The following is a 72,089-nucleotide window of genomic DNA, read 5'->3' on the forward strand; positions in this document are numbered from 1 at the left end:
GTTTAGATTAACAGGCATATGCTAAGAAAACGATTGTTCCATATATGCTAAGCACAAATTGCAGGAAGGGAGATGAATAGCTAAAGATGAAAAGTACTTCAGTTTAATATTAACAATATCCAAACATTAACATATTTGTAAATTTGATTTATTTTTTCCTAGTAGGACTTTTGCTACCTTCCATTGCAGAAATTAAGCTAACTCTTAAACTGAAACTGAGACTATATTTTTCCTCTACTTCTCCTGAGCTGAACTGTTGAATACTTCTATCAAAGACATTCAAAGAGGTGACAATCATTACAGGCGGATCAGAAAATCATCATTCAAGATCCATTAACATCGTACAGGAAATCTACAGTGTAGAACAGAATGAGTAAGGATATTTTTTCCTAAAATAAATAAATAAATAAATACACTTAAATAGCTGGTTATGCTTGCAAATTCTTGTGAAGTCCTTAATTTTATGAATATAACTATTTAGGTGATGAGAAGATACTTAAATCAATACGGATATAGGATTATTTTTAGTGAAGAATGAATAGCAGATGTATATGAAATACTAATAAACACCTAGTTTGCATCAAAATAGGTTACAAAAAGACTAAAACATAGGACTTCTATACATTCCATTCTAGATAAAACTTTTCTTCTTAAAGTAAAACTCTATGACTTTTACAGATAATTTTAACTTAATGTCATACATCCTTCCTGTCATTTGAATCAAGTAAGTTATACTCAATAAACCTGAAGAAATATGATAAAGTAACAAAATAATCAAAATGCAGGGCAAAACATAATTTACCTGAATATGTACAACAAAGGTTTTAATATTATGTGCAAGAGACTAATTAGCAACCATGAGTGCCAGGGCTGAGCTACTTCAGAGTATTAATGTCTGTCTGGTATATTATATCATTTGGAAGTACTACAGTATTTAAGAGTGGAATAAATTTGTGAGTGAAGGGAAATAACTACTGGAATATTAAAGAAAAGGTTTCTACTAGAGAAATATAGGTAAATTAATTTTTAATATTCAGCCCACGTGAAAATACTGAGCTTGAAATGTCAGCTCAGACTTGAGTGATTGGATTTGTACTCTTCTAAGGGAAGACTGAGATAAAGGAGGAATGACAGACAAAAAGCTATGGAAGAATATGCAGTGAGAGCTGGAAAGTGGTAGGCAAAGTAAAACAAATGATGATGCTTAGAAGTTTCTGAAAAAAAATCTGCACAAAATAGTGTTTATAGTGAAAGGATTAGATTGAGATTGTAAATTTACATGCTCACCTCTGCCTCATCTTTTCTCCAGTTATATCAAGCCCCTTCTCATTTTTGAAGTCAACATATGAGCAATACAACTTGTTACCCCTTCATAATCATTTTTGTATTCACACCTTTGCATTCATTTGCTTAATTAAAAGAATTATGTCATTATGACACCAGCTCAGTCACATGAAGTGGATATAAAATAATAACACCTTTAGCTGTGTTTTGGGAAAAGTGTGTCAGACCTACTGAGACAGTAAGTCTAAATCTTGACCATAAACATACATGGGTTTAACTTGCATTATACAGTTTAATGTCCATGCTGGTTTGTGTTTCTTTCTCTGAGCTGACAGCAAGGGCAGTCTGCTTCCCAAGAGAAGGTGAAGTTGGAACCAAGGGTAACAGTAGGATTGGCAGGGCAGACACCTCCCTGACAGGAGTACTGTCACACAGTTCTTAAACAAGAAGAGGCCCAATCACAAAGACAAACTTCAGCCAAGTCCAGTGAGTGCCAGATGAGTCCTTGGTGCTTAGAGAGGTATAAGGTTAAATCAATATGTCAAGTCAGAGTCACTGGTCAGGACTGGATCAGCCAAGCCAAGCTAAGGATCATGCTGTAGGTCTGGACCAACTGTAACGTAACAGCCTAATCTTAGACACAAATGCGGTTCCTAAAAGAAGGGTCAAAGTGCTGTTCATGCAGCAGTCAGATATAGTATTTCACAGCTGCACCACAGGAGGGAGGTTGTAGGGGATGAAATTGCAGAGTTTTGTATTGTAGGTGGTGCTGTGATCCTTTCTTAAGGATCCTTTCTTAAGGATATTCTTTTCTTGTAATTTAAAACCCAATGTTTATTGTAGCCATTCCTTTTTACAGTCAAGTAGGAAGGTAAATCTCCTGACAGTTAATAAGAGATAGGTTCTTCTACATCCCATATATGTTTACGGAACATAATTCTTGAAACATCTCAGAAGAAAGAACCATATACAATACCATTGGTAGATGGGCTGCAGCCACAATTTAGGTTGTTCTCACATTTCAGTTACGTAGCTTCTAACATATTCCAGGCTTTGTTCATACTTTGACTTTCATGTGTCCCTGTTCCTATGATAGCACAGACTTTAGAAAAACTGTTAGTTAGTTAGTTAGTTAGTTAGTTTCTCTCTCCTCCCTTTTCTCCAAGAAATGGGTGTTTTGACTATCTTTGCCTATTTTATGAGTTTATGTATTTCCTATGTTGTTAGGGTTAAACACACCAATAGTTACAGCCCTTCACAAAATAGGCATCAGTTATAGCAAGAATAAGAATCTAGCCCACATTGATTGGATATTTGAGCAAAACAAGAAAAAGTAAAGTCTTTACCCTAAAAAGCCTTAATTGCAAATCAGACAGATTTCTAATTAGATGAAAAGATGTGATGAAAAATTATAGTGATAGCTGACATAAATCTTGTAATTTCCACAGTTTTTACTTTGTCATTCCTTTTTTTTTTTTTTTTTTTGGTATTTTTTTTTCCCTTGTACAATCCTGTTGTTTTGTATGTTTCTGTTTGTATTAAATGAAACAAAGATTTATGTAGGCTCCTTAGTATTTGGGTCTTCTCTGGATCAAATGGTTGACCTTGTTCTTCCTGGGGCTGAAATGTAATGTAACTAAACTGATATAGGAGCTTGAGTGAAATGATGTAGCCACAAAAATGAAAGGAAATAATAGATTTAGTTTATTTCCAAGGTATATTCAATATATAGGGCACAAAACATCACAGTTTGCAACATTCTGGGGATATATTACTGGTTGTATACTTAAAGATCAACTCTTATGTATGCCCATTTCTGACTATAAATATATAGATATGTTTTATATACACAAATGTGTAAGTTAGATGAAATTATTTCACCTATTATAAAATTAAAATATAGGAGTGCTTTGATGTACAGCTATTAAGTGACAACCAGTTCATGTGAGGTGCCACCTGTCAAAGTTCCGGAAAACATATTTCTTCTCTTCACTTTAATAACAGTCCTATGAAGATATGTCTCTGAAAATAGAAGCAAAACATTGCTGTTTTTATAATAGTTAACTGATCTTGCCAGTTGTTTTTACTAATCTGCTTTAACTCTGTTTTCCTATAGAAACAATGTTCATGCAATTATGTTTTTTTAAAGCATGCACCAGTAAATTTTGAACCTTTTTTTGCCAGTTTCAGTTCAAATATGACAGAGTAGTTGAAATATCAAGCATAAAAAACATCAACAAACAGACAAACAAACAAAAAAAAAAACACAAAGAAAAGAAACAAACAAAAAAACTGTTGCAGGTTTGGGGAAACTGGCTAACTACATAAAGGAAAGAGATCTTAGTAAGACCCCCACAGTAGGGAAAGGCTGTAGCATTAGCTGAGGCTATGGTTTTCGGATATAACAGAGATCTATGTGGAAAAAGTTTTAAGTAAAATTAATAATTTATTAAAGTTAAAAAAAAATAAAAATCCGAAGGTAACTAACTAATTTAGCCAAGGAATTATTCATCTGTTGATAGAATGATATGCTGAGACAAGTTTTTGACTCAGAATGTATTTCTTCATACCTTGTATCAATTTATTATATGGGTATATTATATTTATTTATTCATTTATTTATTTCCCTTTGTTATTATTCATTTCTATCCCATAATTTTTCAGCTTTAGCTGCCCTAGGTATGAAAATTCTCCCCCACCCTCTGGGCTACAAGGAGCCATTTTCTAGGTTGCTGTTATAACTTGAAGCTGACCTACTGTATTCAATGGCTCTCTTTAGAATCAAATGTCTGGAGAGAGAGCAAGAGGAAACAGGACAGGAAAAAAGGCTTATCAAGTTTTTCATTGGTAGAATTACACAGTCTGAAAAGGCTGCACAAGAAGTCTTTTCAGAAATACTTGGCTTCCCTTTCTGTTTAGTGTAGGGTCCCGAGCATTTCACCTCCACAACACTGAAGAAATCCACACTTGAAAAAATAACACCATTGATATACTTCATACTGGGGTTCAAAAGCATGAGATTTATTTCTTATTTCAGTGTATTGGAATGAAAATTACTAGATCCCTGAAGGTACCAAGAAGATTTACCTGCCCTGACCAGCCTCATGTGGGGACTCCATTGAAGCTCAGGCATGGGCACTTCCCACTTGCCTAAGTGATGCTGACCTGTTCTACCTACTATTCTGCCTTTCTGACTGGGATTAATAGATGAACTGAGATTATGATTAAAATTTATGTTGAGTCCTGTCTCTGGCTCAGTCTCCTGCTGTTTTTGACTGGTCTTCCTGTCTGGACTGCTGTCCTGGTTTCAGTTAGCACAGAATTAATTTTCTTCCTAGTAGCTGGTGGAATGCTGTGTTTTGGCTTAGAATGAGAAGAGTGCTGATAACACCCCGATGCTTTAATTGTTGCAGAGCAGTGCTTATACTAAGCCAAGGACATCTCAGCCTTTGCTCTGTCCTGCCAACGGGCAGGCTGGGGGGTGCAGTAAGAGCTGGGAGGGGACAGACCCAGGACAGGTGACCCAAACTAGCCAAAGGGGTATTCCATACCATCTGACGTCATGCTAAACAATATATAGGGGTGGCTAGCCGGGGGGAGGGGGCCGAACTGCTCGGGGTTAGGCTGGGCATCGGTCAGCGGGTGGTGAGCAATTGCATTGTGCATCACTTGTTTGTACATACTATTATTACTTTCGTATTATCACCATTGTATCATCATTATTATTATTGTTATTATTATTTTGTTATTTTTTTTTCCTGTCTTATTAAACTGTCTTTATCTCAACTCACGGGCTTCACTTTCCATTTCTCTCCCCCGTCCCAGAGAGGGAGGGGGGAGGGTGAGCGAACGGCTGCGTGGTGTTTAGCTGCCGGTCGGGTTAAACCACGACAACTGCGGACCGTATTCGTTGTTGTGCCTTGTCTGGAATGGTCATTAGGACCTGTTGCTAACACCAGGTTCTTTGGGACCACAGTCTGTGGGAGTGTCACTGCCCAGTCTGGAATTTCTGTCCCAGATAGAGCTATTTCTAGTGCAAGACAGCAAGAATAATTTTTTTGAGAAAAAATATTTTAAAGTTAAACATATATAAATTAGAAATACAAAAATACTTTTAAAATTATTATTATAATTAAAATTATTATTTAATTATTTAATTATTATTGTTAAATTAATATTATTAAATTTAAATCATTATAATTATTATATAGCATCTGCTAATGCTAGTAGCAGTTACACTGATATGATTATTACATTTAAATGTTTAATGCTATTATTAGGTATTAAAAGAACAAATTAGTGGGCATGTATTGTGAGATTTCAGTTTCTTATATTATTGAAATACTCTATTTGATTGCAATAGAGCAAAACCCAGCTGTTCAAACTATGATCTTCCTCAGTTCTATGAACTTTCTCTGTATTTTTAATGAAGTTTTAAAGCACCCAGCCAGACTGCTTGTATAAGTTTTTTGAACAAAATCATCAGTACTTGTAAGAATAAGTCTTATATTAGGTTTCTCATAACATCTGGTCAAGAAACTCTGTTCAATATCATTTAGAAAGTGCTAATCTAGTGAAGTTTACTTTTACAGGGCAGCTGATGCGTAGGTCTGTCATCAAGAGGAAGAAATATTAAAATATTAGAATTTAGATATGGCTGTTTGGTTTATTTAAACTTCCAGTTAATTAACATGGCAGTGTAGAAATGAGTGCAAGATCACTGATACAGTGTATTCTGTCAAAAACTCAATAACTATTCCCTCAGGAGCCACATTGTTTTCTTGTAGGTAGGAGAATGTCATGCTCGATAAGAAAGGTGATTAAACTTTCAGCATTCTGCTCTTCTAGTTTTAAGGAAACTCAGATGAAAACAAGATCAGGTCTTGCTTCTATCATGGTTATGACATCATTAGGAGTTTGTCCTTGGTTCCAGGATCACTGACTCAGACATCCTGTTACCTGTATCACACCAAAGTACTTGGCTGGAATCTAAATCCATCACCCAGGTTAGAATGGAGTATTCTACTACCCTTGTAAGTGAGAACATAAAGAAATTGTTACATAGTCTGGGGTAACGTCACTGGGATACCCATGGTAAAAACAGAATTTTACTGGAATTTCAAATTAACAACAACAAAAAAAAAATATTGAAATTCTAGATTATATTTAATGCTTGCTGTGATCTTGTTTTCATGTCCCTCACCCACTGTCTCCCTTTTTCAAATCTGAACTATCTCTTCTTGGCTAGAATAGGAAGCAGAAGTGCTGAAATATCTAATCTTGTAAGACTTCCAGCCCAGCTGTGGAGAATCAAGTGGCTTTGTACAGTTGGAATACAATTCAAAGAACATCCACAGTTTTTGGTGTTTGTCCAAGCATTCAGGCTCTTTGTGGTTTACCCATCACTCCTTGTAATGTATTAGAAAATAAACATATTCTTTCAATGCATAAAAATTATAAGAAAATAAATCTGCTCTTGACCTTGCTGTCCACTTGCAGGCGTGACTCTGACTGACCTTAATGGAAGTTTCACATAGGAATAGCTTCATGATTAGACATCTGTACTGCAAACAAAATAATATGTATCAATGTGGGTGTTTTCTCTCTGGAATCAATTACAAGTGAGAAAAGCAAACGGTGAATATAACAACTTTCCCATGGACAGCTACTACCATTCATCTGTGCAGTACATTTGCAGAAGTAAGCATAGCAGAAGAAATGGAAAACTAAAAGGTATGGGCAAATGAAGCATGACCCTTTAAATATATTTAAAACTACAAGAAGAGGAAAGAGATATAAAAAGCTTTTTATTTCTATAAAAATTGAAATTTTCTTTTTTCTATTTTCTATATTTTTCTATAAAAATTGAAATATTTTTTATTTCTATAAAAATATATAAAAATATATTTTCTATAAAAATTTTCAGACCCTATTGTCAGAGGGTCTGAAAACAATACTCTTATAAAGCCCTAGAAAACAAACAAAAACAAACAAAAACCTTGAGAAAATCTACCTGGCTTGTGAAAAAAAGCGAATCAGACTTTTCCTGCTTGGCTCAGTGAAACATAAAGGACTTTCTTATCCATGTGCCTTGAAAATAATGAATAGCACCAAGAAAAGTCCTTACTATGGATCTGCGATGATGTGCAAAAATGGATTTATTTATTTTTTTTTTCATTAAGAAACTAGTGAGACCAACTACTGTGGTTGGCATGACCAAATAGTTACTTCAAGAGGAAACTCCTGAATTAAAGGCTTTAATAATGACTGAATGACTGAATACTTGGAAAAATTTATAGAAAATCTTGATGTAATGATGACTTGATTGGTCTGTGGTTAATTTCCTACTGTAGTTAATGAGCTTTCTGAAGAGTTAGAGTGCAAAGCTGTTCAGTGATGACAATTGTCATGATCATAGAATCATAGAAGAGTTTGGGTTGGGAAGAGACAATAAAGATCATATTGATCCCTACTTTGAGACTGTTTTGTCTGTGATGATAACTGTTGAGTGATCTCCCTTATGTCAACTGTTGAACCTTTTCCAACATATTTTGTCCTCCTTTTACTTTGAGGAGGAGTAAGAGAGCCATTGTGTTGGAGTTCAGCTGTCCAGCAGGGTTAAAAACTCCACAATAGCTTATCAGTATTTCTCAAATATTAGTTGTGCATAATTTAAGAATTCTTACCAGAATTCTTGTCTTTTTATTTTCTGTCCTCTTCCCTTCATCTGGATTTCTCTACACTGTTTCTCTTTTCTACTCAAGAAAACCCTTTTATTTTAAAACCTTTAAAAGATTTCTTCTCTATCTTGGGTGGTAGGAAGTTAATCACAGAATGGGCTGTTTTTTTGTTTGTTTGTTTGTTTTGTGTGTGTGTGTGCTTTTTTTTGTTTGTTTGTTTTTGTTTTTGTTTTTGTTTCCACAAAGCAAGATTCAGACCATTTTTTAGTAGTATTACAGGATTAAATGTTCACAACTTTGGAAACTGGTCAGAAAGCAAGCTAAATGAAGCAATAGTACAAAGTACTTCAGCGGATTTGTCTTTTCCTCCTTTTCCTCCAGTTTTCCTCCTTTTAAAGGATTTCATTCTACCTTAAGAATAAATTAAAAGTGAGACATCGACATCCCTGGTGTCCCATGAGACATCCCTGGGTCCTAGGGGAACAGAAGAAATACAGAATAAAACTAACATATCTTTGGATACCATTGGCAATATATGCAGGGACAATGCCAGGAATAATTATATTTGGAGACTGAACCAACCTTTCACTGCAGGAAAGGCTTAAAGTTTATTAGTATTGTACTGTTGGGGAGTCTTAGCTATAAACTATAACATCATATCATACTTAGCCAAAGAAGGAAGTAAATATATATATACATATATATATATTTCCTAATGGTATCAGTCCATCTTTTTTTTTTTTTTTTTTTTTCGTGTGCTTTTGTTTAAAGCAAGTGTTATTTGTTAAATTTAAATTAATAAATTAAGTTATGGCTTACTGTGTGCATACTTTAAAGTTCCTAGCTAAACTATAAAACAACATGAGATAGTTTTAAACCAAAACCAAAGACAGACACAAAAAGTATGACCTAATTAATATTCAGTTCAAAGCAAGACAGATACCCCATACTTTAACTGTACTCTTAATAGTAAGAACTACCTCGGCCTAGACTCATTTGGTTTATCTTTTTTTTTTTTTTTTTTTTTACAAGTAGGTTAATAAAGCTGGTGATGTATTTTTTTTCCAGCAGAGAAGACTTACTTTTTTCTTGCTGTTTTGCTGTTTTTTTTTTTTTTTTTTTTTTTTTTGGGGGGGGGGGGACTAATTAACCTAAAATTACAAATCAATGTAAGAAATGTCTCCAACATAAGAAGTGTCTGAAAACATTCATATACTTTACTATGAATGCTATCATAGAAATATTGAATAAGCCTTCAAGAAGGCCCAAACCAGAAATATGATGGTAGAATGTTTATGTGATTTAGGCTTTTGACATATTCTCGTTAGTGTCCACAGTTAAATAGTCCCCAAGGATCCTAGTTTTCAATAGGAAATGCAGAGCACTGTGATGTAGAGTTAAGACAAAGATCTGTTCATGATTTATAATTTGAAATTATTTTCCTTTGAAAACCTGGGAAATGAGAGGCATAGTTTTCTCTTTTGTTACAAACAATCTTTAGTATTTCAGTTTGAATTTTTAGTGGTATTTTTAATTTCCTTTATGTGTAGTAACAAAAGTTTATAAATAAATAAATATAAATAAAATCTTATTCATACATCATTGCAATATTTATTCATTTATTTATTTTTTAAGTTAGTCATCTATAGAAAATTTAGAAATTAAAAAATAAATAAATAAAAAAGGGCAATGACATCATTCATTTTGTTATGGATTCTGACTAGGGAAAGGGATTTCTTATTACAACTTTGACCACATAGTAATATCTAAAGGACCAGCAATACTTTTCACAAGTTTAGATGCAGACAAATTTCTAAATCACTTGAATGTTTATTCCTTAATTTCATTCACAGTTTTGCTGGTACCTGGAACCAATGAAATCAAGACAAAGAGCAATTACACAAGAACGTAAATGAGGGAGGGGAGGGGAGGGGAGGGGAGGGGAGGGGAGGGGAGGGGAGGGGAGGGGAGGGGAGGGGAGGGGAGGGGAGGGGAGGGGAGGGGAGGGGAGGGGAGGGGAGGGGAGGGGAGGGGAGGGGAGGGGAGGGGAGGGGAGGGGAGGGGAGGGGAGGGGAGGGGAGGGGAGGGGAGGGGAGGGGAGGGGAGGGGAGGGGAAGGGATGGTGGGCAATACATTAGGGGAAGTATGGATAAGTATGATAAAGTTACTGCCCCAAAAGTAGATGAATATCTTGCTGAAGTTTTGAATGGAAATATTAATCATAAATGCAAACAAGAGTGAAACATTGAAAATTACACACAGCAAAGAGAAAACTCAGAGAGTTTTAGTACTAACAATAGTAAAATCAAGCTACATCACAGGATTCTCAAAAACTGTGACAAAAATTTGGAAATATGCAAAATGGAAAATAGATTTAGTAAACATTTCAAAATAAAGTTCATTTTATCTTAATATAAAGGAGCTGATATGGTGTCTTTGCAAGAAGTGATGGGGAAAGTGCACTGAAAGGAATAGACTTGCCTCATCTCAATCTGATATAATATTACTTAACAATATTAAAAAAAAATAAATTAAAAAAAAATCATAAAATCCTAGAATGGTTTGCATTGTTATTTTTAAGGAAGAGCAAATAAAATCTAATGTGGAAAAAGGAACATAGGAGAATAATTTGAGGGATTAGATTTAGTGAGATTTAGCATAGTAGAAATAAAATGATGCAGAATGTACCTGGAGACTAAATTATTGATGGCTCAATGTGTTTTGTTTTTTTTTGTTTGTTTGTTTGTTTTCAAGAACTACCTCTTATAAATTTTACTGTGCTCTCAGTATTGGCAAACTCTTACAAAAATTAGGAGATTTCCAAAAAATTAAGAGATTTCCAAACCATTTAGAGTGATGTTCAACAACATTGTTCTAGCAGGAATAGCAGGAACAAACTAGCTAATTATTTTTAGGATTAAACTTTACTATTTCATAAAGGAATTTACTTGAGAGATGGCTAACATGGAGTTCTTGTATGAACTGCCCTGTATAATCCATGGCTTCTAGACCAGCCTGGATCATGCCTGCCTGTCACAAGAACAGATGATGATCTCGACTGTTTCTGCACCCATGATTAGAAATATGCAATAGTAACTCCCCACAACACAGTCTGTTTTGTAACCTTCTTTAAACTAGTAGAGTTTAGAGTTTAGTAGAGTTTAGGTTCACATGAAAATTTGCATATGCAGGGATGAAGTTGGGAGACTACTGGGAAGCAGCAAATGTATTCAGACATATAACTGTCCACTGACTAGAACAGTCCAGATGGTCCTATGTTAAACTGTTTTCCATATCTAGGAGAATTTTTATAGAAACAGACTTGTTAGCTGTGACCAGACACATGCTTGGTTGTTGTTCTCTTTTTCATGATTTTTTTGTTAATTTGATGCAGTGAGTGATGCAGGAGGAATTGCAGATAGTAGCACAGTTGAACAGGTTTTTAAAAACAGCAGCTTTTAAAATGATTGCAGGCTGTGCATTTGTTTGAGTCATGATGGGAGCCAAAATTTATGACATACTAGTTTAATGTTGCCCTTGCCAAAAACTTGCAGAGCTTTAGTTGTTGAAAAGTTATTTGCATCAAGGCTCCAAGTATTCATTTTAAAAATCAGTCTGTAACAACTCCATATATAACGCAAAACTTAGTAAATTCTTCTATTTTGGATTATCAACTGAAAACTGTTTCTCACTAATGCAATTATAGTTGTTACAACCCTGGCTTTAAAAGGCCATCAACATACTTGATTACTGAGGTGAGAATATATTTTTAGTGAGAGGGGCTTATGTTGAATGTTTTGTTTTATTTTATTTTTTTCCATATCTGTGATGTCTACTGAATATTAGGATTGGAATGTAGCTTAGGGGTTTGTCCATTTCTTTGTCTTTTTTTTTTTTTTTTTTTTTTTTTTTTCAGTTTTTGGTGGAAACTAGAAACTATTATGCATTCCATAATTCTGAATTGGGAATGATGTAATAATTCAGGAACTACAAGAATTGTTAACCTAAACTGGCAGTTCCAGTATTACATGTTTTCTATTTTGACTGTATTCTTACCTATCTCAGTTGTTGCAAGTAGTTTCAAGTCTAACCAAAAGCATGGTGGGGTTTGGCAGCTGAGCCTTTTAAACTTATTTTATAAAAATTGGGGTGGCAATTTTTCTCTGTGGAGAAATCTGTTACTGGAGGGGAAATATCATTCAAATAGCTTGCACTGAATGAAATATATACCTCAACTAATAAATATTTACTGTAGTTTTCATGTGTGTCAATGGTCAGGAACTGATTCATATAAGACAACATCTGTAGTACCCAGAAACTTAGTTGATATGAATTTACAGGCACCTGCATTAGAGACATTAAATGGAAACTATTATTACAAATACTTCTGACTAATTTCTCCATCACCCAGTGAAAAGTTTTATTAATGATGACATATAATTACAAGCTTTACTGCAGAAAATTATGACGTTTTATTTTATTTATTTATTTATTTTTATTTTTATTGTTTATTTTTTTCCCAGGGGAAGTTTTATTATTTACTTTCCCTATGTAATGCTATAGTGAGGCCTCGTTCTAGTCTTCTGTGAAGTTCTAGGAAGGTGCATGAGTTACTTTCATGTTTACTATCATGTTGTCTACAGCAGCAGAACTTTGCAAAGTAGAAGAGTTTTACATAAAAACATGCAAAAATAACTGTCTAGAGTTGGCTACTTGTAACACTGCTCCCTCACAAACAGTATCAGTATCAAAAATATAAGGTTTGGAAACATTTGTCCTACTAGCATGTGCTCTAGATATAAGTGTATCAGTAAACATAAATGCCAGTTAATTAACATTTAAATAAAATTTTGCAAAGATTTTTGAACAAATAAAGAGTAAGCATAATTTTATTACAAAGGATTATGAATTAGAAAATATGAATGTGTTGCAATGAATTAATTTGGGTGTATTTGTTGTCCAGAGCTTTTCTTGCAGCAAAGTAAGAGGCAGTTGGCATGCACCTTGGTAAAAATGGCCATCAGAGAACACTTAGCCAGGAGTACAAGAGTTCTTAGGGATATATGAAGTTATTTTAACTTCTCATTGGAGGAAACCTTTAATTTTCTGCCTGACAAATCTTGTGAATTCATTCAGGTAGAAGACACATAACTACTGAAATTTAGTTGACATTTGGATTCAGTCTGTGGCTTTTGTTGATTTTTACCAAACACTGACTTAGTATTAAATAGTTTTATATCAGAATATTTTAAGTAGATATATTTTCTTTACTTAAGTTCTGTTATAACTATGTTTGATGAAATTCATGAGAACATGCAAACCACAATACTTATACCAAGATTACAGTAAAGTCATTCTTTGTCTTTTCATTCACTGCAGTGACTTCAGACACATTTATTCAGCTGTTCCATAGACAGAGATTAGGAACTGGTAAACCCTCAGTGTATGTAAACTGTACTGAATAACTCCAGAATAAACCTGGTTATATCTCACAGAAAATATGTTTTTGACTGACAGAGCTAGTCTGTTAGTCTAAATGAGAAAGATGCTCATGTCTGTGCTATAATAACTAGTGAAAAGGAGAGAGACCTTCTAATGACAGTCTATATTGGAAAATCAACTTGGAATCTGGGGACTTGGATTACTGATTCTAAAGCTACAGAATCCAGTGAAACACAGATTTGAAGATGGACCTCATACTTTTAACTTCCTTGCCTTCTGCCTATTAGATGGATAGTTGACTCTACAATTTAGAAAGATTATCTGCAACATAGATGAAGAAAATAACAAGTATTTAGACAAAAGTCTTGGTTGTGAGTGCTTGGACTTCTAAAAAATTTCCATGGAGGGAAATTTTTTTCCTAGCTCTCCTCTTGAATATTAGGATCCATTATCACAGTGCTGTCTAATAGCTTTCAGAAGTACCCTTAACTAGAATAAATTCTCCCTCTGAAGAGAGAAGATTTACTGAAGGGAATCCCGAGAAGTAATAATCAAACCCCAAAATTTGAACTTCACTTTGCTCATAAAAGCTACCGAAAATGATGTGCTTATCTGCATCAAGGGAGAGGAGAAGAGGGGAGGGAAGATGGAAGATATATTTATAAATGTTTCAGTGGGATGACATGAAACAGACCTGTCTGGGTCTTTCATTCTTAGTGTAAGAATGCCGTTAATGTCTGTTGAATATTTCAATGATTAGTTTAGGTGTGGACAATTTAAACTATATATGTATGTAATTATGCTTTTTGGTAGGATTTCAGAACTATTCTAAACTCCTACTTAAACTGGATGATTGTATTGTAAGAAAAAAAAATATATATTTCCATCTAATGATATCTAAAGACAGATGCTTCCAGTAAGGGAAGTATAGTAGGAACCATCTGACAAACATTTTTGCTTATGCTGATACTATGGTGCCGCTTTATTCAAATTCTGGATCTGGTCTGTAGTACCAGATGTGTATATCTGTACTCCTACTCACGAGAGCAGGACTGATCTTGAAGATCAGAAGTTCGTTTACATTCAGGTATACCTTCAAGCTTGATCCTGCTAATCCAATGGCACACATACAAGGATTCATTGCACTCAGGGACCGGACACCAACACTGTGCTCAAAGAAGCTCATTAGAAGTAGTTCTAATCTTTTAGGTACTGTCTCTTGCAACAGAGGTCAGAAACAAAACAAAACAAAACAAAACAAAGCAACAACAACAACAAAAAGAATGAAAATAAAAAGGAAAGAGAAGACTGCACAAATAACTGTTTTGAAAATGAGAAAAAAACATCAAACTAATAAATTACCTTTTAAGAAAATGCAGGAAATTTTCTCTTTATCCTGATCTTATACATTTTTCCATAGTAACCAGTTTGTCTTGCAAAGTAGCTCTACAGACTTCATATTTTCATTCTTTAATGGCTTAACATTATTGTTTAAGGATCTCATTACCATCAATATCACATTTTATTTCTCTAGTTCCTATTCAGATTATTTTTTTGAACATCCTCCTTTGTATGAAATTCTCAGATTACCTCAGTTCTACATATTGTAGTTTTTAAATTGGCTGATGGAAATTGTCACTAACTAAACATTAATTGTTCAATCTTGGATTTAGTGATTTTAGCACAGTTTCATGCTGGACATCTATAAAACACATTTTCTCATCTGGAGTAAAGCTAATGTGATTATTAACATATGAACTGTCTCACATAAGTGCCATATACGTATATATATTTTATGAAGATTGATATATTTTCCTATTATCACATCAGCCCAAATCATGTCTGTGGGATCTTTTAAGCAGCTGTTAAGGTACTAATAATGAAAACCTGCTTTCTGTGCTGCCAGCTCTACACATATGCTATGGACAGCTACTTTGGATGCAAGAAAAAAAAATCTTTATAACTGTTAAAAATTAAATCCACAGTGCAGTGAGGAGTTAAAACTTCGTGGGGTAAGTGCTGAAATAGCATATGTAATCAGTTCATGAAACACAGACAAGTAGACTACTATATTGCTCTCTCCTATTGAAAATCTTTATTCTGATCACCTCTCTCTCTGAAATATCCCACTGACTAACAAAATAATCAGATACCTTTACTAGACAGTATGTTAAATTCCAAGCTTCAATTCTATGCAAACTCCGTATGTACTTGTTTATTTATTTATTTTTATTTTTATTTTTTTCCCTTCCAAGTCTGTGACCTAGTCTAGCAAGGAGTTATGAATTCAAAATGTACTCATTGATGTGTATGTCTGTCTACTACAAGGTTCTCAGCAATACACTAGAACATTTCTGAGTTCATTACATGTGGATACTGGATATTAGATGTATACATTTTTAAAATTATGTTATAAGTGCTGTATCTCCAGTGACATTTGATAACATATTATTCTATATTAGTCTTCTGACCAGGTAGTTTGGATTATTAAGGTAGATCTTGAAAAAGTGACAAGTTTATATCTCATTTGAAAGTGTGTCCTAAAGATTAAAAACAAAACAAAACAAGAACAGTTTAACATACTAAATTGCTTTTCCTGTGAGATGACAGGTCTCATTAACAAAGTTATTCTGCTAGGCTAGAAAAAAGTTATTGGGATTTAGTCAGCACAAATCACCTATTGCCATACCACAGAAGCTAATTACAATGTTGTTTAATTTCAGTCAAGAACCAGCAATGAACCAGCCATATTTCAACTAACTAATATAACCTAATAACTATTTAAATTTTTTCTTCTGTTTTTTTTTTTTTGTTTTTTTTTTTTTTGCATATTTGTTTTAATTTTAATTTCAGGACTTCATTGTAGCTCTAAGGAATAATGCCAAAAGACAGGAAGGATAGCTTTACGTCTGACTCTTGAGGAATTGCCATTTATCTGCTCAGTTAGAGGAGGAAGCATGAGCTAACATGAACTAACAAGGAGACATTCATTTTTCCAAAGCAGAGTGGAAAAAATAAAATAAAAAATAAGTGGCTTGTTCGACTTAAATTCTGCAAAATTATGGTCAACAGAAATGGTCATTGTGAAGAGAAGTAATTTGTCTTAAACTAAAGAGTATTGAAAGGCTATATGGCTAACAAGCTAACATTATCTTTCAAGAGAACTTGCAGGCTGTCTGGTGGCATGGAGGCAGCCTGTGGTACAATGAGTAAAGAGAGTGAATTTCTAATGATGACAGCTTTGCTTCAACTCAACTTGAGTTAAGCGTGACAGAACAGGACAGCTCAGAGATGTGAAGAATTGATGAGTTGGGATTTAAGAACACTTCAGCAGGTAAAGATCCTTAGCATATTTTTCAGAGATTCTGAAGAACAAATCATGTCTCTGCTTCAGCTTTTACGTCTCAAACAAGGAGCTGCTATCTCAGATATATCTCCTGTCGGGAGGGATGTGTCATGCAGAGAACAGTGGTAGTTAGCAAGACTCCCTCTTATACAGATAATTGTTGGAATAATGCTTGAACTGTAAGGTTCAATGGGAATGTGGCCCAATTCTTTTTCAGCCTGAATTTAAAGCACACTGTACATCTTCATTATTCCCCTTAAAACGTAGAACAGCTTTTAAAAATATAAATCTTCCAGGGATTTCTTTTTCTGTCTTCAAGTAAAAAAGATTACATTTATCTACAAATTATTGTTTTTAACTCAAAAATACATATATATATATATATATATATTTTTTTTTTTTTTTTCCATCAAGTCAAATTTGTAGCATTATTACAGAAATATTTTAGTTTTATCTTCTCTGGTCCACAGTGGCAAATGTTATGGTCTGTAACATTTAGAAATGGTGGCACTGCAAACTTTTGATCTTAATCCCCAATTAAGCCACTGAGCCACAGCCAGATCAATAACAAGGTTCATGGCAGTCATGTCTGGTATTAACTATAATATACCATGGGGAAAAGGCAGGAGAAGGGGGTCTGAACTGTGATTTTGTTAAAAAAAATCTGTGATGATTGTGATCACTGAAAGTATTGTTTCAGGTACATGTTCAAAGAGATCCCTGGACAGAATCAATTTTAGAATGGTTTTACATTGTAGGAAAAAAAAAAAATAATATATATATATAAATCAACTATTTATATAAGAATTTGAGAAGAATTTGTAGGCACTCTCCTATATAGCTTGATTTCATTTAAGGATTTCCAATGATTCCAATGACCTACAAGTGCTGTTGGATTCAAAGCTCTGTATCCAAATACAGATGGGGTATAGCCTATATAAGGATACCCAGTTAGTGGCTATAGGCCTTCCATGTATTGAATTTGATTTAGGTTTGTGTGTGCTGCCTTGGAATGGTGTGTTTGCCAAGTATGTACTGTGTTAGAACACTTTTTCTTCTTTTGACCCTTGAGATTATATACTTGTTAACACAGGATAAATACTGCACATAGTAGTTTTAATCCCTTTTACTGAGTAGAAAATAGCTTAAATATTAGCTTTCTAACTGGGAGACATTCTTGCTTTTACTCCAAAGACAGAGCAGACGTGTCTGAAGTATGACATTCCTTGCTCAGAACGTGTCTCCTGAAACCTTATCAGGAATAATATAGGGTACTTGACTATATTATAATTGGATCTACATCAGCCTAAGTTTATACTACATAACATGTAATACATGTCTACATAGCCACTAGATGTAATGTATTCAACATTTGAGAGATTTGCTATATTTTTGAAGACAAAGTTTTCAGGTCAAGATTAAGAAAGTGTTCCTAGGAATTGTCCAATTTGAAACAATTTTATGGTTCTGATTTTTAAAAGATGACAACTTGAAAGGTCTTTCTATATATATCCCATAAAAATAAACATCTAAAATTCTGGAGAAAAAAAAAATTATGTTGGTCCTAGAAAGGAAGGAAGGAAGGAAGGAAGGAAGGAAGGAAGGAAGGAAGGAAGGAAGGAAGGAAAGAAGGAAGGAAGGAAGGAAGGAAAGGAGGGAGGGAAGAAGTGAGGGAGGGAGGGAGGGAGGAAACCCCTTCCTGAAATACCAGCTTTATCTTTTTTTTTCTGGAGTGACATGGAAACAAAGCATTTAATCCCAAATAAATAATGATGTTAGAAGAAGAATATTATGGAAATTATTTGCTTTGTTTTATATATACTGAAAAGCTGCTAAAGTGTATTTAGGCTTTTAAGAATGTCAAAGAATGTTCTTTATCATCATATATACATATATACATATTTAATTTGAATAACATTGAAGAATCACTGTATCTAGCTAATGGAACACACACATACAGTGAAAGTGACCTTTTTTTGAAGAACTGAGGGTGAAGTCAGTGGTGACAATATGGTGATTCACTAGGAATGTGATTTATAAGCCTGTGGTACATGAATTGTACAGGTGGCTGATTCAGCTGTCGTCTGGAAAGGTTTACTCTTGCAAAAAGACGGGTTACATATTAACTCCTATCCTTTAACAGACTGTACTTGAAGAAGATATTTTGCATGTGCACCTGCATAAAGATGTTACAGGTATTTGCAGTTGCAATTTTTTCTGATTGTTTTATTGCTTCAAGTGGAAATGTCTTTCTACAATGACCAGACTCAGAGCATTTGATCTCCACTTTGATCACAGCAGCCTTGTCTATACATAATAACAGGTAATACACCAAGGGGAAACAAATAGAAGTGACTGCATATGATACTGAAACTAGGAAAAAAGATACTTCCCACTCAGTGAGAACATAATCCAGAGAAAGGCAAACATCATTATTCCAACCAACACCAAAACACCAGGCGATGAGAATCACTTCTACTAAACTCAAGAGCTGATTAACCCTGAAAAATGATACATGTGGTGTTGTGTGCCTCTATGAACCCCTTAGTCTAGAGCTATAGGACTCACTTGTGAGAGAAATGTAAAAATTAAATTTGGATTTAGGAAACATTTCTCCAGTGAAATGGTTGTGAAATATTGAAAAAGACTGCCCAAGGAAACAGCTGAGTCACCATCCTTGCAGGTATTCGAAAGACATGTAGATGTGGTACTTACAGATATGGTTTAATGGTAGACTTGGCAAGTGCTAGGCTAGTGGTTGGGCTTGGTGATCTTAGAGGTCTTTCCCAACCTAAATGAGTCTATGATTTTGTGTTCCAAATAATTTCTGTTTAAAGAGATTCTTCCAAAGAGAGAAAAGGCTTTACCAGAATTAATGTGTTTAACAAGATGAAACTTGATTCTGTGAAGAGGACACAGAATGTAGTGGGGAAAAAAACAATAATAATAATAATAATAATAATAATAATAATAATAATAAAATAAAATAAAATAAAATAAAATAAAATAAAATAAAATAAAATAAAATAAAATAAAATAAAATAAAAAGCTTCTATCTGCCCTAATTTATTGCAAGTTTTTAATTGTTGAAGAAACATTTTGTGCACTAGTAAGAATAGATAAAAAGGCCTGAAAGGGATGTCACCTTGGACTATGTGGCTACGCCTATGCTAGCAGGCATGATGTTAGTTCTCACCCATGAAAATTCTCTAGTGCTCAGGCCAGATGGCCTGACTGTGATGGTGTTAGTAAACTATATTGGTCTTTAAAACAGTGTTACTGCATTCAAACTACCTGCTGGGAATGACCTTTGCAATGTTGTACCTGTACTTGGAAACTGTTGGTACAATACTAGCTGAAATGGGCCAGAAGTCTGCAAAGGACTATGTTATAAATCTAAAATTGTAGACAACCAGACTCCAGTGCTAGATGATGTTTCTGGTCACTATTTAACTTATTACTATAAGTCTAACCTCCAGGTTCCTACTCACAATGCACTACTCTTAAATAGTATAGGAATCTTCCATAAGAACAGCCATGCAGAAGAGACTCAAGGTTCATAAGGTTATGTCTGTAAAACAATATTTGTCTTGGAAAATCACAAGAACATGATGATGTCTACCATTCAGAACCCTTTTTTTTTTTTTTCAGTAAATAATATATCTGGACACTCCACTGTACCTGCAAAACTTACTATACCTTTGTTTTTCCAGCTTATACTTTTTCGTATCTTTTTTTTTTTTTTCCTTCTAAAAATTTTCATTTTTATTTTTTTCCAAATACCCTTTCAATACTGGAAAACAAGTGTCTACATAAAACACACATATATGCACAAATATGCATGTGAAATATTAAATGCAAGCAAGCATGGACCAACACATACACACATACATGTACAGTGTCTAAGTAAAAAGTACCTTCCAATACTGCCAACAATGTTGAGAGTTTTTGTATCCCTGTATCTTTTTCTCCTTTTCTCTATTCTTTTTCTCCTTAAAATTGGAACTGTGACAAAACATTTACTCTTCAGTTGCTTTCTAATCCACACTCCCATGCAACCACCATTACAGGAGTTTACTGCATATCTTGAGGGATCTTTTTCCATAATCTTTAATTTTGTCATGCAGATTAACTATTTAAATTGTACTGTACTTTGATAAATTGTATTCTAAGTCAATCACACATTTGTAAACAGTAAAATAAATTTATTTAATTTTAGAAACAGCAAATGTAATAGTGATTGTAGGAAATCTCAAATAACATTAGAAATAAAATTGTAAAACATTTTTAAAATCTATACAGCAATATAAATCTATACAGCAATAAAATTATTAATAACATATAACATCTTTCCAATATAAAACCAGATTTTTTGTGATGTTTACAGAAAACAACAACAAATCAAAATAAAACAGCATAAAATTACAACAGTGCTGTAGATCTTACTTCCTTGTGTATTTAAATGTGACAACAGGATTTTGGATGAATAACACAGCTTTCTGTTTCTTCACCTACATAAAGGATGCAATCCAGTGTTTGGTTGACATTAGTATCTGGAATGCTTTCTTATCTATAAAATCTATTAGACATTTTTGACTTTGTGATGTGTGTTGCATTGGCTAATAAAATAGTTGCAATACAGTACAGAGTTTTCAACAGTCTTAAATTGGCTTGTGTGAGAAAAGTGATTATCCAAATTTTAACATACGTTGGTTTTTACAAAATGTTTTAATGTGCAAGCTGAAGTGAGACTGTATCATCCATACAATTATCATAGTGTAGTGTGCTAATAAATTTTAATATATGGCTGATACATTGTTCTGGATGTTTGTAAAATAATATTCTGTGGTTCCAACAGAACAGAGATACATGAAGGCATTAGTAATGGTGGTATTTCCAAATATTTTCGTGCTTTTATTATCTTTTTTTTTTTTTTTTTTTTTTTTTCACTCTGTCATTATAGTTCTATCATTTTGCACAAAAGAAATATGTCAGAGTAAGGAAGAGAGATCAGAGCACCACAACACTATGTAAAATAAGGAACAGAGCAAGCTCCAAGCTAAACATCTCTTAATAGTGTAGAAGTTCTTAAGCTTTGGAATATGAAATTAAGACAGTTACCATTTTGGGGACTTCTTAATATATGTTTTTTTGGCAACAGAAATGTCTATTTTCATAACATCCCTAGTGTAAAATATATGCCTGTGGTGTTTTTGGTCTGTATTCAGACGTCAGATTTCATGACTCAACTTTCAACACCTCACACTGTAATAAATCATAATAGGCAACTAGGAAGTTACTTGTAATGCATGAAACCAAGACACTGAGTCATGGAGACACCACAGAAATCTGGAGTTGCCACATATGAGGAGCATAACAAATCCTTTTGAGATTGTGAATTCATGTTAGCAAATGGTGGCACAGTAATGCTACAACAAAACAACCCTGTTGTACAATGAAGTCTATTGAGCTTTTTTGCACCATGGCTACATTTGGAAGGTCAATGTGAAACAATGTGGACTGTGAAAAAATCTCTGAGAACTCAAAATTTCAAAATGACTACAAATATGCAAAACAGAACTGTGTTTGGAAATTAAAAGTATCTTTTAAGGATTAGGCTTCCTGAAAGATATAATGTGGATTAAAAGAAATAAATTTTATCATACAGGTATTGAAATCTGTAAAGAATTCCTAGCCTTGTGAAGATTAAATGGGCTTTGAAACACCTGTTTTGAAGGTAGATTCTGATTTGAAGGTATGGAGTGAAAAAAATGTGGTAATCATCCAAACATTTTTCCGGTTTAGTAAGGTTTTTTTTTTTTTTTTTTTTTTTTAATGTACATTTCCCACAGATTGCTATTTGCTTTTAATGTTGTTGTTTTAATGTTTTGTTCAGGAAAAAGGACAAGAAAAGAGAAAAAAAGGGGGAAAATGAGAAGGAAAATAAAACGTTGAAGTGAAACCATTTTTGATAAATCTTCATTGTGCAGTAGGAAAATGTTCATGATCCATGTACAAAATATTAAATAATTCAGTTAGAAGGTCTTTTGGGATGAAGTCTGAAAGATACAGTCAAATCAGGAAGCTTTGAGTTAGTATTTAGTATTTGTAAGCAAATATTTTAGGCCATAAAAAAAGGTAGTTTACTGGTACTAATGTGAATCTAATCAGATGGAGAAGTTTTAAAAAACAATATTTTTAATGCTTTTTGACTAAGTGATACTCATTTGTATCAATCATATTGATGCTGTGAAAATAATTATTAAATGGAGAGAGGTGGATTAAATACATAAGCAACAATATATCTTATACAGCTTAATAAGAAAGTAGAAAGGGAAATCAAGACATATCTTTAACTCTTACAATAAAACACAAAATATGTAAATAAAAATAATTTCACAGTATTCCTCAGACAATCCTCTCTATTTAATTGTTACTCTGAAAAGACATCTAAAAAACATAGTCTCAGATAGCATAGTGGTTTATTTTTACTCATAATTATATTTCTCATTTATGTAAGACAGTAGCCTGGAAGATGCCATCTCCTTCAAATGGGAAAAAAAAAAGGGGGGGGGGGGGAAGCTGTCCCTTGGAGAGGAATATTTTCATAAGGGACATCATTTGAAAAAGAAAGCAAGGAGACATTTAATTCTACTATGTTACCTTCCATGTAGCTGCAAACTGGAAAGTGACAAAGCTGTCAGGTGAAAATACCACACAGCTTCAATTCCACCCACAGCAGAATTCCTTTCCCAATAGCAACCCCCACTTTCCCTATCCACCTTTTTTTTTTTTTTTTTTTTTTTTTTGTGATCAGAAAATATCTCTGAAAAAGATCTCTATTTTCAAATAGACTTTGAAAATATTTTTGCTTATTAGAAAGTCATCTCAGTCTTTTGTACAGAAAAAGCAGCATAATAATCTTAATTAAATATTGATGAATACTTTGAGGATGATAAAGACTTTATGTGTTCATCGATCTTAAAACATAAGCTTGTGCCTTGTTTAACCTTACTGGAAAGTCTGTTTTCAAATGTTATATAAGCAGAAATTAGAAGAAGGGGAGAAAATACTGACATGGATGTAGTGATAACTTACGATTAACTGTGAGAAGTGGAAAAAACATATTTAACTGGTCAAGGCACTGAATAGCCTGATTAGAATTCAAAGTTGAAACTACCTTTGAAGTTGCCCCTGCTTTGACTACAGAGGCAGGACAAGGTGACCCCAAAAGTCCTACATGACTGAAAAAAACATTCAACTTTGATGACTGAAAAAAAAATATCACCAAGTGACAGCTGTTGTACGCATATGAAGGATGCTATTCCTAGAGTTTTTGTTGTTGCTTTCATTGTTTTAAAATAGCAGAAACCATCCTTTATTTATTTATTTAATGCTTTTCATGAAACTATAATTTTCATTTAATAAACAACATGGAATGCTTACTAAAATTGAGTTCCCTAGTAGCTTTTAATGTAAACATCAGAAGAAGTTACAGCATATTATTTTTATAGTTTCATAGAAAACAGATATTTTCCTTATACAAAAAAAAATCACTGACATCTTAATGAAAACAAGGAAGATTTTTATATAAATTTCATACAAATATGCAGAGAATTTTCAAGAGAGGGATGAAAGTCCCAGAGAGGTTTCTCATGCCTATTTGGCATTCTTTATTATCCTGATAATCTTTGGCATATACTTAGTCATACACCTAACTGAGAGTCTGGATTTCTGAAAATATACAGGGTATATTTTTATTCTTTTAGAAAGTATTGCATTTGTTGATTGATGATTGGAGAAAAATATACCTACATTTTAAAATGTATAAACAGATACATTTGTCACATATTAAATAAATATTGCTTCATAGCTTTGGTATTTGAAGACAAGATGAGGAACAAAAAAAATAATAATAGTCTATTGTAATTTTCAAAATCAATTTAAATCAAAAAATATTACAATCATTTAAAACTTTGATTATATGTCTTTAATTATGTTGTCATATGTCATTAATGAAAAGTGACTATAGAAGGAAGAAGAATATTAGCTGATTGTGAAAACTCACTTTGTGACCTTGAAGGAAGAGGGTTGTCCATAACAAAGTCTGAAGGCAAGGCTGAGAGCAAAAAGCAAACATATGTTTGAAGATGCATGACTAACAAAAATAAATTTTGGTTAAAAAGATTTCTTTTTATTTTTATTTTTTATTAAAAAAAATAGTGTTAAAAATTAGTAATTACACCAAAGCCAATATTATAAAAGTACAGTTGCAAGGAAGATATTGCTACTGCTTTTATGAATCAAGCAAATAAAAATAATGAGGAAAAAAATCTGCCACATGACTGAAAACTGACTGTACTGACATGTTGGTGGTGAGACATAGAAAGCTAAAACCTGCTCTGTCACTATAATGTACATGCTTCAGGAAATTACTAGGGAGTGATAAAACAGTCTTACTGTAGCATAACAGAACCATAGAATCGTAGAATCATAGAATGTCTCGTGTTAAAAGGGACCTTAAAGTTCATCTAACTCCAACCCCACTGCCATAGACAGGGATACCACCCACTAGATTAGGTTGTTCAGAGCCTCATCTAACCTGGTCTTGAACACCTCCAGGGATGGGGCACCAACAGCCTCTCTGGGCAACCAGTTCCAGTGCCTCACCATTTTGTGAATGAAGAAATGTGCTTGACTCCAAATCTCACTATAGGCATAATGAAATTCAGGTCTTTGATCATAATGGAGATTTCTCCCTCTTCTCTGTTGGGCAGCATGAAATAGAAGCTTCCTTCCTCTCTAGGGGTCTGCCTGGGTTTCCTTCTATATATTTCCTTTACACAGGTTCTTTCCTTTTCATCTGCTCACTACAAAGCCTGGAATATCTTTCCCACAAGTATGGGAGTGCAAAAGGAAATATATTTTCTGTGCAGTCACTCTGTCCAGAACCTCACAATAAGATATTCACATGGCTTTAGCTAAAACAGTCTAGGAGATTGTCAATTGGCAAAGGAACAACCACTAAAATAAGGCAAAAACAGGTCATGTAAAGACAAGTCCTAAGAACCTGCACTCAGGAGCTATAGATCCAAAAAGAATCTGTGACCATTCCTAGTGTTAGCTAGGGGGTATGGTCAAAATTCCAATAAAACACGCTTTAAAGCTGCTTGGAGGGAATTCAGGATGATTCACTTTTAATGAAGAAATAGAAGTAAATATTAGCACTTATTTTGATACAGTTTAATTTAAAATTGAAGCTATATGGGGACTTTTAGTTGTCTCTGAGATCTCTACAATTAGCAGTAGAGAACTGAGAAACTAGAAATAAAAGTAATTCAAACATGCCTTCATTCTGTGTGTGAAGTAACTATTAACAGATTTAGAACAGTTTCTGTAATATCTTTTCATTAAAATTATTATTTAATGTCATTAAAAGTCTTCTTTTCCATATCCCTCCAGAACAGGCCTAATAATTAGCTGAACTATGTGCTATTTAGAGAAAAACATATTTTCCTTTCTGTGAAAGTTTTATCCATTTTACCATTCTATCCAGGTCTAATGTAAGGTTACTATACCTGATTGTCTATCTTATCTATTCTTCACATGGATACTGTCTTGTCAAAAAGACATTCAAACTAGAATGCTGGAGAGGAATAGCTACTTCAAAGTGGAGTACAAACTAGGCTGACTAAGAACTGAAAGTATTAAAAGAGAGTCGGTGTCTGTGAAGGTTTAATTGCTGCCAGTGATGTAAATCTCATAATACATAGGGAAAAAAACACCACTAACAAAAGCAGTTCTAAAAGACCTAAAATGTATTAATTCTAATAAGTAATATGTTTGAAATGGCAGAATTAATAGCTCATTTGTATCCCCTTTTAATAAAAAAATGCATATTGCTTTCCATCTCAGACAGGATACATTTCGACCTTGAAATATAAAAAGATGAGTTAGAGTTTTGTATACTATGCTGTAAACAGAAAGATGTCTTTTTGTTGTACTCTACCATCTCTTATGAAAATGAAGCCACTACTTATTTACATGTAAATTGTGATATATCATTTGGTTTGTGAAACAGCAGAGGGAAGAAAAGAGAAATCTTTCTGTACTTACATATTTTGTTAAATTTTGTTACATTTTGTTAAATTTTCCACCATCCAAAAAAAAAAAAAGTTAAATTTTCCACTATAGCTGACAGGCCTTTGTTATTCTTCCTTACATTTATTTTCATTTAACCTAGCTATAAACTTCCTCATGAAATTGTTTTTCCCATAAAATGCTCTTGGAGCAAATTCATATTTTGTTTTCGTCTTGTGAAATATGATTCTTTTTTTTCCTACTTCTTGTTTTCAAAATATTTTGGTCAAGTTAGAATGTGTTATTTCAATTTTTATTGAACCAAACCTAAGCAAATAATTCCAGGATATTCACCAGTGAAAAGATTTAATTTTACCTTTCAGAAGACTGAAAATATACTGTCAGAATCTCTAGCTGTTATTTTTCTCAACAATTTAACTTTTATTTCTTTTGTTTCCAGATAAATTATCTTGATTTTAATTTTATTTGCAACATATACAAAACTACAATATCATTTTGCATTTATTGGTAAATTTTATATAAGATGTGTTAGGAACTTTGAATGACACCAACTCAAATTTTAACCTAATAGCTGTTAATGTTTCGGTATGCTGTGAATCAACCATTTTATTCTTACTCCTAGTTTTGTGTCAAAAAAAATTTCAAACATGACAAATATTTCTTTCTCATTGTGGATATCAAGTGTCTATAATAAATCTCTGTGATTGACTTTCACATAATCTTTTAGTAAGTTTAAATAAATTATTCCAACTGAATCTCTGTGCATAATACTCTAATACAGAAGGAGTAGTCCTATCAAAAGAAAGGTTTTTCTTTGCTTCATGTATTTTATTGGTGCAGGTGATTTATGTCTAATGCTACTTAGTTCCTCTGAGAAAATCCTTATCTTTACTATTTCCTTACTTGAACACCAACCATTTTCCTCACTTGAACACCAACCTTCTATTGTCTTGTGGAAGATTTGTATTTGGAAAAGTGAAGCCTAGCATGAGATGAACACTGAAAAATGTGCTAAGAATCCATTTCTGTATTCTTACATATATTTACATTCAACTCCATCAGTACTCCATCTATATTACTTTGTGAAGTTTCAAAAATAAATTTTCTATTGATAAGAAATATGAAAACTGTATAATTATCTCCTTAGGCTTCTTTGTTCACAGGAGAAGTCTTCATAAGTTTCACCAGGACATTATTTAAAAGATTATTGGGGGGGGGGGGGAAGGGGGAGGGGTGGAACCTAGAAACTTGCCCAGCACATGTAAACATCTACTAACATCTGCTTTTTTTTTTTTTTTTTTTTTTTTTTTTTTAATATTTGAACATGAATATGTTCAAATTATGCCCAACAATATGCCCAACAAAACTCCTTAACTTTGTCTCTGACCCACTTTACATCAGCTTTACAGATACAAAGAAACCATAAATCAACTAGGGTTGGCCTCTGTGGAAGATTGCTTGTGACATAGGGCTGATGGGGCAAAGCCTGCTTTAAACATACTCCTGGCTCAGCCTGAGGGGTACTGAGATATGGCCAGTGGAAAAGGTCCAGCATGGTGCCTATGCCCCAGGTGTTCCTGCCTGCTGCAAGTCTTTTGCAGTTGAACATAAGTTACAAAAGGGTTTTGCCTGCTCTAATTCTGCCTGCTCTAAGCTGACCAGATTACTTTCCAAGCAGCTTGGACATTTATTTTATGACCATGCTTCTTCATTGTTGTGGCATTGTATCCCACAGAAAAATAGCAGTTACAACACAATAGATGATGAAAAGCAGAGGATTTATTTAAATTAAATACAACATTTAGGGTGAACAGCTTGTTGATGTAGTGCATTTCTCCAACTTGTCATTGGTAAGTTTCAGCTTCCCAAAAATATACACTTCTGATTTACAGTAAGCTCAAGAATTTCATCTGGCAAGCAATGGAAGTTTAAATAGACAAACACAATAGTCTAATATTTAGTCTAATAGAAAACACATTTTTCCTCTACTCTCACAGAAAATTGCAATGGATTTTAGGGAAGGTGGAGTGTGTCAGAACATTTGGCAGTGAAGAAAGGGGTTCAGCTGCAGCAGCTCTAAAAAGCAGATTAATTCTAATACGGACCCCTGAACACTAGCAAGTATAAATATATGTGTTTAGAACTTACAGAGGTGTGTTTTTTGTTGTTGTTGTTGTTGTCTTCTTTCTTTATTTTTTTTTAAGCTTTTCATCAAAATTGTGAAGATATCTACTGTGTAACTTAGATCCCCTTATACTCCTCATTGCTTTCCAATAATAAGTTTGGCTATCCTATATTTGCAAATGGATAGCCACTTCCAGATGCATCTTGGCTCTCTGTCCAGGCTAACATGACTTCCTTATTTTCTTTTTTAAATACTAGTAATGATAAATATCTTTGGAAAAGAGTTTGAAAAGGACTCTACTCAGGTAGATAATGACAAGACAAGAGAGAATGGTCTTAAACTAAAAGAAGACTGTTTTAGACTAGACATTACAAGGAAATTCTTTACTGTAAGGGTAGTGAGGCACTGAAACCGATTACCAAGAGAGGCGGAGGATGCCCCATCCCTGGAGGTGTTCAAGGTCAGGCTATCAGGCCTTGGCCAACCTGATCTAATTGGTGGCATCCCTGCCTATGACAAGGGGGTTATAGTGTTGGAGTTAGATGATCTTTAAGGTCCCTTCTAACCCAAGCCATTCGATGATTCTATGATTTAAAACTAAAATGTAATTGGTTCGAGCTAAATAAGATATAAAGCTTTTGGGAAATTTTATAGGCTAATAAAATCGTTGTAACAAAGAATTTGAAAAGTTACTTTATTTTTCTTTTTTTGTTTAATTTAAGTAATTGTGTTAGTGTATCAAGGGTGGCTTATATCTATAACTGATTACAAGTAAATTAGTTAAAGCTTTGCAGTATTCGGAGCAAATTTATAATAGTACTTTATGTCACTATGTGATATACTGCTTGACATCTAATGAAATAATTATTTGGCTCTAATTTGAACCAGTAACCAAGAAGCGTATACTAGTGTGTTTTCCATAAAAGTGAGGTCTTCAGGTCTTATCATTTCTATGTGAATAAACATATTTATAATCTACAGTATGTACAGAAAATATCTGAAATGTTTTTAACAATTCTTTCTTTCTGTAAAAGTACTTTTCTCTTAGTACTTTTCTCTAGACCGAGTCAAAGGTAAACAGAATGCAGGAAACTGTCATTCTGTTGAGCAGCTATTGTTGAAATGGTGCAAGCAGACGTGAGAGAGACAGGAGTTAAGCAAGCTACAAAGACAATTAAGAAAGGAACTTAAGTATTATCTTGGGAATCTGCAGTAATGCTTGCAACTATAGTTTGTGTATAAAATATTTTTTTCTCTGTATTTAAATGTAAACTCCTGTAGAAGCCAAGAATATTCTTTTATACTGGATGCAACAAATAGAAGAGAACAGATTTTTAGAAGATAGTTATCCTAGCCATTAGCAGCAGGGGCAGATCTATCTCAGGGCCTTCAGTTCACAGCCTTAATTGCTCTGAGCATCCACTCCTCTGCCCATGGACACAGAAGACTCCTTTCATCTCATGCTTGAACAACCATGAGGCATGCCAGTGTTATACTTAAATCCATCCTTGTTTCTTGCATGGATCTTGAACCTGCTTTGAGTCTTTGTTATGACTTTGTCTCCTTGTCAGGGTCCCTGGCTGGACCCTGGAGGGACGCTGGACTTCACATTTTCTTGGTCTCTCAATGGACCCTGTGACCAACATTAAGCTCTTCTTACAAAGCTCAGACCTTGTGGGAACACATCCTGTTGGTGAGGTCAGAGCATGTGCAGGGTTCCTGCCTTGTCAGCCTTGTGAAGCAAACCTACAGGTATTAACTATGAGAAAATTATACATAGACTGGATATCCTAAACTGTTCTTTGTTGCCAACACTTTTTCCTCCCCTGCCCTCTCCTCCACTCTCCTCCTCTTCCCTTAAAGGTAAGGGAAAAAATTCAGGGCTTTTTGACACCACATTCAAGCAAAAGCAATTCTGCTGTGTCAGTCTGAAGTAGGAACATGCAACTCAACAGATTCAATCAAGAAAACTTGGACAATTAGCTAAGCCAATGTAACTCATGAGTTTGTCTAAGACCTGAGGAAAACTTGCCTGCATAAGTTCTTTCACTGAGATTTTAGTTAAAAACAAGTTGTGGTTAGATGCATGGTCATTAAAATAATGGAAAGTAAATTGTAAAAATGGCATAAATTGGTGATGTGGACACAAAATTGATTTTTGCAGATAAAAACATACATAATTTCACACTGGATAGTTCTCTTTTGTCTTGCTCATTAGGACATGCTTCATGTCTTAATGTCATATCAATTTTTTCACGATGTATCAAAGAGCTCCTTCAAAATGTACGTTTCACCTATATCATTTTGATGGGAATAAAGCGCAAATGTACAATAGTGGGATCAGTGGGAGGTATTTTGAAGTTCATTAAGAATTAGATCTACTTGACACCTAGCACTTTTTTAAAATTATTTTTTAATTATAGAATTTGACAAATTTTATGAGTTACAGTTAAGATACCTATGAGAGTCTGTCTATGATTATTTCTTTTACATAACAGGAAAGATGCTGTTGTACACGTCTCTGTTTATGCAACACTTCTGTTGTATAAAATTAATAGGGTTAGAAGCAGCATTTAGAACATTCATTGGCAAATCCTACACATAAAGATCATAGCTTCAAGAATACACTATTAAAAAGGACCTCTGAAGGTCATCTTGTCTGATCATTCACAACTCCCACTCTTTGCCATTAGTCCTCTTTCTGATTTCTAATTTTAAAAAGGTATCAATAAGGAGTGTAGTATCTTCCACAGGATTTACATCCAATCTTCTATGCATATAAAATTAGGGGTCTTTAATCCCTAGATAAGTTCTATACATAAGACTCCTAGTCCTAGTTATACTTAGTGAAGTGCTGAGCTCTGAGGAATCAGCTAAAGCTGTGATTTTAAAAGTTTCAGCCACAAAACTGGGGACAAAAGAAGGTTGTTTTGTAGCACTTTTGGCTTATCTTTTATTTTGATGATTTACACATGACTCTTATTTTGGCAAGTGTTCTGAGAAGTAATAGAAAGATTGGGGATTACATGTAAATTTGAAATAACAAGGGACAGAACTGAAAGAGCTGCTTTGCTTATGATGCCTGAACAACTGCCAAAGACATTATGTTATGAGCTTCTCAAGCCAAAAAGAAGGACGACAGTGGGAAGTGACATGTACAGAGGAAATTAGTTTGAGAGATTTTTTTCTTGAGCAGTAGTTGCAGGGGTATCTTGAATCCCTGAAGCAGGGGCACAGCATGAAAAAGTAAAAAAGGGGAATTATTAAGAATTGTTTTAGCAGAATTGAAGTTTTAAGTACTTTTCTTTCTTTCTTTCTTTCTTTCTTTCTTTCTTTCTTTCTTTCTTTCTTTCTTTCTTTCTTTCTTTCTTTCTTTCTTTCTTTCTTTCTTTCTTTCTTTTTATTCTGTGAGTGAAATTAATATTCTCGAAAATGAGATGAAACCAGCTACAGCCAGGCACTGTGCAAGGAAGTGTTCTGTTTCCTCAGCATCTCTGTCAAACGTTGATGTGCTTCCTCCCTTCCCTGGAGGACCTGGCTTCAGTCTGTCATGAACAGCAGTTGCCAGGTGGGTGAAATTGTGCCAAATTGCTCAGTGGATTTGTAATATGGAAGAAAGAGGGTAGATGAACAACTATGTAGCCTGGATGGTCACACTGGGGTGAGCTCAGGCTGCACATCAATATTGGGATAAGAAGGTGAAAGTTAGGCTTCTTCAATGTGCTTGTGCCATCCAGCCACATACTTTAATGATTTTTGATTTCTAGATTCCTCTTTGAATATGCAGATAACATGAATAATCTGTTTTGAAGCCCTGTAAACATAATTTCTATCTCAATAGAAAGCACTAGTTCAAGCAAATAAACAATCATGGACAAATCGTCCCCCTGTACTCAGCTCTGGTGAGGCCGCACCTGGAGTACTGTGTTCAGTTTTGGGCCCCTCACTACAAGAAGGACATTGAGGTGCTTGAGTGGGTGCAGAGAAGGGCGACAAAGCTGCTGAGGGGCCTGGAGAACAAGTCCTACGAGGAGCGGCTGAGGGAGCTGGGCTTGTTCAGCCTGGATAAAAGGAGGCTCAGGGGCGACCTTATCGCTCTCTATAGGTACCTCAAGGGAGGCTGTAGTGAGGTGGGGGTTGGTTTGTTCTCCCACGTGCCTGGTGACAGGACGAGGGGGAATGGGCTTAAGTTGAGCCAGGGGAGTTTTAGGTTAGATGTTAGGAAGAACTCCTTTACTGAAAGGGTTGTGAGGCATTGGAACAGGCTGCCCAGGGAAGTGGTGGAGTCAGCATCCCTGGAAGTCTTCAAAAGATGTTTAGATGTAGAGCTTAGAGATATGGTTTAGTGGGGACTGCTAGTGTTAGGTCAGAGGCTGGACTCGATGATCTTGAGGTCTCTTCGAACCTAGAAATTCTGTGATTCTGTGAAAACACACATGGTTATAATGAAAAGGAACTCGGAATTTAACTTTTTTTCATCTCACCTCCCACTGCTTGCAATGTACTAAGTAGGATGGAAAGAATTGGACATATTATGTTGTTCTTATCTTTCTAAAGAAAAAACAAACAAAAACGAACAAACAAACAAACAAAAAAAAAAAACAGGCTTATTTCTAGCTTCATCTATGAGGAAATGGCTGCCTTTATTTAGACATCTGTCCTATGCAAAGTAATATTTTGCATCTCAGAATGTAAGAAATTGTGGCTAATTCTCCTTGCCACTTTCCTATATAAATGAAAATTTGTCGTGGTCAGTGAAAGTTTTCCCATTGATGCTGACATACTTTGGAACAAGTGCCCATCGCCTTTATCACTAAACTAAAAAATAACTATTTGACACATCAGAATATTGCTCTTGGTCATAGAAGTTGGACCAAAATACATTTTTTTGAAAGTTATACATTTCCATGTTTTCAGATTTGTCTTCCTTCCTTCCTTCCTTCCTTCCTTCCTTCCTTCCTTCCTTCCTTCCTTCCTTCCTTCCTTCCTTCCTTCCTTCCTTCCTTCCTTCCTTCCTTCCTTTCTTCCTTCCTTCCTTCCTTCCTTCCCTCCTTCCTTCCTTCCTTCCTTCCTTCCTTCCTTCCTTCCTTCCTTCCTTCCTTCCTTCCTTCCTTCCTTCCTTCCTTCCTTCCTTCCTTCCTTCCTTCCTTCCTTCCTTCCTTCCTTCCTTCCTTCCTTCCTTCCTTCCAGAAACTGGCAACTCCAAATCCTACACTTTATCCTCAGTCTATCAGCTTAATAATAAAATACAGGAAGAACTTTACAAATTTGGTCCATCTCCTTTTCTGGAGTGTAATGTCATAGACGTTGTATAAATTTTAATAATTAATCAGTATTATTCTGATTTCAGCATAAAAACTAGAGGACTCTTCCAAGGTTTAAATTAGAAATTAGGAGACATTTATTCTCAGAAAGAGTAGTCAGGTATTGGAACAAGTTGCTCAGGGAAGTGATGGCGTCACTGCCCCTGGAAGTGTTCGAGGAAAGGTTGGACCTGGCAGTTAGGGACATGGTTTATTGGGTGATATTGGTAGGACTAGATGATCTTGAAGGTCACCTCTCCTCTCCTCTCCTCTCCTCTCCTCTCCTCTCCTCTCCTCTCCTCTCCTCTCCTCTCCTCTCCTCTCCTCTCCTCTCCTCTCCTCTCCTCTCCTCTCCTCTCCTCTCCTCTCCTCTCCTCTCCTCTCCTCTCCTCTCCTCTCCTCTCCTCTCCTCTCCTCTCCTCTCCTCTCCTCTCCTCTCCTCTCCTCTCCTCTCCTCTCCTCTCCTCTCCTCTCCTCTCTCCTTCTTTTTCTTCACTTTTAGGTTAAAGTATCATCATGGCACATTACATGTATGAGGAATATCTTACTGTAAATAAAATAAGTCACGACAAAATGTCACTCGAGAGTATATAAACTGGACAGTTTAATATTTGTTTATATTTATGTGATCATTTATTAGGCCCTTAAGTAGATGAATATCAATGTATTTGTTAAATATGGCTGATTGAATGAAGAATATAGATAAAATGGTTTTCTTCACTAGTAGAATTAAGCTGTCCTTCATCTTTAAATGACATATGTTTTACTTTTATTGAGTTTTAGAAAGATTCATAAGGATAATTTCAAAATTGGCAGTTCAGAGCAGCCAAGCGTATGGCTATTAAGCAACTCTAGAGTCCATATGACCCTATACATTGGCCTCAGGATATGTGTGTGTTTCTGGACAAAAACACTGAAGTTGTTCAGAAACAGAAAGTAGAAGTCAGCACGTTGATGAGAAACAGCTAATAAGTATCACCTTGAGGTAGAACCTGGACACAAACTACTATGCTAACACAGTTTAACTCTGACCCACAGCAGTACTCATGTCCTTGACTTCCCTAGATAAATATACCAACTCACCAGATAACCTTTAACATAGCACTATATTGTGTGGTGCAGACATGTCCAACAGTGTGATTTTAAGACACAAATCCTATAAGCTATGACTTATAGCTAAAAGTGAATAAAATAGCTACTTGAAGATCCTGGGATTAGGGAGCACAACTACTTCCTTTTCAGGGAAAAATTACTAGCATAAAATATTTCATGCCAACGAAGTCTCAAGGGTGGGTCAGTTTGAGAGAGTGAATTTCTTTAGAATACATAAAGAACTGGTTACTTTAACAGGTGTATCATTTCATTAAAAAAAAAAAAAAAAAAAAAAAAGAGAGTTATGTTTGAGAGAAAGAAGTAAAGCTCAGTTTACACCAAAATCTTTCCAATAATCACATAAAATAAGGGAACAGGGTCCATGTATGAATTGAGCAAAAATATATTTTGTTTGTTTGTTTGTTTGTTTTTGTGATAATGAAAGGTGAGAATCAGCAGTTTTATAAACTCATGTAAGTTATATACAACATTCAGCTTCTTCAGCTCTGTTCCAGGCAAGAAGACATTGACTAATGGAGAACATTGTTGAGGAATGGTTAAGTGAAGTGGGACATGTGAATGTTGGGCAGTTGGGAGGCAATAGGCTAGTAAAGTACCGTACTTAGTTTACATGGGTCTGGGCACGTACACAGGTGGCTGAGAGCCAATCAGGATCAAGGACACGATGCCCTTGGGCGATTGGGTAGGCCCCCTGGGGCAGGACGGTAGCAACTGCAAAGCGCGGGAAATGTTAGCCAATCCTGAGTTTAGTTTAGGAATATGTATGAGTTTCGAACTAGATAAAAGGCGACTGAGCTATCCATTAAAGTTGAAGTTCACTGTTCACTCATATTGAGCGTCTGTGTCTTCCTTCCGTCGACAACAAATGGCGCCCGAACAGGGACCGGTCTGAACGGGATTTGGACACCGCTGGCAGTGATCCTGGGCCACGTGTTCGACGGAATACGGGAACCGGTCCTGCAACGCAGCTCAGGAGGTGAAAAGGATTACAAAATTGTCAAATCCCTGCACCCGAGGCCTGAAAGGCGAAAGGGACGAAAACTTCGAATCCCCGCACCTGCAGCTCGGAAAGGGAGTCCTCGCACCCGGGACGAGCCCATAGAGGGTCCCGCCGGAAAGCGCCGCCGAGGTCTTTGCAAAGGCTGCAACGGTACCGACGCACATAAAGGTATGGAGAGACAAGCGGCGTATGATTTGCTCAAATGCTTTTTAGAAAAGCGGGGCACACAGGGTATACATTGTAAAAAGGAATTGCCAGAGTTATTAGCTTATGGGGTAGCTAAGGGTTGTTTTTTAAATCCTGATATGGTGTTTGAACAAGCAGAGTGGAGGAAGTTCGGGGACAAACTATTTGATGAGGTGATTAGTGATAACAAGGTAGCGAGAAAATTAATGAAGCTATGGAGGGCGGTAACTAATGCATTAGCAACACACCAAGCTGAACAAAAAATAGCTGCTGCCGCAACAGAGTGATTAGGATCATCCAGTCAGAATGGGGGGACTTCTGCTGCTTCCTCTACTCAACAAACAGCTGAGGAACAGTCTTACCCCTCTCCACCATCATATAGAACAGTTATAATTCCACAGGGGACCTCGGGTGGCTGGGAAACGTCTGTACCCATATCAGGGGAAGAAGAATCTTCACAGCCACCGACAGCCCCACCCGCACAATTAGAGAATGGAGAAAGGGTGGGTGGGGAATCGGGAACAAATTCATTTTCGACAAATCCATTTAAATCCAATTTACAGGATAGGGAGGAGACATGGAAAAGAATAGCTCATGAGGCAATGAAGGACGGGAATATCGAGATAGCAGCACAGATAACAACAGCCTTCCCGGTGGTGTACTCACCTCCAGATGCACAGGGAAATGTACAGGCTCAGTTGACTAATTTGGATTGGAAATTATTAACACAATTACGATCTACAGTAAATGAGTCTGGACTAAAAGGAGAACCTACTCATCAAATGTTAGACTATATTTGGGGAACAAATATTTTACTCCCAGGAGATATTCGCAGCATAATGAAATTAATCTTAACACAGCATCAACAACTTTTGTTTAATGCACATTGGCACAGTGTTTGCCAAGAGGCAGTAGTGATGATACGAGCGCCTGGAGATCCCCTGTATGGTGTTACATTAGACGAATTAATGGGTATGGGAACATATTTTAGAACAGAGGCGCAGGCACTCTTGGGACCAGACAAAGCTAAGGTATCCATGAATCTAGCCAGAAGGGCATTAGAACAAATTAGAGAACCAGGGGGAATACCATCCTACATGGGAATTGAACAGGGTAGGGAGGAACCATTCGGGTTGTTTATCGATCGAGTAGCAAATGCAATACAAGCAGCGGGAGTTCCCGATTATCTTAAAGGCACTATATTAAAGCAATGTGCACTCCAAAATTGTAACCCTTCAACTCGAAGTATATTAGCTACATTGCCGAGTACTTGGACAATAGAGGAAGGATTGGAAAGAATGTCTCAGGTACCTGTAGGTCCACAGGCTATGTTAGTAAAAGCAGTAAAACAATTAGGTGACAACATGAAGGAGCAGTCTAAAGTGCTTGCCGCCCTTGCACCTTTGCAAACCCCCGGAGGACGTTCTAATGGCCGAGGATCGGCGCCGCAGCGCCGTTGCTTTCGGTGTGGTATTGCGGGACACATCAGACGGGAGTGTAAAACAGAATCAGTGTGGTGCCAGAACTGTCAATCAAATACTCATAGCACTTCGGCATGCCGACGAGGTGCGTCGGGAAACGGCCGGAGAAGCGGGAAGAGCCGCCCCGCGACGACACAAAAAGCGGCTTTTGCGACAACGGCAGCAACAGCAACAGCACCGGCACCATCTGCAGCGACTCCCTCTTTCTCCGACCAGCCACCAGAGGGAGCCTCGGCCTGGATTTGGCAACAGTAGTCGATGTGACTTTATTGGATTCGAGACCCACCAGGGTAAGGACAGGAGTTTTTGGACCAATTATTATTAATGGTGAACCCGTGGGAGCTCTATTAATAGGGAGATCGTCTGCCACTATGAATGGATTACAAATATTAATTGGACTTATTGATAAGGACTACCTTGGGGAAATACAAGTTATGGTTTCTGCAATGTTCCCTCCAATTCATGTGCCGCAGGGCACAAAAATAGCACAATTAATCCCATTGCCTCATCTTGCTGAATCGTTAGCACCAGAATCTGGAAAGTATCGAGGACAGGGAGCATTTGGCTCCACGGGAAAAGTGGCGCTATTGACACTTGGTATGCGTCAAAGACCACGACAAAAGGTCGCTGTGTGCTTAAAGGATGAAAAAATACAAATTGAGGCATTGTTGGATACTGGTGCTGATGTATCGATAATTAGCACAAAAGATTGGCCGTCACATTGGCCTACATTTGAGTCTAGTGCCACGGTTTCAGGAGTAGGAGGTATGATTCTTGCTCGTCGATCACCAGTGCTGCAATGGACAATAGGTGATAAGGTGGTAAATTGCAGTGTATCCATCTTATCACTGCCTGAGGGAGTACAAGCGTTAATAGGGCGAGATATCCTTGCCCAAATGGAAGCGGTTCTCACGACAAATCATCAAAATTTTTAGGTGTGGCCATTGCTCGGACTTTCCCAATCCCACTTAAATGGAAAACTGATGAACCTGTGTGGGTTGAACAGTGGCCACTAAAACGGGAAAGTCTTTTACATGCTCATAAATTAGTACAGGAACAGTATCAACAAGGGCATCTGAGACTGTCAACAAGCCCTTGGAATACTCCGGTTTTTGTGATTCCCAAAAAATCAGGGAAATACCGTTTGCTACACGACTTACGAGCAGTTAATAGTCAAATGTGTGCTATGGGAGCACTGCAACCTGGGTTACCTAATCCTGCTATGATACCAGAAGGGTGGAAATTGTTAATTGTAGATCTTAAAGACTGCTTTTTTACAATTGCATTACATGAAAATGATAAACAGAGGTTTGCTTTTACACTCCCTGCCATAAATTGTGAAGGGCCATGTCAGAGATTTGAGTGGACTGTATTACCTCAGGGCATGCGTAATTCACCTGCTTTATGTCAGCTCTATGTCGATGCGGCACTTCAACCAATTCGCCGCGCATGGCCCAAAACGATATTTTACCATTACATGGACGATATTTTGCTAGCCCAGAAGGAGATATTTTCCCTGCAACAGAAAAATGCTCTGGCAGCTGCTCTTAAACAAATGGGACTGGTAATTGCACCAGAAAAAATTCAGGAGACAAGCCCCTGGAAGTACTTGGGGTGGAAAATTACAGATTCCACTATTCAGCCTCAGAAACTTACCATCCAATTGAACATCAAAACCCTCAATGATGCTCAAAAACTGCTGGGAGATTTACAATGGATTAGGCCAGTGGTCGGAATTCCAAATGAACTGTTGAATTCCCTTCGGCCATTATTAAAAGGAACCGACCCTGCCACAAAGGTAACATTATCAGAAAAACAGTCAGAAATATTACAACAAATTGCATCATTGATTACAACGCGTGTCACACATCGACGCATACCCGACAGGCCACTCGATCTTACTATTCTGTGTGGTCCGCAATACTTGATGGGTGCTATCACACAGCAAAAAATAAAAACGGGGGAGACGGGAGTGGAAACTGTGGTATTGGAATGGGTAGCTCCCCCATTGCAACCCCGAAGAACAATTCAAGAAAAAATTGACACGTTATCAGAATTAGTAAAGAAAGGAAGAAATCGGATACTACAAATAGACGGAGTTCCGCCAAGTACGATCTGGATACCAATAAAGCCAGGTGACTTGGAATGGTACATACAGAATTCTGAAAAATTACAAGCTGCATTATTGCAGGATGGCGCCACAATAGTGGCAAAGACATTACAATCAACTACATTGTCATGGATGGAAAACCAAGGATGGATAACCCAGCCCAAGCGGTCAGTTGCTCCGTTGGCGGATGCAGTAACTGTTTTTACGGACGCTGGGAAGCGCTCCAAGTCTGCTGCAATAACATGGAAAGACGAACAAGGCTGGCAACATCAAATGTTAAAGGGCCAGGACAACGATTCATTACAGACATTAGAGCTCTATGCAGTTGTATGGGCTTTTATAAAATGGAAAGATGTTATGTTAAATGTAGTATCTGATTCTCTGTACGTAGTAGGCATAGCTAATCGCATAGAGGACTCTGCCTTAAGAGATGTAAAGAATGAACGCCTTGCAGAACTATTAACTAGCTTACAGCTTGCTATAGCACAGAGAAGCAAATCCTATGCGGTAATACATATACGAAGTCACCAATGGGGGGAAGGACTGGGAGACAGCAATGCTCGGACGGATAAATTAGTTGCCGCAACAGCCACTGAAGCGCCATTATCTCCCTTCTGCAGAGCTCGGGAGGCTCATGCTATTTTTCACCAGAATGCTAAGGGACTTGCGCGGGCTTACAAACTGTCTAGAGCTGATGCGCAAGCGATAGTAAAAGCTTGCCCAACGTGTAGTAATTATAACTCAGGGGTGGGACTCGGAGTCGGGGTAAACCCAAGAGGGCTTAAAGCCAACGAAGTGTGGCAAATGGATGTCACTCATGTTCCAGCATTTGGACGATTGAAATATCTGCATGTAACAATAGACACTTATAGTCACATGATCTGGGCTACACCGCAGCCCGGGGAAAAAGTCCGGGATGTACGACGTCATCTTGCCAGTTGTTTTGCAGTAATGGGAGTACCACAGACTATAAAGACTGATAATGGTCCAGCCTATGTTAGTGGGCCACTTAAGCGATTTTTGGAACTATGGGACATTAAACATATTACTGGTATTCCACATTCACCAACTGGTCAGGCTATTGTGGAAAGAGCTAATGAAACAGTTAAACAATACTTGGGAAGGTTTAAAGACATTATTGATATTAGAGAAAGGGTGGGCAAGACTCTATTTGTTCTTAATCATTTGTGTGTTTTTGGGGAGAATGAAGAACCACCTGCAGCACGTCATTACACCAAGTCTGAAAATGATAATAAATGTGCTATGAGAGTATTGTACAGAGATATGAAAACAGGACAATGGTCGGGGCCTGCTGATGTGATTTATGTGGGATGAGGTTATGTATGCGTCTCTTCCCCTACAGGTCCGATCTGGGTGCCTAGTCGATGTGTAAAGCCAGCCATCGAAGAAAAGCCGACTAAGGAGGATGACAATGACCTTGGCTGAATTAACAAGGGACTTTGGTTATGTTATCAGTTATAATAATGGCTGGACATGGTAATGCCATCTTAGGGAAAATTGACCCTCAGCAGAATATATGGGTCACCTGGGCTAATCAGTCTGGGCAGAGCTCATTTTGTCTGTCTCTCGCTTCCGCATCTGATCCTTTTAGAACATGTTTGTTTGGGGTCCCAATAGGGGATCCAGAGGAACTGAGTGAAATGTTAGCACCATATTCTGCCAGTATTACTCTACTCAGTAGATCCCTTTCTGCAAACGTCTCGGATGGAGTAGTTGCTGCCCTGCAAGCTCTTAATAACTCACTGCCATGGGACCCTCAAGAACTAGATCTCCTGGGGTCTGTGGTAGTAGGAAATAGCAGTAGCAACTGGACACAAGCATGTTTTGTACTCAGTGAAGGGAAGCAAAATAAAACAAACTGGACCAACATAACATCGAGGACCCTTGGATTTGAGGCCAATGGACATTACTGCGGATGGAACAACACCGGTAACATTAGTGTACCACTTGGGGCGTATGGAATAGGTGACACCAATTCGACCTGGCTTCAAAGTCAGGCCAAAGCTTTGCCACCTGGCATGTTTTTAATCTGTGGGGACGGTGCATGGCAAGGAATACCAGCCAATGCTTTTGGAGGTCCGTGTTATCTAGGACGACTCACGCTTTTCGCTCCAGATTTGCACTCGTGGCAGAACTCGACAAGGAGCAGAAGAATTAAACGAGAACTAAAAACTTTGGGTTCTGACTGTAATGATGATGTAGAATTGTGGGGTCCAGCAGAAAGATTCTTTGCTTCTTTGGTACCTGGTGTGGGAACTGCACATGCTTTGACTAACATTAATAAGCTTGCTTGTTGGGCTGTTAAACAATCAAATGTAACAACACAAGTTCTTTCTGAAATGTCACAAGATATGGAGAGTCTAAGACATGCTGTATTGCAAAATAGGGCCGCTATTGATTTCTTGTTGCTGGCTCAGGGACATGGGTGTGAAGATGTGGAAGGAATGTGCTGCTTTAACCTTTCCGACCATGGTCAGTCAATTCACGAGCAGTTGAAATGGTTAAGGGATCATACACGAAAAATTGTAGTACAAGATAGTTGGTTTGACGGTTGGCTTAAATCTGTTTTTGAGAACATGGGTGGATGGGTTCTGTTAGTTAAAGAGGGACTTCGGTTTCTACTTATAGTTATATTGATTATAATTGCTGCATATGTAATCTTTAACTGCCTTACTAAGAAACTAGAGCAACTCACAGAGAAGGTATTTGTTGAGCAAAATAAAAACGGGGGAATTGTTGAGGAATGGTTAAGTGAAGTGGGACATGTGAATGTTGGGCAGTTGGGAGGCAATAGGCTAGTAAAGTACCGTACTTAGCTTACATGGGTCTGGGCACGTACACAGGTGGCTGAGAGCCAATCAGGATCAAGGACACGATGCCCTTGGGCGATTGGGTAGGCCCCCTGGGGCAGGACGGTAGCAACTGCAAAGCGCGGGAAATGTTAGCCAATCCTGAGTTTAGTTTAGGAATATGTATGAGTTTCGAACTAGATAAAAGGCGACTGAGCTATCCATTAAAGTTGAAGTTCACTGTTCACTCATATTGAGCGTTTGTGTCTTCCTTCCGTCGACAACAGAACATGGAAGCAATACCCAGACAGACTGTACCACCCAGACCATGCTGATCAAGGAAAAATAAATGTATGAGAAACAGCCCTACGGATACCAAGGTAAGAGAAGAAGGAAGGGAAAGAGAAATGGAAGCGCGTGGAAGAGACCACAGCATAACAGCTATTTACTGCACCCCGTGGAGAGAACCATGCTGGAGCAGATACTTCATAAAGGACTGCAGTCCATGGACTGCATGCTAGAGCAGGGAAAAGTGTGAGGATTAAGAGTGGCAGAGAAGGACTGTTATGGACACACTTACCATTTCTCCAACCCCTGTGCTGCTCAGTGGACAATAGGTAGGATGGGGATGAAGGAGTGAAACAGTCTGGAAAAAAGGGAGGTGTAGGGGAAGATGCTTTTGTCTTTGTCCATCACCATCTAAGCTTATTTTAATGGATAATAAAATAAATTATTTTTCCCCAAGTTTAGTCTATTTTCCCCATGATGGAAATTCCTAAGATATTCCTGTCTTTATTTCAACCAGTAAGCTTTAAGCAGCCTGGTCTAATGGGAGATGTCCATGCTCATAGAAGGGGAATTGGAACTAGTGTACTGGGTCTGGCTGGAATGTTAACTTTCCCGGCAGCAGCCCATACAGTGCCGTACTCTGCACTTGTAGCTGGAACAGCAGTGTTATCACACCAGTATTGTGTCTACTGCTGAGCAGCAGTGGCACAGCATCGGGCCTTTCTCTAACCCTCCTAGGGGGTGGGCAAAAAGTGAGGAGAGAAACATCACTAGGGCAGCTGACCTAAACCAATCAAAGGGATATTCCATACCATGTGATGTCACACTCAGCAATAAAAGGTGGAAACAGGAAGAAGAGGGGAGGGGTGGGCTCTCGTTGGGAAAACGTCGGTCCTCCTCTCGAACACCGGCTGAGTGCGTTGAGGCCTTGCTTCAAGGACGTGGTCAATCATCACTCATTTGTGGGAAGTAGAGAGTAATTTCTTTCCTCTGCACTTCCATATAGCCTTCATTTATTTTGTTTTCCTCCCTTCTTTTTATTTTTTCCCGTTCCCCCTCCCTTTTCCCCTTTCCCTTTTTATTTCCCTTTAGTTAAATTGTTTAGTTCATAATAATCTTTATTTAATTATTATTATTATTTCCCTTTAATTAAATTATCTCAACCCCTGAGTTGTTCTTTGCTTTACTTCTCCCCCTCCTCATCTAAAAGAGGGGGAGTGAGAGAGCGGTTGTGGGGTTTAGCTGCCCAGCACGGTAAAACCACCACAACTAGATGACCTTTTAATGTCCCTTCTAATGCAAACCAGTCTACGATTCTACAGCCTCACATATCTGTGGGTTTTGTAAAAAAATCTGTACAAAAGAAACAATTCTGTTTAATATAGTCACATGAAATAGTTATAATTCATTGAAAAATCTCTTCAACATGTTCATATTTCTAATTTTCTCTGGTATGTAAATTATACTAGATTGTCTATTAACTTTTTTCTTTTTTCCATTGATATGTACTCCTCCATAGTAAAGCAATGCTTGTAAAATCACCATTAAAAAAAAAAAATCAAAACCAGAAATCCCCCAAATCATTACCAAACTCAGTAATCTCTAAATGTGTTACCTGTCATTTTTACATGGTGTATTTTTTCTGTATGTATGCGTGTATCTATACATTCTCTCTGTTATTATTATTCTCTCTATATATATTATTATGTATTACCACTAATATTTTTAATGCAAACATATATACTTCTGTTTATTTTGTAGGGAATAAGGAGTTTTTGGCATTTTTCTGCCCTTTTAGCACCCTTTATGGTTAAATTTCCAACTCTTTAAATGTCTCCTTAGGAATTCCAGTCTATTTTGCATTAACATGGTTATCAAACTTTATGGCTAATGCTGTTTTCTTAGAATTCTTAAGGAGCTTTCAGGTGCATCTTAACGGCATCATTTAGTTGCATAAGCAAGAGACAATAATTTTTGGCAGACTGCCCTCATAAACCATATCTACCTGTTTCGAAAATAAGTCAACATACATTATTTGAACAATTACATTTTAAGTTGAAACACTGTAATCAAAACATATTTTTTTTTATTATTTTTTTTTTCAAATAATCCCCTCTGGTTAGTTACTCTGTTAATGTAGTTAGAGTTGAATAATTTACAGAGATTCTACTAAATGAAAATAGGGAATTTGCATATTTTGTCCCACTTAAAATGCACTAACATGGCGAGGTCAACAATCTTGATTTTTGCCATCCCCACTGTGGGGGAGTTAAATTTTAATCGTCTTGTAACATGCTAGCAACATTTTAAATGAGAGTAACTCTTTAAAGATTTTTCCATTTAAGCCTAATTTTTACTGTTTTGGTTCATGTGCAACTTTAAGTAAGTATACTCTTCCAGGATGTGATTCAATGAGAAGTGAACATCTGCTGGATAACTTTGCTTTATGTTGCTTTACAAGAAGAGAAGATGAACTGCAGAAAGACTGATTGGATCGGGATTTTAGAGATACTGAAGATCTGTGACTTCTTGTCCCTAGAATTAATTCAATAATTTTTTTCCTACTATCTGCAGTTGAAGACATGCTTTCATTTACTGTGTAATACCAGACAAATATCCTTTGCAAAATCATTTCAGCTTTGCTCTCCTGCTGATTGCTCTGTACTTCCATCTGTTGGGAGGATGTAAATATTATGTTCCTATTTCTTCTTTAAAATTTGAAAGTGTTCTTCCAGTCACTGAAAGCTTAAAAATATGTATTTTTCTGTTTCATTTGATGTCATGATTTCCCCAATCCTCCATACAGTTCTGTGGAGGCAAAGCACTGTAGAAGTCAATAGAATTACGAGGGGACAAAGTCTCTCGATACTGTACATTTTCAGTATTCAGGACATTGATTGTGGCAACATGCTTGTGATTGGATTGGATTGTTTGCTTGCTTGGTTTTTAAGTGTTTTAAATACACAAACTTAAATTGCAATGCAATTGGGTCAGCTTAATAAATTTTCTGACCTCTAAAAGGAGCTTGATACAAACAAGTATGGGATTTATATGAGATTTTGTAACATTTTTAGAAAATATCAGGAAGAAAAAAAGAGTAGGAGAAGGCCATGAAGATACAGAGAGGCGCTGAGAGGCGATAAAAAGGTAAATGAAAGAACTAGGATTTCTGAATTCTTCTTACTGACATAGATGGTCTGTAATCAGTACAGATTGTCTACTAACAACTAAAAGTTCTGGTAGCACTATTGGTTTGAATTTGATTGCCTAGGTTATCTTATTTTCATTATTTTTAATCTGTTTAGCTAATAAGGAGTATTATATTAAGAATCTATTATCTTTACACCAGAATTCGAGAAACGTGCTATCCAGGCGATTGTGAACACTATTATATTTGCCTATATCAATCAAGACACTTACTCTGATTTTTTGTCTTATTAATACATAACTTTTTATGCACCTAATACCATGTAAAATATTAGTTCAATGAAATTGGTACTGTTAAATACAATTAAAACATTCAAGAGTACTCAGTTTAATATACTCATATCATTATTGTATTTTCAAAGGAAGAAATAGCTTTCTACTAATCAGTGTCCTTTTAAAATATAATCACTCCTTTAATATATACATATTAGTAATATATATATTATATATATATTATAGTATATATAGTATATATATACTATATATATACTATATATATAGTATAGTATATTATATACTATAATATATATAATATATATGAGATATATATATACTAATATGTATATATTATATATATACTAATATATATGTATATTAGTAATATATGTATATTTAAAAAAAAAAAGGAACTAGGGATTTATTTTCCTGAGTGACACTAATGCACAGGTACCTTTAAAGGTACATTAATGGATGCTGGATGCCCACTATTTACAGTTTCTGCTGAACTTTGTGTGGTGTTGATAGGTCTCCAAAGGTGCTTATGGACATTCCAGCCTCAAGTTTGTTATTTTATTTTTACATTCAAATGCACTGAAATGTTTCATCCTTGACAATCCGTACAGAATTTTTTGGGGAATTAGGTTTTGGTTGGTTGTTTTTTGTTTGTTTGTTTTAAGTGATGATCTTTCTAGGTGTTTTTTTTTTTTTTTAATTTATTTTTCCTTCATAATAACTTTTTTTAAATTCTAGGTTCAATTGGTGGTGGTGGTGGGCAGAGAATGTTCAGATTTCAATTATTTCTTTTACATGAAATGGTCATGTTAAAGGCTAAATGAAAAGACCCTACTGAATTTTGCTCTCTAGCCGTGTTCATAGTCACTAGTTGGCCATGCCTCTGTTATTCTTACAGGGATTCCTTGTTGCTGTAATTTTAATTTGTTATTGTTTTACTTTTTCTACTGAAACCTTTTTCCAAGGTCCATGCATGTATTCATTAACCTTCAGTCTCTCATTGGAGAAGACTTCTGTTGGTGCTGACTTTGCATAAGTCTTTATAAAATTTTCCTTGTTATAAATATCTTCAGTGCTCATATTCCCAGTGACTGCCATTTCATTGCAGTGCCTTTTCCTACAAGCAGAAATTTATTCAGAGTCTTTCAACACCTGACATATGGCACAAGAACTTATGAGTGATCAAGGTTTAAACAGCGGTACACTGTTAATCATTATAAGAAACAGGCTTTCCAGGTCATAAATTCTTATAAGCCTTTTATATTTTTCAAGCATCGCTTCTCATTCCTTGGCTTGTTTAGAAACTGGATGATGAATTTGCCACAGTGCTGGCAGTAGAACAGTTTTTGGGACCATCCTGGAGCCAGGTAGATATGGGGCTGGCAAGGCTTCCTTATATCATTCTGAATGATTTTTCTTTTAGGTCATATCTGAAGAAGTTTTACATGGCTTTATACATGAAAATAAATGCATATTTGCAAATAAATCCCTATACAAAGTCTACTATTGAACCTATATCTAAACGGCTTCATCTAACATATCTAACATATTACATATGATCTACTCTTTTTTTATTATTATTATTTATTTTTTTTATTATTAGCCACCTTTCCTCTAAGATTAGATACTTAATTTCCTTATTGTATTGTATTGTATTGTATTGACAATTACATCAGAAGGCACTGAAGAAGTCACATACTTTACAGAAAATACACATTTATAAATAATATGGAAGGTGTATTTTCATGTTCTTACATTCTTTAGGAAGAAACAAACAAGACTGGGTGCCTAAATTCTATCTTATATAGAAAGCACACTTATGTTCTCTTCTAAGTTTGAGGCCTGACGACCTTTTACAATGCAGAAAGATTAAGGGAACTGAACTGGTAGATGGCTTACTGATCACTTTATAGAAGCAAATAACCATTGAATAACACATACCACAATAGTAAGGATTAAAAAAAAATAAATAAAAAATCATAGCAATAATGTATTTGCTTTGGACTGATGAATATTAAAAATACAATAACTAACAGAGAAGTATATAGCTGAACTATGCATAAAATAAGTATTCAGCATTTTTCACATTACTAAGCATGGCTGAAATCTGAAAACACACTATGATGAAATTAACTGTTGGGTGTTCCAACCTAAGAAGTAGCAATTAGACAAAGATGGATTTTCTTTTCTTATTTATGTGTAGCAGCTCACTCTGCAATGTCTGAGCTGACACAGGGTGAAGAGACAGAATATTTAATATAAGAAATGTAGAAAGAGAAATACAGTAGAGAGAGATGAACTTTTTATGATTTTCTTTCATAACTCAGCTTTATTAACAAGCAGTAATGTATTGTGAAATGCTGCTTACAATGAGCTGTATGCTACAATAACTACAAAACATCATCTAAAATGTGTCTTAGACTGGAAATATTTACATTTACAGTATTTTACATTGACACAATTAATTACATTAAATCAACAGATGAGGCAGTTATTAAACTTGTCTGTATAGTGTTTTGGCAATGCAAAAGAATATGTTTTAAAGGACACAGATTCTTTGCTTATCACACTAATTGCTTCCTCTTTTGGCTCACTGTCCTAGAGCTATTTCCCAGTGTATGTAGCAGAGAAAGTGTATGTATCAAAAACTTAAACTACATGTGTAGTAGATCTCGCTCTCTCCCTTTCTCTCATATTTTATATTTTCTTTCTAAAAATTGTGTGAAATCATGGGTCAAACAAAGTGTAAGGATTTCTGAAGAATCACTAAAAATTAAAGAGTTTCCAAAGCTTGTCTGTCTGTAACTTCTATGTATGTATTTATGTCCTGGTGTAGGTTTTCCCCGTTTGCATTTTTTCTAGTTGTAAATAATAAATAGTTGTAAATAAACAATATATTAAACCATTATTTTTTAGTGAAAACTATATGGCTTTGGAACTTAAGGAAAATTAAATGTATAACTTCAATGCTACAGATAATGCTAGCAAGTCACCTACATCCCTTAAAAAGCAGTTACAAATCATTACCATCTCATAGCAAGTGAAGGAGCTTCTTAAAAACAATGTTGATTCATCCTGATTGTAAAAGCCAACCAAACACTTCATTTTAGAAGTTTATAGGGGCTATTGTGGATCATAATTGGTAGTATGAAATCAGTTTTAAATCTCTGGCACAATTCTTCCACAAACTGCAACCTACTGTTATTTACACTGGACTAGTCCTAACAGCTGCTGACACAATTCTCAACATCATGTAAGTTAAACTACCTTTTTTAAAACCTTCTCAAAGAAGCATTTCTGAAACTAGTTCACACAGAAATTAATAATAATAATAATAATTAATAATAATAATAATAATAAAATGACTCTGCCACTTCACAGAGTCCTTTTCTAACTTTTTTTTTTTGTTAGTTTCTTTGGAAGAAATCTACCATAATAACAAAAATAGTGTTTTGAAAAGAGAAAAAATAGTTTGTTCTCTTACAAAGTCTGTAATAAAACTGAGACATAGAAATCTTATTCCAGATATGTTCTTAATTAAATGTGCAGAATATGTCATTTCCTCGTTATTTACCAATGGTATATATATGGGAATATGTATACACTTGGTAAGTATGCATGTACTAAACCTTCCAGAATCTCTGCTGTACTGCCTTAACTGTGTCCAGATTAAAAAAAAAAAAAAAAAAAAAAAACAAAAAAAAAAAAACAGATTCTTATAGATAGAGATATATAATAAATATCGGCAAAAACAGCTTTTAAGTGGCCCAGCCCAAATCCAGGCCACAAGACTAGAGTCTTCTCTGTTTCAGTTCAAAATCTGTATTAAGTACTTACAGCTATACTTATTTGACTCTATACTACATTGGAAGCCAGGATAAGTTTCCTCAAAACTGGATCAGAGATACCATCTAGGTGTACCAACATTACTGTACAGACACTCTAAGAGAATACTTGGTAAAACACACACACACAAAGCACCCCAATTTAATGGGATCTTTTATATCAAGACCATGCCCATGTATGGAATAGAATCTTTTAAACTGAATGGTGGTTTGCTGTCCATGTGTCCAAGGAGACTTGCAGTTCTCTCCAGCTGGATAGGATGGGACACCCTAAACCTCTGTTCAGACAAATTCCTACACCCAGATGGCTCACATGCATGCATGATGCCTGCTACTGAGTGTCTTAAACTACTTATAAAGCATCTCCTGACCATGAGATTATTTAAGAGCCAACAAGGAATAAGGCACAGACAGCCCTAGTACCCAATTACACCACAGTCACAGCTACAGGACAAACTTTTAATTTAATCCTTCTGCTACATTTACAGTAAAAATTCCATATCTCTTGGCATGTTGTTCATTATCAGTTCAGCCTACAGAAAAAGGGTCAAAGACAATCTCTGGATACTGCATCAGAAACCAGACTTTATTGTGCAACTGTATGAACAGGAAAAGTGATAGAGCACAGGTTCCAGCTTTAAATATGCTAAGTTAATATGCATAGAACAAGGAAAACAACATGTATGAATTGGAACATTAGATTTGAATGCTTTTGGTATCCTAAAACTTTATATACGTGTTTGTGTGTGATGAAAGTTCTGGGTTTTCTGGGGATGAGTGTGGAATTTTTATTTCTATTTTTTCACCTTGGAGAATTCACGTGCATTTTTCTTGTCAAGAAAAGAAAGGAAAACATTAATTATGACTAGACTAAGTTTTAAGTAAATATTTCTCACTAGACAAAGATCAGCAAATTAAAAATATTAAACAAGGCTCTGGTCTCTGCTCAGTTCCTTAAGTCTTCCTCATACTGCGTAGTTCAGCCTTACCACACATTACATTGATTTTGGTACTTAAAGGTGGTGAAATTAAACCATCATTTAAGATATCTTATGATATTTCAAACTATAATATCCTTATCAAAATTAAATTAAATGTTTTTGACCCCCTTGTAGCACTGTTCAAAAGAATATCATTTAATTCAGGAGTTTTACTTGTGCTGAGCTTTATTTATTTTATTATTCCCTGGTTTGAATGTAACATAAACTGCAGATAACATTATCCCTTCATATATATATATATATATATATATATTGTTCAGACTGACTACAAATTTTATGGACATTTTGACACTCATCTAAAGAAAGGTACCATACATGGGAGTTATATATGGAGTCAGCTATTTCAAGAAATAAAACATGATGGACAGAATTCATAAACATTGTTACCTTCCAAATTAGGGATCAAATGCTCTGTTAATAAAATGTTAATCCTACAACGTAGTTCAATGCAACCACTTTGTTATATACATGCATCTGGATTTAAACACAATTATGTAAATAAAGAGTATCAAAATTAAAAGATTATGGTTCCTCTAATAACCTCACAAAATTGGGAATTATGTTACCATAGAAAAAAAAAATAAATGTACTATCAGATTAATTTAGATATATAAACAAAGCATACATCTTAAGTATTACCTTGTGTTTGATCAAAACCAATTACACAAAAGCAAACCAAATCTCCATATGGAACTATTTTTAGTGCATTTCCATTGATATAAATGAGGCTAGAAATAGCAGAAATAGTATGTAATTCAATATCACAAAGGCCAGGGTTATACACTTGGGGACTAAAAACAGTTTCTAGTAGAGCTCCGGAGCTTATCATTTGGAGACAGAAGAGGTTAGAAACCTGAGAATATTATTTGATCACAAGATGTCCATGAGCCACCAATGTGCTATGTCTGTAAAAGATGCAAATTTGATCTTAACATATATCAACCACTTGTTGTTGTTTTTGTTGTTGTTGTTGTTTAGGTAGTTGGTTGGTTGGGTTTTGAGCAGAGATAAGGAAATGTCCATATGTACAATGGACAAGGCATTGTTGAGGTCATATGTGGAATAATACTCTAGCTTCTGTCTATTGACATTCTTCTCCAGTTAACTCCTTCTGTTTCCACTTCTGTGAGGACAAGCTTTTTAAGAGGGTGTAGTATAACAGGTTTAGGGCTACTACAGAGAGCAAAATCCTCAGACTGCAAGGACTTTGGAGCAATATACAAGACTGATCAGAGGGATGAAGATGAGGTAATAAAAATCATTTCAGTGCAATTTAAATTATTTTATTATTATTATTATTATTTTTCTATGGGAAAGACACAAGTATAACAAGGCAAGAGATAATTTTTTTTCCTTTCAGCTTAGCTTCATACATCTAAGCATATCATGTCACTGTGATATCAGTTGGAACGAGACTGAAGAGACTCCACATGTTTGTTACTGTCATTGTCTTTGTTTCTACTCAAAAATAAGAAGCAGGAAAATGTACTGAACTGAATAGTATCCCTACATAACGTAGATACCATACAAATATCTTCTTAATTCATGACCGTGTTTTATGTGGGATGTGTGATTCTCCCTGGCATGAGAGAAACAGATATAATTCTACAGGTTAACAAGGACCACTGTATACAATCTGTTTATAGTAACAATTGTGAAAGAGTACGGACACAAGATTATCATTAAAGAAAATAACAGACAGCAGATATGGACTCTCCAAAGCTCAGGTATTACTTTCCTTTGTATGTACTGGTATTTGTTTTATGGAAGAACATTTGGAAGCTTAAAAAATAGAAATAAATATTTCCTAAGATATAGCCAGCAGTACAGACAAATGTAAATAGATATTTTCCCAGATTCATGTGATGAACAGTACTACATGTAATGACTGAAATCATGGATTTTCAGAAAGGAAAACATTGCCAAATCTTACCTTTTGGTGACCTAAACACTGACAGTGCACAGACTGATTGAAGATGGAGAGTTATGTATTCAACTATGCTATATGTAACTAGAGAATCACAGAATCATTAAGGTTGGAAAAGACCTCCAAGATCATCTGGTCCAACCATATATCATATTATATATGATATATATATGGCTATATGATACTATATCCTATATATATATATATCATATATATATGATATATAATATATATCATATACATACCTTATACAACAGAAACAAAGAGTAGTTTAATTCTAATAGTATCTTGGAGCTATGTGCAATCTCCTCCTAGCAGTAATGATGCACAGCAATATCTGGCCTAACCTGGCCTAACCTAACCTAACCTAACCTAACCTAACCTAACCTAACCTAACCTAACCTAACCTATCTGGCCTTTAGTTGTATGGTACAACCAAATAGGCAAGTGCAGGCCACCGATAATAAATAACACAGTCATGCGATCATACACACACATACACACACACACACAGAATCAAGATAGGAAGGAAGGAACACCTCAGCTACCGATCAACAGATAAGTATTTAATTAACTGTGATATTAAATAACTGTATATATAGTTAACTATAGTTAACTATAATTAACTAACTGTGATATCCAATACCTTATGTCTGAAAAAGAATTAACATCACAGACACTCAAAACAAGAAAGACGTTGAGTTCCTTGAGTATATGCAGAAAAGAGTAACGAAGAGGTGATTTGAACAGAAAACAAGATTTATAAGGAGTAACTGAGGGAATTGGTGTTTAGTCTGGAGAAAGGAGGTTAATCACTTTACACAACTACTTGAAGGGGGGTTGCAGTGAAGAGGGTGTTGGTCTCTCTCTGAGAAGGAGAAAAAATACCTTTATTTCTTAAAGATAAATCTTATGAAAGAGTAAAATATAAATGATCCATCAACATAAAGGATGAGAAAATACATTTCAGGGTTCTCTGATGAGGACTCATAGGTTGTGTGACTTCTTTTTGTAGACTGACAGACACTGCAGAAAATAAATTGTTGCAATAAAAAACAGACAGTAAGTCCAAATGATTAGCATAAAATAGTACCTGGTTATCATATCCTACCACCTTGAAGAAAGACGTTCTTTGAATTTAACAGGAAATACTTGCCAGGAGAGGGAAGAGACAGAGAGAAAACCTATCATTGCCCATTTAAGAAGTAACTGAGCTACAGAATTAATTCTAGGATGCTTTGCAAAGTCCCGAAGAGGTCCCTGCGTGGAGCCATGTTCCCATTGCTAGATGGATAGTAGGTATGTTGAACAAGCTATAGTTCAGACAACAGCACAGAAGGGGTTGTGCTGTTAATATAGATAGTTTAGAATTATGTTCAAGAAACTGTGTGTATTTGATGAAGAACACAGTAAAACATTGAAAACAGATCTAAGCTTTTGTTTCCTTTCTTATTTATCTTCAATATGCAACTAGGATGAGAGTAACAGTACTTGTTTCATACATGAAGGACATAATTTCTGTTCACAATTTCTCTTGATTTTACTAAATTCTCATAAGTAGAAATTCATGTCAAAAATAATGTTCTTTTTGTATTATTATTCTCTTAAAAATGTTTGTTTCATTGAAAATAATTAAGAAAACAATGGAAAAAATCTATTTTTTTGCCCATTCTATACTGGAATATAATTTTTGACATCTTGAACTAATATATAAATTTAGAAAGTAAAAATGTCACAGGCTGCTGCAGAAAGGACAGAGCAAATGAAAACCGAGGAACAACTGTCCCAGCTTGAATGTCTGGTATAAAACATGTTTTGGAAAAAAAGCTGCAAAGAGAATACTGTTTAGCAGTGGGAAAAAAAATAAAAAAATCTTGTGGAATGTTAATATCATGCTTAAAAAGTATCAGCCAATTCACATCTAATGCTAGGTGTTATGGAGTCACAGTAGATACGTATATGAATTCAAGGAAGTGAAGGTATCAGGAACCATACATGAAAAAGCTATGACAGACACTGAAATTGTATTTTTCAAGCTCTGAAGAATTCAATGAGAATGCTTTCTGGAAGTCAGTGCTGATGTTTCTGTAAAATGTACTTGGTAGCAGCCACAATACACTGAGGCAGAACTGAATTGTTGCCGTTTGGGAATCTGAGCACATAATTTGGGAATCTTCCTCTGATAGTCCCTGGAGAGATGAGAAGACTGAGTTGCCAATAAAGATGAGAAATAAATGGACCCTTTTCTGGCACTGCTAGATCAGTAGATCTTGAAGTCTGTTACGATTGCTTATAGAGTGGAAAGTGAGAGTTGCTTGCCATGAATAACAGACACTAGACTGCAATGAAAAACAGAAGGACAGACTTAACACACTGATAAAGTCAGTAGTTATCTGTGGAAAAGCAACCTCCATGAGGAGCAAGCATGGCTCTGCTGCATATTTAATGAGGCCACTTTCAGTTTCTGATGTGCACAAGACAACATTTCTAGATGGAAAACACACTCAGTGGTAGCAGAAACTGCAGAACTTTCTATATTTCCCATTTATACAGCAGTATCCCTCCATCCTTAGGTTGCATACTACACAGTAAACAGAAGTCAGGGGGGCAGCTGAAAATTTGCTCTCTTTTCTCTGCATAATGGTTTATTGTTTGCAATATTTTTAATTATTATTTTATTTTATTATTATTATTATTATTATTATTATTATTATTATTTTTTATGGAAAGAGGGGCATAAGGATTAAAAATCCCTCAGCTGAGAAAGGGGTCTTTGGAAGTTCAGAAGTCCACTTCCAGAAAACAATATTAAAATGTATTCCATTCATTTCAGTACTGTATAATAGAATACCAGATCAAGCAGTTAAAAATACACACCTTTTTAAAAATTATTTTATCCTAATAGGTAAATTTTTGTTGCTCTATGGTTTTATTTTAATTTAATTTAATTTAATTTAATTTAATTTAATTTTATTTTATTTTATTTTATTTTATTTTAAACTCAGGCTGTAAGTAATCAATAGCTATAATCTTTTCCTGTGTGGCAAGGTTTAGCTAAGAGAAGGAAAATTTATTACTAGCTAACACAAAGGGTAATAAGAGAGGCTGTCCAGCTGACTGCAAATATGTCATGATATGTACGAGTGAATGTTTCAGTGACCAGTGCTAAAACAATATTTCTTTCCTCTGATAAAGTCAGCCTACTTTATTATGGTAACCTCATATGTGCATTGCTGCATTCTGTGCTACTGATAATATTACTTAGAGATTCTTGAGTGAAATGCCCTTTGTAAAATGCTTTACAAAAAGATTAAGAGTCAATTAAACCCACATTTCATCTGAATAAATCAACTCAAAAAAACCCTCTATTATGCTGTGGATCACTGGTGTGGTTCAGAATGAAAAATATAATCTTTGATTTGCAAATATAAGTTGGTAGCTATTTCAAAGAGCTAAATGGCTTTCTTCCTATGTTCTTTTAACTCTGCTTATAATCACTGCTTAAAAGATGACGAGAAATATTATCTGAATTCCAGAAATGATCATTTAGATAAAAATGCTCCCTGGTCTGTTGCCAAACACTTGGAAAGTTTAATAAAAACACGAATGTTGTACTCTATTGGAAAAGTGAGTATTGTTATCTCAGGTCATAATTTACCTTAGTTTTTAACTTAGATTCTATGTTCTAAGAAGAAAGTTTATTGGATAATTTGAAATAAAAATTAATGATCTGACAAGGAAAGAAGAATTTATTGGACTGCACTTGAAAAAAATGCTGCACTTTTGGCTTGATATATATACCGTAAAATAAGGAGTCTGTTTATATAAAACAGAATAAAAGGTAAAATGAGAGACTAAGATTCTGCATAACATATACAAATATGCTTTCAAGACGTGGTGATTCTTTACAACTATTTAATATCTGTACGTTGTACTTTTAGGTAATTTAAATCATATATGAATGAGTCTTTTTAAGTTATTATGCAGATAATCTTCCAACTAATGAAAAATTTTCTCTAAGTGCATTTTATAATGCTTTGTCCAGTCTGATTTTAAGTGCCTGAAAATGTGAATGTTCCTGAAGGAGTCATTGAGTGGTTGTTCTACACATGAGTGAATCCAACTGTATAGAGATGTTTACTGCTATTTCCTTACTTAAAATTTGTTTCATAAACCTAAATATTTCTTCATGTCTCTGGTGGTTAAATATTAGTAAGTGAAGGTTGAGTGTAACACCAGTGAAAGGGAGTATGCAACTGGAGTTTTACACAACAATTTTAGCTCTATGAGCCTTCTATATTTATTAAATAATTTAAAATATTAATGAAACAATGGGTCTGATAATTATTCTTTAGCTCCATGTGTGCATTCCCTTTTGCCCATAAGAAAAAATTTTGTAGTATCTAAGTGTAATAGAAAAAAAATATATTTGAAGAAAGACTAAATCAAATAACTATCTGTTCTTTCATGGGAAGAACAAATTAAGAAGTAACAGTCACACTGATTTATTTTTTTTAATTATTGTTATTTTTTTTTAATTAAAAAAATGTTAAATTAATCTCATTTCTATCTATTACAGGACTGTAGGCCTTGTAGATTGAGGATGAGCAATAGCTGTCATATATTTTTTTCTTTGGTAAGGCTTCCCAGACTTTTGTTTTAAAGAGTCAAGAGTTTCAAGATATTTGTGGAAAGTCCAGAGAATAACACTAATAATGAATTGAAGTTGAGAAAATATTTATAGTTGCTAGTCTTTATAGGGAAAGAGTGAATGGGACACGGTAATAGTGTATTAAATCCTCCTTCTGGTTGTATGCTGTGAGGCGACTGGCTCCAGGAGAGACGCATTCTGCAGCAGAGCAGGGGATCGAGGCAGGCATGGATTTTTTCCAGCATTAAGGCTGCCAGGGCCCGGCAGCCTCAGGAGGGAGGCTGATGAGGCATGGGCGGAGCCTGCAGTGCCCCCCTTCCCTGCCGTTCAAAGGCAGCCCCTAGGGACCATGGCGACCAGGAAGGGCAAACTGTGGGGCTCGGCACTTTGTGCGGGTTTTGTGCACTCAGACAAGGCAAAGCATCCCTCCCCACTCAGGAGAATAGCTCATCTACCAGCTGCTAATCTACTGGCTACCTATAGCTAAACCACCATGGTCTGCACTGGGCAGAAAGCTTGCTCTGGAAAGTCTGTGGCGACTCTGACTGAGTGCCCACTCAAAAATGCAGCAGTTCAGGTCTCTGGATGCAGGGAGTGCCTGAGCCTGTCGTTGCCATCAGAAGGTGGCAGAGATACTGTGTGAGGTGTGAGCATGTATATGACCTGGTCAGCCTGGTGGCAGAGCTCAAGGAGGAGGTGGAGAGGTTAAGGGCTGTCAGGGAGTGTGAGCAGAAGTTAGACTGGTGGAGCAACTCCCTGCCAGGCCTTAGAGCTTGAGAGACTGGTGGGTGAGGATGTGGTTGAAAGTCCACCGAAGAGGTTTCCTAGGGTGAGGAAGTCAACTCCACATCTCAAGACTGCCTCCACCAGGAAAGAAAGAAGGGTAATGGTTGTAGGCGACTCCCTTCTCAGGGGAAAAGAGGGCCCTATGTGTTGGCCTGACCCTACCCATAGGGAAGTCTGCTGCGTCCCTGGGGCTTGGGTCAGGGATATTGCCAGAAACCTTTCCAACCTGATTCACCCCTCTGATTACTATCCTCTATTGATAGTCCAGGCTGGCAGTGATGAAATTGATGAGAGAAGCCTGAAGGTTATCAAACGGGACTGGGACGGTTAGTAGATGGAGTAGGAGTAGACGTGCTGTTTTTCTCCATCCCTACAATGGCACGGGGGGGGGGGGTACAGAGAAGACCCTGAAAGCCCACCTGATAAACACGTCTCAGAGGCTGGTTCCAATGCAAATTTTATTTTATTTTATTTTATTTTATTTATTTATTTATTTATTTATTTTAACCACAGGACACTTTACTTGGCACCTGGCCTGATAGCTGCAGATCGGTCCCACCTATCTCTAAGGGGAAAATGGATCCTATCCCAGGAGCTGGCAGGGATCACTGAGAGGGCTTTAAACTGGGAAGGAGGGGGATGGGGATGAAAGGAGGCTCATTAGAGATGAGCCTGGGGGAATGGTGTCAGGGCTAGGGGAGAGGGCAGTGGCCCAACTGATGTGCATCTACACTAATGTACACAGAATCAGCAACAAGCAGCAGGAGCTGGAAGCCATTGTGCGGGAGAAAAGCTATGACTTTGTTGCCATCACTGAAACGTGGTGGGGCCACTCCCATGACTGGAGTACTGCAATGACTGACTATAGGCTCTTCAGAAGAGACAGGCAGCACAGAAGGGGTGGTGGTGTGGCTCTCTGAATTAGAGAGTGTTTTGATGTTTTGGAACTCAAAGCTGGGAATGATAAGGTTGAGTCCCTATGGAGCAGTGGGAAAGCCAACGAGGCAAGCATCCTGGTGGGGGTCTGTTAAAGACCGCCAAACCAGGCTGAAGAGATGGATGAGGAATTCTACAAGCAGCTGGCAGAAGTCACACAATCACCAGCACTTGTTCTCATGGGGGACTTCAACTTTCCAGACACATACTGGAAATACAATACAGCTCAGAGGAAGCAGTCTGGGAGGTTCCTGGAGAGTGTAGAAGATAGCTTCCTGATGCAGCTGGTTAGTGAGCCTACCAGGGGAGGTGCCCTGATAGACCTTCTATTCACAGAGAAGGACTGGTGGAAGATGTGGTGGTCAGGAGCTGTCCTGGGCAGAGTGACCATGAAATGGTAGAATTTTCTATTCTTGGTGAAGTCAGGAGGGGGAATCAGTAAAACTGCTATCTTAGACATCCAGAAGGCAGACTTTGCGCTGTTCAGGACACTGGTTAGCAGAGTCCCTTGGGAGGCAGTTCTGAAGGGCAGAGTCCAGGAAGGCTGGGCAGTCTTCAGGAAGGAAATCTTAAAGGCTCAGGAGCAGACTATCCCACATGCCCAAAGACAAGCTGACAGAGAAGACCGGCCTGGCTGAACAGAGAGCTGTGGCTAGACCTCAGGGAAAAAAAGAGTGTTTATGACCTTTGGAAAAGAGGGCAAGCCACACAGGGAATGGAAGGATGTTGTGAGGCTGTTCAGGGACAAAATTAAAAAGGCTAAAGCTCATCTGGAGCTCAATCTGGCTACTGCTGTTAAAGGTAACAAAAAATGTACATAAACACAAAAAGGAGGACTAAGGAGAATCTCCATCCTTTACTGGATATGAGGGAAAATGTAGTAACAAGAGATGAAAAGGCTGAGGTGCTTAATGCCTTCTTTGCCTCAGTCTTTAGAGGCAAAAGCAGTTGTTCTCTGGATACCCTGAGCTGGTGGAAAAGGACAGGGAGCAGAATGTGGCCCTCATAATCCATGAGGGATTAATCCAATAAATAATTTTAGGCAGTAACCATTCCCTGAGGATGTTTGGCAGAGCACTTAAGGTGGATCTGCTGTGAATGATTTCAACCTTAGCCTTGTTCTCAATTGATCCAGTTGGCATGTGTTTTTGGTTATCAAGTTAAAAACATCATAATATGCTGCAAGACATCCTTTTCCCCTATATACTATTGATTATCAAAAAACAGTATTTCTAAAGCACTCTGTAAGCCACTTACACATTCATTGGATAGAAGTGCTCCAGGAAACACAGTAGTGTTTCCTGCTGAAATGCCTAAATGTTTTTTTAAATTGCACCCATATTTATTTCATTATATGATAAGAGTTCCGTTTTATGCACTTGCACCTCTTGGAAGTATGGTAATGAGATATTTATGTATATTTGCTCTTCACTATAACAAAAGCCAGATAAATATACTGGAGAAGGAAGTAATAAATCTACCTGAGTTTATGACTTGGCCCTGTTCAAGTAGCAAAGTTAATGCAAAACATTTCTTCAAGCACATAAAGTAAAAAATGATATAAAACTAAATTAGCTAGGTGAACCTAAAGGAAAAATTTATCACTGCCTGTTAATTTTAAACAACATATTTTTCCATAAAACAGCCTCACTGGGGAGTGATACTTCTTTCTCTTTTGAAATCAATTACTCTATCATGCAGCACATTGCACTGGGAAACAACAGCAACAAACAAAACCTACCAATAAAAAGCAATAATAACGATTCTTTAAAGTGTCTCCTGTGTGCTGTGATGTATCTATTGCTAACTCACACAGTAAATTTAAACCATTCAGCAAACATTATAGAATGCATCTGCAGGGCTTAATCCAGCTTTTCTCATTTAGCATTCTTAAAAGTGCAAAACTGATTGTAACAATAAAGTACAGACAGCAACACTTTAAAAGTTTATTTAAATTTTCAGAAAAAAAATATATATATGTATATATATATAAGAACTAAGCCATAGCAAAATATTAATCAGATAAACAACTGAACAGTAAAACATCTGAAGCGACTAAATAATAAAGATGAGTGGTAGGCCTTTATCTCGCCAACTATTTGGTATTGTGTGGTCCTCTGTACCAGTCAGTCTTCAGTTTTCAGATATTTCATTCCTGACCATGAAAAATCTTACACTCTTTAAGCCTGTTATTAAAATATTTGCCTTACCTTTAATCAGACATTTCAAAGCAACTTTCTTTCTGGATATCATTTTCTTATTTGACTATTATAAATTATTTTATCTCCCTGCTTCAGTAAAAGTTGAGATCTGTGTTATCACTGATGCATAAAAATGAGGACTGCCTACCATGTGATGATTTAATATCCACACGATGATTGAAGAAGCATCATCTCTGGAGTGGATAGATTAAAAAATGTGTCTCCAAAAGTTCTGAGTGTCATGTAAGATTTTAATTATAATCACAACATATATAAATTTTGCATTTACTTATTACTTATGAATTTGGTCGATTCATAATGGTTTATTTCTGCTATTCCTTATTTCTCCTACTTTTCCTCTGCTCGGGCTCCAAAGGTCACAGATCCTTCAGAAACATCCATCTACATCCATCGGTCCTCTATGGGCTGCAGTGTGAACTCTGTTCTAGTACTTGGAGTATTCCTTTTGCTGTTTCTCACTGTTGGTTGTTTTTGTTTGGTTGATTGGTTGGTTTTTGCTCCCTCTTCCTGTCTCCTTTTTTCTTTTCTTTTCTTTTCTTTTCTTTTCTTTTCTTTTCTTTTCTTTTCTTTTCTTTTCTTTTCTTTTCTTTTCTTTTCTTTTCTTTTCTTTTCTTTTCTTTTCTTTTCTTTTCTTTTCTTTTCTTTTCTTTTCTTTTCTTTTCTTTTCTTTTCTTTTCTTTTCTTTTCTTTTCTTTTTTTTCCCTTCCCTTCCCTTCCCTTCCCTTCCCTTCCCTTCCCTTCCCTTCCCTTCCCTTCCCTTCCCTTCCCTTCCCTTCCCTTCCCTTCCCTTCCCTTCCCTTCCCTTCCCTTCCCTTCCCTTCCCTTCCCTTCCCTTCCCTTCCCTTCCCTTCCCTTCCCTTCCCTTCCCTTCCCTTCCCTTCCCTTCCCTTCCCTTCCCTTCCCTTCCCTTCCCTTTTATTTTATTTTATTTTATTTTATTTTATTTTATTTTATTTTATTTTATTTTATTTTATTTTATTTTATTTTATTTTATTTTATTTTATTTTATTTTATTTTATTTTATTTTATTTTATTTTATTTTATTTTATTTTATTTCCCTTCCTTAAATACACTTTCCTCAAGCCTGGGCCAGCCATACACTACAGTGGGGCTGTTGGAGCTGGTTGTTACAACCTTTGACCAGAACATGGTAGCCCTGGCTTCACCTCGGAGGAGCCCTGCAGCCCCTGCCTGCACCTTGACTTATAATCCTAACATCCTATATCTAAGAAAATTACTCATTCTGTTTTTTTTGTTGTTGTTTGTTTGTTTGTTTTTGTTTGTTTGTTTGTTTGTTTTTGGGTTTTTTTTTTTTTTGGTAAAATGCTCAGCTGTTGATGATCTCATTATAACATTTGTATGAAAATATAATTTTGAAAATTAGACTGAAGAGACATCTTTCCATTGCCTTCTCACAGAGAAAGGCAGAAAGGCAGAACACATTCTGACTTGTAACAGGATCTAAAGTAATTTAAGATTCTGTATTAAACTATATGAAATACAGATTTCTCATAGCTGTTCTGGTGAATAGGAAAAGCATATATATTTCGCAAAACTTTGGTGAAAGCTGAAGTATGTTTCATTATAGTAGCATTATTTCTAAAGCATAATGATTTAATGAGTTGAAATTTTAAAATATAGTTTCTACGGTCTGTATCAGGAATGTCTTTGTGAGGAACATCTTCAGCAAAATTAATGGTTCTGTATTTTCCTGAACTTCTTTCATTTTTGTAATCATCTGTCAATATTGCAAAATTGTTTTGGCTTGTACAAATGATCATGGACACCTTTTGAGAAATACTTCTTTATATACACAATGCATAAAGAAGTTCCATTCAAGATAGGAATCTAAGATGAAAAAGTCTAACATTTTCATATTTTGTTCTTATTTCTGTTCTGAAAGGCTCTGAAATATGAGAAAGAACAATCTGCACACACAGACCAGGCACTTTAGGCACTTTTCAGCTTCAATTCCTTAATCCTGTTAAACTTTATTTGCACAGCAGGTACTTACTGAAATTAGCTTTTGTTTTAGATGGAGATTTCTCAAGTGAAAGCTCTGAAAATCTGAAACATTATTAATACCATCTTTTTCTTCATACTTCTCAGTTTATGAAGTAGACAGAGAAAAGCATCTTTTAATGTATACATTTTAAATACAAATCTTTTCTTCCCTGATGTGAACATTTATCCCTTTTCATTTTATAGAACCTTAATCCAGTATTTAAGGTTGTTGCAATCAGCAGGCAAGTGTGTTTGTAGAATCAAAACACCTCCAGGTTATCTCAAAGGAAGATGTGAATTGAATTTTCTCTACTAATTTATATTCAGTGCATTGCATTAAACATTAACCATGTTTGTCATAGGCAAAGAAGGTAAAGAGAGAGGAAACTCAGACTTCTGAGAAAGTCTCTTGAGAAATTTCTGAAGTGTTCAATCACAATTACTTCTCCAATCTTTTTGTCTTCTTGCTTCTGCCTTCATTAGACGGGAGCTTTTTGGAGTATTCGTTTGGTTTGTGAAGATGTGCAAAGAAGTATCTTCTATTATTCTTATGAAAAACTGACTTACAAGTATATCTATATTCATATATATTTATATATAATATATACTATATTATATATAGTATACTCCCTCTATATATTATATATATATATAATAGTGTGTGTATATATATATATATATACATATATATATATAGTCTGTGTATATATATATATATATATTATTTGTCAGGAAAGAGAAATTTTCCCCAGAATCATATAATAGAATCATAGAATATACTGAGTTGGAATGGATCCAATGAGGATAATCAGGTCCAACTCCAGGCTCCACAAAGGACTACATAAATATTAAACCATATGTCGGAGAGCATTGTTCAAACACCTCAGCTGCTCCTCATAAATCTTCCCCTGCAGAACTTTCATGATCTTTGTTGCCTTCCTTTGGATGTTCTCTAATAACTTGATATTCTTCTTTTATTATGGTGTCCCAAACTGCACACAATACTTGTGGTGAGGCTGCACCAGTGAGCAGGTGCAGGACCAGTGACCAATGACCAGTAGAGCAGGACAATCACTTCTCATTGTAGAAGGCCACTAGATCTGTCAGGCACAATCTACCCTTAATGAAACCATGCTGGCTCTCAGCAGTCACCTCCTTATTTTCCATGTACCTTGGCATAGTTTCTCCATGATCTTGCCTAGCATGAAGGTGAGACTGACTGGAGTGCAGTTCTTTGGGTCTTCCTTTTTTCTCTTTTTAAAAATGGGGGTTATTTTTCCTTTCTTCCAGTCACCAGGAACTTTGGTGGACTGCCATGACTTCTCAAATATAATGGGAAGTGGCTTAGCAACTACATTCACCAGTTCCTTCAGGACCCATGAGTATATCTCATCAGCTCCTGTTGACTTGCACACCTTCAGGTTCTTTAGATGGTCCCAAACCTGATCTTCTCTTACAGTGGGTGATTACTCATCCTTTCAGTCCCTGCCTTTGCCATTTCAGACCCAGACCACATGTCTAGAGCTTTTGTGAAGACTGAGACAAAATAGTCATTGAGTACCTCAGCCTTATCCATATCCCAGGTGACCAGGTGTCCTGTTTCTTTCTGGAAAACCACAACTTTAGGGCCCACAATTTTCCTAGTCTTCCTTTTATGACCAATGTACCTATAAGACACTTTCTTATTGCCCTTGATGTCCCTGGCCAAATTTAATTCTAACAGGGCTTTGGCTTTCCTAACCTGATCCCTGGCTTGGAGAATGTCTCTGTATCCCTCTCAGGTTACCTGCCTGTCCTGGGTTCAGTTACGATAGAGTTAATTTTCCTCCTAGTAGATTGTAGAATGCTATGTTTTGGCTTAGGATGAGAAGAGTGCTGATAACATGCTGATGTTTTAATTGCTGCAGAGAAGGCTGGGAGTGCAGCAGGAGCTGGGAGGGGACAAATCCGGGACAGCTGACCCAAACTGGTCAAAGGGGTATTCCATACCATCTGACGTCATGCTAAACAATAGATGGGGGTGGCTAGCCAGGGTGGAAGGCCAGCTGCTTGGGGATAGGCTGGTGAGCGGATGGTGAGCAATTGCATTGTGCATCATTTGTTTCGTACACATTATATTATTATTATTATTATTACTGTTATTACTGTTATTACTGTTATTATTACTGTTATTATTGTTGTTATTATTATTTTTTTGTCTTCATAAACTGTATTTATCTCAGCTCACAGGCTTCACTTTCCTGTTTCTCTCCCCCATCCCAGAGAGGGAGGGAGGAGGGTGAATGAACGGCTGTGTGGTGTTTAGCTGCTGAACGGTTTAAACCACATTGCCTTTGCTTCCACACACTGTATGCCTTCTTTTTTTTTTTTTGTTTAAGCTTGGTCAGGAGCCCCTTGTTCATCAATGCAAGTCTCCTGGCATTTTTGCCCAACTTCCTCTTTGTTGGGATGCATCTCTCCTGAGTTTGAAGGTGGTAATACTTGAATATTAACCAGCTTCCTTGGACCCCTCTTCCCCCCAGGGCTTTTTCCTATGGTACTCTACAAAGCAGATTCTTGAAGAGAACAGAGTCTGTTCTCCCAAAATCCAGAGTAGTGAGCTTGCTGTTCTCCTTTCTAGCTGCCCTCCGAATGCAAAATTTTACCATTTCATGATCAATGCAATCAAGGCTGTTCTGGAGTTTCGCATTCTCCACCAGCCCCTCTTTGTTGGTGAGAATGAGATCCAGCATAGCACCTCTCCTCATTGGCTCCTGTATAACTTAGAAAAAGAAGTTATCATCAGTGCATTCCTGGAACGTTCTGGATTGTCTGTGTTCTGGTATGCTGTCACTCCAACATATATTGGAGTGGTAGAAGACCCCAGTGAGAACTAAGGCTTGTGAACATGAGGCTGTTTCTATCTGTCTATAGAGGGCTTTATGTACATATAATATAGAGGACTATTATATTTACACTGTTTTTGAGGTTTTAATATCTTCTATTCATTTTCCATTTAAGCAGTCAGATTTTGTCCTGACAGAATGCCTTTTATTTGACTTGTTTAAGAGACAATACCTTTCCATTTTTTCTGCCTAATCCAGAGAGAAAGAGCTCATATATACTGTCTAAAGCTAGGTATAAAATTCTATTTTGTCCCTGTGACAACAAGAGAGGTTTCTCTGAGCTGTCCTCAACAACAGCCCCATGTAATAGTATTATTTATGGATGGATAACACACTTAGCCTTCAGTCCAGCCAGAAGAACTAGCCAGCTGGATATAGGTTGGATACAAGAATGTGAATGAAGTCAAGCAATGGTAATATGAGAAGTGTGAGTTAATTTTGTTGTAACACATAAAGATCTGAATGGTTCTATAGGTTTGGCAGACCTGATATTGCTCATTAAATGATTGTATCTTTCTAGAACAGTGCCTAAATGTTATTAGCAATGATTTTTCATAAATATCATCTTTAACTGTGCTCTTTTGCTACCTTAGCCACTGCAAAGCTCGTAAGAGCAGGACAGATACTAGTTGTTATGGTGATTAAATTTCTTGGGGCTTCCTGAGGCCTTAAATTTCATAATTATACCTCGACTGTGCTTTGTTCTAAACCAGAAGCATAAAAAATTGTAATGACAAAGTTGCAATGATAGTTGGTGGTGCAGCAGCAAAATTAAATCCCTATCCAAGAAGCCCACTGTGTTTAAACAATTGAGTTGGTGAAGTGAATAACGTCATTCACAGAGCTAAGCATCCTTGCTGAGCCACATCCTTGCTGAGCCGCATCCTTGCTGAGCCTTGCTGAGCAGCATAGATGTCCCACTTTTTCTATATGCTACAAAAAACAAATGAAAGATATCTATCTTGAGGAAGAAGCCTAACAATTGGTTAGGGATTTTGGAAAAATACGAGTGCAGAATACAGTTCTGCAACTTCTAAAATCACTGCAGCAACTGAAAAATACCTGCCTTGGGCATAATATATATAACCTGGTATACACTACAGAAACTAAGTGAAAGAAAATTCTCAAGATTACCCAAATCCTCTACAATGTACACAGTGACATAAATATATTACATGCTTCTTTATTCTAATCTTGAAATTTATTTTCTTTGAACTTCCTGCTCTTTTGCCATGAAAAACCATTACTGAAATGCCTAATAAGACAAGCTATCAACACTTTTTACTTTTTTTTTTTTTTTCCAAAAATAATTTTACTTCTATAACACTCTTAATTTCTTTCTAATTTCTGCCTGCCTACAAGTCATGCGCAATGATCATCCCAAACCTGTACTACCCAGCAGGTGATAGGTGATTCAGAGTACAAACTATGGACACGTAACAAATTATTTATGGTGTTTGATGGAGCCACTTACCTGTGTGACAAAAGAACACGGAATACAGGAAAGTGAGGATGTTTTGCAGTCCTAGGATATTTCAGAAGATCCAGAATGTTGTTCGTATGTATGACATATGTATGACACATATGTATGACACATGTTCCATGTGTCTCCATCACTGCTTCTAGATGGGACAGATTCATTTTGACTTCATGCAGCATTTTCCTTACATGGTGCAAGTCCAGCTTGCACCATGGACCAGCAACCCAGACTGTTTAATGTTTTAATTCTAAATTGTCCTTTCATCCACTCATAGCCATGCTGATGTCACTAGAACTGCATAATGGAAATAAAGTAGTCAGAAGAGTGGAACAATTCCTTTCCTTTTCCAGAGAGATTGTTCTTTTTTACTCACTGTATGTGAACAGTTACATCTGGCTAGAACTGTCCCACCATTCAACAAGCAAAGTTCTTTACTGTATTCAAATCCCACTAAAGTCAAAAAAACTACTCCAGTAAACATAAACTTGCAAGTATGAGTAAATAATGGCAAAAAGAGACACAAAACATAAATTTTTAGTCAAAGAGGGAATTATTATCGGATTCCTTTCCTTATTAGCTGAAGAAAAGGCTACTCTTCTGGGAAGGAAGAAGTCATTTAAAACCCATATTTTGGTGCCTTTTTTTTTTTTGCCTTTTTTTTTTTTTTTTTGGTAAAACTGTGTCTAAGCATAAAACAAAAGAGTTTTGTCAGAAGACCACCGTTGCTCATAACTTTCATTCATTACATTATGCAGATTTTACTGGATGACAATAAAAACTGTCATCATTCTATTAGGTGCATTCCAGCATAACCTGTAAAACACTCATGCTGCATGTCCTACCGGAAGCTATTAAAAGAAATGTAAAACACACAAACAATAGGAAGCACTGTGTAGTATATAACACGCAAGACTAAAAAACAAAGGGAGCTTAGGTTGAGTCATCTTCTATGTGATCTTGTTGAGTTGAGAACCACTTCTGAGTTTATTTCCACATCTGTAAAAATATTAATTGTATTTATCTATGTAAACAGAAAATTATGAAGATGTCTAATCATGCTTACCAAGAATATTGATATTTTTGTATACAAGATGTTTTATTATTTAATGTATTACTTCATCATTTATATAAAACTGAGATGTGAATGAATACAGAATGAGATGTATACAGATGTCATGGCTGTATATAGTTTTCTATGTCAATTACATTAGTGTAAAATCAAAAGTGTTTGTCTGATATTTACACTGTCAGGACTAAAACTAGTTAGAAAATTTCTGTTGGAATACATTTCCTTGGGAAATGTTCACAAAGTAATTATTTTATACCTGGAATTTTGATTATTATTATTTTTTTTTTCTTGTCATAAATATATGTATAAGTTGCATGGAGCTAATGAAATACTGGAGAGCAAAATTATTTGGTCTCTGCTTGTGAGGCATTCAGCAATTTCACTTGCCACCAGTAAAACTAACAGGAATTTTAGGCAGTAACAAGCCAAAAATTTTTCTTTATGTTTTCTCAAAACCAAAATTTCTTGGGAATCCCTTTAATCATAAAAGATGTGGTTTTACTTTTTATCCTGAATAGAGATGAAAAATTTTTAAATTATTTTAGAAAGAGATTTTAGATTTCTATATCTGTTTACGTCAAAAGCTCTTAAGCATATAACAAACTAAAACTGAAACAAAAGGTTTTTGTGTTCCATGTTATTGCACAATGCACGAATATTCCATTGAAAAACCTTGGTATAATAAGGTAAACCAATTGATAAGTAGGCTGTTTCTCTGAAAAGCAGTTACTCTGAATAGCAGCTTGTCTGAAAATCTGAATACTTTCTATGTGTCTGATATCTTTGTTGTATGAATTTTGGTTGCACTCCATTACAATTATAAAAGTTAATTTTAATAGCTTCAGCCACAAGACAACAAATTCTGCTTTCTTTAATATCTGTTCAATATCCTGGAACTCTGTGAATGTAAGAGAAAATGTAAGCTACAATGTGATTAGGTATTATGCAGAGAGCTTTGACTAATTCATCTTCTTCCAGCTCACATTACACTGATGTCATTTCCCCAGGAACAGTGATTGGGTAAGTGCAACAATTGTTAGGTAAGTGCTACTGCATATTATATAATCATTTTCTCATCTCACATTATTTCTGTTTCCAGGACTATAGCAATGAGGTGAAAAAAAAGAGTCTTGTTCCAGTGGCTTCACTTAGCAGTTTGTGAGAAATCTGTAAAGTCATTTTACTAAGACTTAAATCCATAAACAGCTTTTATATTTAAAACTTATGAGAATAAACTACATTTAAAATGAAAAGCATGATGTTTTATGAAAAAAACAACACAATGTTTAATTTCAATGTAAATCATTGTTAAATAAAATTGTTAATTTATTTAATTAACAACAACAGCAACACTATCAGAGATATGTTTTCCTACAGTAGAAAAAGTCTAACAAGTTACTTTAGTAAGGGATTTAAATTTAAATTTACAGCATGCACACATACACATTCTGCTTTGTAACCTGCAATGTTAATCTCTTTACTGATTGTGAGATCTGACTTCATCTGGAAAATATAGCTTTGCCATTATATCTAGGTACTTTGGGCTTTCTGTTCCTGGTTTTTGCGGTTTAACCTGGCAGGCAGCTAAACATCACACAACCATTCAGTACCCACCCCCACTGCACTCCCTAGTGGTATCAGTGGGATGGGGAGAGCAACGAAAGAAGTTAAGTGTGAGAAATCGTGGGTTGAAGTAAGGACAGTTTAATAAGTAAGGGAAAGAAATAAGAATAAAAGTAAAACAAACAAACAAAACAAGTAATGCAATACCCAATTGCTCACCACCTGCTGATTGATGTTCAACTAGTCCTGATCAATAGCAATGATCAGCAACTCCCCACAATTTTATTGCTGAGCATGATGTCATATGATATGGGACATCCCTTTGGTCATTTTGGGTCAGCTGTCCTGGCTGTGTCCCCAGCTCCTGGTGCACTCCCAGCTTCGTCACTGAGAGCACAGCATGAGGAGCTGGGAAGTCCTTGGATCTGTGTAAGCATTGCTCATCAACAGCTAAACCCATCAGAGTGTTATGGGAATTATTCTCATCTTAAATCAAAAACACAGCATCATACCAGCTACTAGGAAGAAAATTAACTCTAATCCCAGATGAAATAAAAGACAGATTAAATACTTGGGCTGAAGGAATATACAAATGAAAAGGAGTTGAGGATGGAAAGATAGAAGTATAAAAGTTTTGCAATATGGCAGTGCTTGACACCTGCATTCCTTTACTTCCTTTCCTTACATTTACTTTCTGCTGCTGCTCCAAAATAAGTTATTTTGTCTTCCTTATTCTCAATCTTCATCTCAGATGCTTTGAGAAGGTTTAAATTCATTTTACACACTGAACACAGCTGCAAGATCCAGGTGCTTGGTTGTGATACACATTTTTTCTAGCAACAACATCTGGAGACTTGCCTGGTTGCATTGTGGAAAGCAACTAGCTCTGAAACTGCTTGTATTGGCATCCAAGAAATTGCTTAAGGATCATTCTGCTGTGGGGCTGGCTGGGATACACTGCCCAGCTGGAGGCCATAGTGCTTTGATAGGTCTGTCATTGTCAAGAATTTGTT

General features: G+C 36.0%; 1 protein-coding gene across 2 annotated transcripts; it reads left to right on the forward strand.

Moving 5' to 3' along the window:
- The first annotated feature begins 6,944 nt into the window (after window positions 1-6,944).
- On the forward strand, window positions 6,945-43,232 carry LOC311423779 (syncytin-2-like). Of its 2 annotated transcripts, none has more exons than XM_084498205.1 (2): window positions 6,945-7,017; window positions 41,535-43,232. In XM_084498205.1, exon 2 carries the CDS (start codon window positions 41,638-41,640, stop codon window positions 43,006-43,008), a length of 1,371 nt encoding a protein of 456 aa, XP_084354331.1. In that variant the 5' UTR covers window positions 6,945-7,017; window positions 41,535-41,637; the 3' UTR covers window positions 43,009-43,232. The 2 variants fall into 2 exon arrangements, with proteins under 2 accessions (XP_084354331.1, XP_084354332.1); XM_084498206.1 differs by lacking the exon at window positions 6,945-7,017 and adding an exon at window positions 36,143-36,562.
- Window positions 43,233-72,089: the final 28,857 nt, after the last annotated feature.

Source organism: Aythya ferina (genome assembly GCF_964211825.1).
Source record: "Aythya ferina genome assembly, chromosome: 1".
In the NCBI taxonomy this organism is placed as follows: domain Eukaryota; kingdom Metazoa; phylum Chordata; class Aves; order Anseriformes; family Anatidae; genus Aythya; species Aythya ferina.

Bases quoted from the DNA above. Each gene is read 5' to 3' on its own strand.
- LOC311423779 (XM_084498205.1), top strand. From the start codon at position 41,638: ATGTTATCAGTTATAATAATGGCTGGACATGGTAATGCCATCTTAGGG.